Raw genomic sequence first — 72,089 nt, 5'->3', positions numbered from 1 at the left:
GAGACTGCAAAATGCAGCAGTCCAGCTTCTCAAGAACATCTGGAAATCCGAACCAATATCAAAGGCGATGGAGAAACTACACTGGCTACCCATCAAAAAGAGAGTAGCTTTTAAAGCACTCTGCACTGTTTGCAAAGTCCTCTATCACGCTGACCCGACTTTACTAAAAAGAAAAATTGCTTGGTACACCATTATATAAATACCTTTGCTCAACTACAGCCATGTAGGTGATTATGCCAACGATTTATGAAGCCTCTTTGCGTAGTAAAAGTTTATCATATACCATCTGATGGCTCTCAAATCAACTGCCTTTGGATTTGAGAAATCAGTCAAATTTACTTTCCTCTAGGAAACAGATTAAAACTTGGCTTTTCTCTCCCCTGTAGTCTTAACCAGGCAGTTTTAGTCTTTGAAAAGATGGCAGCACCTAGACGCCTTCAGGCATGTGTCGCACTTTACAAAAAGTATTTAAATCTAATCTACTGCAATACAATTCTCTTGACGGTAGTTCTTGAGAAATAGAATGTCTAATTATTCTCAGACTCCTGGAAGGAGAATGGTCTCCTAATATTAGCCTTTGTAAAGGGATAAACCTACATCTCAGCGATTCAGCCTTAGTTCAGATAACTCAAGAGGAACATGTTGTGCTGACTTCAGTGTATTGTAAAGTGTTTATTTTTTAGATGCCGATTGTATTTCATGTTTCCGCATAGACAGCTAGTTTTGAACTCTAACAAAGGAGATCAGAAGTTCTCAATGGGGGGCATTCTTGGTTAGGCATGTAGTAGCATTCTCTTTGTGCAATCATTTTGGAAAGAGTAAATACGGGGAAACACTGTTGACAACCAAGTTTGAAAGGTATCTCGCTGTTATGGACCAACAAGTCTTGACTGCTTTTATTTTAAAAGTCCATTGTTAACTAAGGTGAATGCCTAATTTTCTTTTGTTATCCATATTTATTGGATATTTTGGTTTTTTTTTTTGTACGTTCACAAAATGTATGGTAGCTGAAGACCACAAACTATAGTTCTGATTAATTTTAGGGATTGTCATCAATGTAGTGGAGTGTATGTTACAATATAGCCGACAATTACATTTAGCTAAGATTACTTCATTTATCACCACATGGCCTTGCACTACTTGTGTAATTACACACTACATCCTCCTTTTTATTAGTTGTAACATTATTTGTCTTTTTAAGCAAAAAAACTGTGCCGCAAAGTAGAAAATATCTTTCTTAAATATCTTTAAAATTACTTATGATGTCACTATTGTAGAAATCACAGACAAAAAACATGACCGCCACCTGGAAATTGAGCACATGTGGACAAAAATGAGTAATGAAATATCATTTAAATAGCAGTCACCAAGGAAATGGACTATAAAATTGACAAAAAGAACGAGTTACTTACCTTCGGTAACGACTTTTCTGGTGGATACATTAGCTACCTGTGAATTCCTCACCTAATGAATACTCCCATGGCGCCAGCATTCGACGGAAATCTTCTTCCTAGTCTCTGCACGTCGACGAGGACGTCACTCTAGCCCACGCGACGCCGTCTGACGTCATACAGGCAATAAGAGGTCCTCGACGACGTGCTGACGTCAGTACCAACATTTTTTACGTGCATGAGAACAACCACCCAATGCAATGAAAGAGCAAGGCAACATCCCATAACCTTGTAAAATACACAATATTGCAATGAATAGCTGTAAATTTAATATAACGAACAAATATATGCAAATCATGTATGTACACAAAGATATATACATATATATATATATATATATATACAGATAATATACACACGTATCCATATATACAACGTCTATTGCAACCTTGAAGACCAAGAGGAGCGCACTCAAGGATTACTTGGTAAGACCAGAAAGGCAACGGGGAGGCGGGTGGGACCGTGAGGAATCCACAGGTAGCTAATGTATCCACCAGAAAAGTCGTTACCGAAGGTAAGTAACTCGTTCTTCTGATGGATACAACTACCTGTGGATTCCTCACCTAATGAATAGAGTCCCAAAGCAGTACCACGCCCGGTGGCGGGTGCCTAAATGGTCAAACCAAGAAATCCTGCAGCACCGACCGTGCAAAATGGCCGTCACTTCTGACCTCAGAGTCCAAACAGTAATGTTTCGCAAAAGTGTGAAGGGACGACCAAGTTGCGGCCTTGCAGATGTCAACCACAGGAACACCCCTGGCCAAGGCCGAAGTGGCCGACTTAGCTCTGGTGGAATGAGCTCTAATGTCCTCAGGAGGGTCCTTCTTTGCCAAAGAGTAACAGATTTTAATGCAAAGAACCACCCACCTGGAGAGTGTTCTCTTGTGGACTGCCTTTCCTCTCCTCTTGCCCACGTACCCGATGAACAGCTGATCCTCCAGCCTGAAATCCTTTGTTCTATCAATAAAGAAGCTCAACGCCCTCTTTGGGTCCAGACGGTGCAGTCTTTCTTCCTCTTTAGAAGGATGAGGCGGAGGATAGAACGTGGACAAAGTAATTGTCTGAGCCAAATGGAAGGGTGAAACAACCTTCGGGAGGAAAGCAGCCTTGGTCCTCAACACCACCTTATCCCCATAAAAAGTTGTATAAGGGGGCTTTACCGATAAGGCCTGCAACTCACTCACTCTCCTTGCAGATGTTATCGCTACCAGGAAAACTGTTTTTATAACCAAATACCTTAAGGGGCAAGAATGCATAGGCTCAAAAGGGGACCCCATAAGGAAAGTCAGGACCAAGGACAAATCCCATTGCGGCATAACGAATGGTTTTGGAGGATATTTATTTAGAAGACCTTTCAAGAATCTGATAACAATAGGGGATTTAAATAATGATGGTTGGTCTGGAAGACAAATGAAGGCTGACAAGGCCGACAAATAACCCTTAATGGTAGCCACTGCACAACCTTTCTGCGCTAGAGAGAGAGCAAAAGACAAAACGTCCGATAGATGAGCATGTAAGGGATCAATCTGCCTCTCTCCACACCACGCAACAAATTTAGACCACCTATTAGCGTAGATAGATTTAGTGGAGTGTCGCCTGGCCGCTAATATAACATCCACTACATCAGACGGGAGAGAGAAGGAACTCAGGTTGCCCCGTTCAATCTCCAGGCATGTAGGTGCAGACTCTGGAGGTTGGGGTGTAAAACCTGCCCCTGCGACTGCGAGAGGAGGTCTGCCCTGAAAGGGAGACGGAGCGGAGGGCACATTGAGAGTTGGAGAAGGTCGGAGTACCACACCCTCCTTGGCCAATCCGGAGCTATTAAGATGACTAGCGCCCGGTCTTGGCGAATCTTCCTCAATACTCGAGGAATCAAGGGTATGGGAGGAAACGCGTAAAGCAACTGGCCGCACCAGGTTATTTGAAACGCGTCCCCTAACGCTCCCTGCATCGGATACTGGAGGCTGCAGAATAACGGACAATGCGCATTCTCCCGAGTGGCAAACAGATCTATCCGAGGAAACCCCCACATCTGGAAGATTAAACGGACTTGATCTGGATGGAGACGCCACTCGTGGTCGGCCGAGAATTGGCGACTGAGACTGTCCGCACGTACATTCAAGACCCCGGCCAGATGATTTGCTACCAAGCAAATCTGATGGTCCTTTGCCCAAGACCATAGTCGAAGAGCTTCTCTGCAGAGAAGGTACGACCCTACTCCTCCCTGTTTGTTTATGTACCACATCGTGGTAGTATTGTCCGTCAGGACCTGTACCGACTGACCACGAAGGGAAGGGAGGAAGGCCTTGAGAGCCAGACGTACAGCCCGTAACTCTAACAGATTGATATGAAACATCTGCTCCTCTGGAGACCAAAGGCCTTTGATCTCCAGATCCCCCAGATGAGCTCCCCACCCTAGAGTGGAAGCATCCGTTATGACCGTGGCCACTGGTGGCGACTGCGCGAACGGCTTTCCTTGTGAAAGATTGTTGCTCGCAATCCACCACTTCAAGTCCACAGCAGCATCTCTGGAGATCTTGACAGCACCTTCTAGATCTCCTTTGTGTTGAGACCACTGCCTTCGGAGGCACCACTGAAGAGCCCTCATGTGCCAGCGAGCATGCGTGACCAACAGAATACAGGAGGCAAACAGACCGAGCAGACGAAGGACCTTGAGGACTGGAACTACCGCTCCATTTCGAAACATTGGAACCAATTCCTGAATATCTTGAATCCGCTGAGGCGGAGGAAAGGCTCGACTCAATGTTGTATCCAGTACTGCCCCTATGAACAGGAGGCGCTGAGAGGGCTCCAGGTGAGAGTTGGGCTCGTTCACCGAAAAACCCAGGTCGAACAACAACTGAGTCGTTGACTGCAGATGATGCGACACAAGCTCCGGCGACTTGGCTTTGATTAACCAGTCGTCCAAGTAAGGGAATACTGCTATCCCCTTCCTTCTGAGCTCTGCCGCAACCACCGACATCACCTTCGTGAAGACTCGAGGTGCTGAAGTAAGACCAAACGGAAGGACTGCAAACTGATAGTGCTGCGATCCCACCATAAACCGGAGATACTTCCTGTGTGACTTGAGTATCGGGATATGAAAGTAAGCATCCTGCAAGTCGACAGACACCATCCAATCTTCCTTGTTCAACGCCAAAAGCACCTGAGCTAGGGTCAGCATCTTGAACTTTTCCTGCTTGAGGAACCAATTCAAGATCCTCAGGTCCAGGATTGGTCTCAACCGACCATCCTTCTTGGGAATCAGGAAATACCTTGAGTAACAACCTCGACCCCTTTCCTGCTCTGGGACCAACTCCACCGCGCCCTTTGAAAGGAGGACTTGAACCTCCTGTTCTAGCAACAGGAGGTGTTCTTCTGAACAATAAGATGGGCGGGGCGGGATGAGGGGCGGGAACTCCCGAAAGGGAAGGGTGTAGCCTTTTCCCACAATACTGAGAACCCAAGTGTCCGTTGTAACAGTCTTCCATTTGCGGAGAAAATGCTGTAATCTTCCCCCTACAGGAGAGGAGTGAGTGGGAAATGTTGGAAGCCTAAGGCTGCTTCCCCTGCTGCACCCCTCCAGAGGATGAGGAAGAGGCAGAGTGCTGCTGAGAGGCTCCTCTGGTGCGGGCCCTCCCTCTCCCTCTAAAAGATCTATAGGGATGGGAAGAAGCAGGTTGCTGGTATCTCCCCCGAAAGGAAGAGGAGGAAGAGCCACGCCCAAATCCACAAAACCTCCTGAAAAATCTGGAAGAGGCAGAGGAAGAAGGAGCTTGGAGCCCTAATGATTTAGCTGTGGCCCTGCTCTCCTTAAAACGTTCCAAGGCCGAATCTGCCTTGGCCCCAAACAGCTTGTCCCCATCAAACGGGAGATCCAATAAGGTTGACTGCACATCCGCAGAAAACCCCGAGTTACGGAGCCAGGCCTGTCTCCTTGCCACCACAGTTGTGCCCATCGCTCTGGCCACCGAGTCGGTTGTGTCTAGCCCAGTCTGAATAATCTGGGTCGCGGCAGCCTGGGCATTTGAAACAACATCCAAAAGACCCTGGGGAAGCTCCGTAAATGATGAGGAAATGTCATCCATAAGAGCATGAATATATCTCCCCAGGATACAAGTTGCATTGGTGGCCTTCAACGCCAGACTGCAGGACGAAAAAATCTTCTTGGACTGCGCATCCAGTTTCTTCGAGTCCCTGTCTCCAGGCACCGTCGGTAACGAACCAGGCGCTGATTTGGATGAACAGGAGGCCTGCACCACCAAGCTCTCCGGTGTAGGGTGCCTAGAAAGAAAGCCAGGGTCAGTTGGTGCAGCTCGATACCTCCTGGCTACGGCTCTGTGAACCGCTGGGGAAGATACTGGTCTCTTCCACACCTCTAGCACCGGATCCAGCAAAGCGTCATTAAACGGTAAGAGTGGTTCCGCCGCAGCTGAGGCCGGATGTAGCACCTCTGTCAAAATGTTCTGTTTTGCCTCTACCACCGGCAAAGGCAGGTCCAGAAAACTAGCCGCCTTCCGTACCACTGCGTGAAAGGAAGCAGCCTCCTCCGTGTATTCCCCTGGAGACGAAAGATCCCACTCAGGGGAAGTGTCCAGCCCACTGGCCGTCTCTAGACCATGCAGTCCATCACCCGAGTCCTCTAGTTCTCCTTCCTCCAGGACTCTTTGGTACTCCTGCTCCTCTAATAAACGGAGAGCACGTCTCCTCGAATGAAGCATATGCTCGATACGCGGAGTCGAAAATGCCTCCGCCGAATTCGAAGATCGGCGCCGATCTTCAGAAGCCACCGACGCCACGTCCGGCGCCACAGGTAACTTCGGCGCCGATGAAAGAGCACTCGGAGCGGATGGACCCAACGGAGTCACAGGAGGAAATCCCGACGTCGACGGGATGGAAATCTCCGGGGCCAATCCCTCTGAAGCCACCGGAGCAGCCACCGGCGCCGAGCCCACGTTCCCAAAAGGGAGAAAGGGCATAAAGGGTGCCGGCCGTAGAGGCGCAGGATCACCCAATGAAAAGGCCAAAGGGCCAGCCGGAGCACCCCCTGGAGCCATCTGTTGGAAGATGGTATACATCGCATTTAGGAATGCGGTACTATCGGATACTGGGGTGCCTGTCTCGAAGGCGACTCCGACGCCGGCCTCGACGTCTGAGACGCCGGAGACAACACTTGAGGCTGCACCACTTCAATCACCGACGCCTGTCCAGGTGAAGTCGGCGACGCCGGAGAGGGCAACGGCGTCGATGGATGCGGCGTGACCGTGGGACTGACCTCCCAAGCCCTCCGGCGCCGATCCGAAGACCTGGAACGAGTCTCCTTGCTTGAATGGCGCCGTGATTCTTTACGCCGCCGGGAGTCTCGATGACGCCGATGCCTTGGTGAAGAAGACTTCTTGTGATGTATTTCTTTTTTCGACTTCGCCATAAACAACTTCGCCTCACGTTCCTTGAGGGCCTTTGGATTCATGTGCTGGCATGAATCGCAAGTCGCGACGTCGTGGTCGGAGCTCAAACACCAAAGGCAGTCGGAGTGAGGGTCCGTAACTGACATCTTGCCCCCACACTCACGACAAGGCTTAAAACCCGACTTTCTCTGCGACATTCTTACTGTAGCGAAGGACTACGCAGCAAAAATACACTGTAACCACGAAAGTAACAGTTGCTCCCTCGAAGATAACCGTTTCGAATGCACGGTAAAAAGGGAACTGACGTCGGCACGTCGTCGAGGACTTCTTATTGCCTGTATGACGTCAGACGGCGTCGTGTGGGCTAGAGTGACGTCCTCGTCGACGTGCAGAGACTAGGAAGAAGATTTCCGTCGAATGCTGGCGCCATGGGAGTATTCATTAGGTGAGGAATCCACAGGTAGTTGTATCCATCACAAACATACTTTTCAACATCCAATAGCTTTAATGCTTGCTTTTAAGAAGCGCCCCGAAGTATTGTAATATGACCAAGCAAACAGTGCACTGACACAAAAGTTAGGACAGTAACTTTGAAACTTAACACTATTACAAACAGAATAGGTTCTGCAAAAACAAATGTACACATAAAAAAATATATAAGCATCTGTTAAAAAAAATACAACCTAAGTATGTTGTCACATGAATACCACAGAAATATATGCTTCAAAAGGTCAAAGAAAACCGATAACATCCAAAGGATGAAAAGAAATAAAAAGAACATCTCTCCTGATATGTGCATACAGGTTAATTTACAATAAAAAAAAAATGTGAAAACAATGGAAAAATAATGAGAAAGTTTTAACAATACATTTAAATTAAGTTTGTGTCATTGTAGAACTGTTGAAAATTTGATAAAATGACAAGCTATATACCTTTGTTTTCCTACAGAGGGAGAGAATATAATAAATAGTACAAACCAAATAAAACACCCGAGAGACTGCATTGTGAAGTAGGTGCAACAACAGAATTTAAAAATAAAGCAACAGTATCTACTGCTTAACAATCTTTCTAAACCAATCAGGTCAGCTGCCAGGTATCCAATTTTTTTTAAGCCCTTAATTAAAAGCATGTCCATCTATGTCCACCCAACAACCTACACTGACAAAGACATTTGAGAATCAATAAGAGATGTTTTGTTGAAATTAGATTTTCCTGCTTTATGTCATCTGTGAGAACATCTCTCCTTAAAAGCCCATGCAGGCTGTTCGAATAAGCTTCCAGGACCTGCAAGAACCTGGATACTTGATCAGGTGATTAGTCACGCTTTATAAATCCGGACTGATAGATTGAGAAAGTGCCTTTTTTGTGTGGTGACCACCAGTTTATGCTGTTTTTGCAGGTTTGTAACTCTGTACAGTATACTGGGACACTGCTGTCCAGGACCAAGTGTATGCATGATAAACACTAAAACATGTAAAATTGCACAACTTGTTACGGCCATAGTTGGACAAGTTAAATGTCACCGATGGACTGCAGCACATGTTATGCCATCCACTAGACTGACAAAGAAAACAAGGCTTCGCGTATCGCCATGTAGCTTCACTCCTGTAGCTTTTAAACCTGCAGGCAAATCTGTCAAAACAACCCTTGTTGACTAGAAAGAACCCTACATTTAAATATTAAAAATTCACCCACAATGAGGCCTTGGAGCCCACAAAAGTGGTACATACAAGGAAAAAGTGTTGGCATGTACCCACAGCTATTTTCACTATGAAGGGCTGTAGTTGTTCAGAATAAAATCATAAATCTGCTCACTTAGCTTTTGGGCAAGCTGCTGGATAATTCAAACACTATTTTTAATGTTTATTGAAAACCCAATTCGAAGGTGGAGTTGGATTATTTAAAATAATTATTTAGGACAAGGGACTTAAACAGTTAGACTTTGCCTGTCTGGAGCTCTTCAAGTTTATTTAGCCTATTGCCAGCAGGCCAGTCAATGCTTTCCCATAATAAGGTGTGAAAACTCCCCCAACAGCAGATATTAGGGCTTAGGTCTTACAGGAGAAAATCTGAGGGTAAAGTCATTGGCTCATATCCGCTCAGGAAGGGCAGCTAAGGAGGCTTCTGGAACTTCATTAACTTGAAAGGGGCAAGGGTGAGGCCTGTTCATTCATAGTTTAAAGCAAAGGAGACCTGTGGATGAGAATTGTTTTGTCTCCTGGGCCCCCTGTAGCCAGTTTGGCATCAGCCCTGTGCCTCTGGGCTGGTTCCAGAACCATTTTAGGGTGGTTACGGTGTAGGAGACTGCTCATTTCACTAAACTGGCACCCTGACCACCTCAAAGGGCAACAAGTTTCGAAAATCTTGGATTTTACTTAGAATAGTGCACAGGGGATAGTCTGTAACAAGGCAAACAGGATGTGCTGCAGTAATGGGAAGTTTTGCCCTTGGGACCTACTTCCTCATTGGCTAAAGAGTGCCCCCCAGATACTGGCTAGTGAATACTATGAAAAAGTACCACCTCACCCACAGCTCACCAGAACACTCTCTGGACCTGTAGACGAACAGAAGACTGACTTTGCTCTTTGAGACCTGTGTAGAGATCTGTAGACCTGAGCGGGTAGAACAGTACCCAGGACTAAGTAGTGGACTCCAGCGGTCATTTGGCTGACCTCCTATATGTCACAACAAGTTTAAAGAGGCCTTTTCTTGAAGTGTCCTGCTGATCAGTGATCACTTGATTTAGGCTAGACCTAGCTGCAGCGGTGGAATTGAAATTTCTTCCGCTCTCTGAGTGAACCGAAACCAATGGCTTCAGTGAGACATTGTTTCAACAACTATCCAACTTTGAGAAGAAGCCTAATAACGAGTCTGGTGGTCCCGAAATCGTCAGACTCATAGTGGCAGAGCAGACCACCTCGCCTTTGACGGTCTGACAATCAAGTATTTGGTGGTCAAAAGTGACAGATATCCCATGCACCATATTCCAAGTGCAATATAGCCTTTGAGGGCAGAATATCTGTCACTTTGTGACAGAGTAACCCTTCCACCAAACTCTGAATCCTTCAGTAAGTCAGAAGGTTCAAATGAATGGCTAAAGCACTCCTAGTTCACCAATTGTTGTTACTGTGTTTAGTTGTGTGCACAAGGGTATCCCCCTCTGATCCTGGGTATGACTATAATGTAACATTGTGCTTTCGGCATTCCCTAGTTTCACCACTTTGATCCTCAGTATGGGGTATAAACAAATTCATCAAAAAGATTGGAACTATAGTGTTTCCTTAAATCTTTAGCAATTGCCATCTCAGGGCCCCCCTCTTATAGGAATTAGTTGTTTTGATGTCCTTTTACTCATTATATTATTCTTTATTTTTCTGAATTGATTGTGAGATTTTTATTGTGTTCTGTATTTACTATTTTCTTACTGCTAAATAATTAAACATTTTCCTAAAGTAGTCCTGTTGCCTCCGTTTCTAATCTACAGGGTGTTGAGGCTAGGTTTAAATTATTATAACTGTGTTTCACCATAACAAGTTTGTGATATTATTCCTTGTGAAAGACTCCCATTCTCAATTAGTAATCCACATTCTTACTTCGACCAGGAAGAAGAATGTTAATAATTTGGAAAACCCAGTTGGCCAATGGCTGGTGAGTTTAAGACACCTCCCCCCCACGTAAATCTACACCATGTGTAAAAAGATTTCACACTAATACCAGGAATTATTAAAGCCCAATATAAACAGAATGTATGCTGATATTTGATTGCCTTGGCATTTGTTTAATCTGACTCCGTAAAAGAACCAATGTGCACAATCATAACATATTACACGATTTAAGAAAAACTACCCTCTTTGCTGGATTATTTTTAAGATACATAGGGCCTCATTCTGACCTTGGCGGGCGGCGGAGGCCGCCCGCCAAAGTCCCGCCGTCAGATTACCGTTCCGCGGTCGAAAGACCGCGGCGGTAATTCTGACTTTCCCGCTGGGCTGGCGGGCGGTCGCCTTCAGACCGCCCGCCAGCCCAGCGGGAAAGAGGCTTCCACGATGAAGCCGGCTCGGAATCGAGCCGGCGGAGTGGAAGCTGTGCGACGGGTGCAGTTGCACCCGTCGCGTATTTCACTGTCTGCGCAGCAGACAGTGAAATACATGTAGGGGCCCTCTTACGGGGGCCCCTGCAATGCCCATGCCAGTGGCATGGGCACTGCAGGGGCCCCCAGGGGCCCCGCGACCCCCCCTACCGCCATCCGGATCCCGGCGGTCCGACCGCCGGGATCTGGATGGCGGTAGGGGGGGTCGGAATCCCCGCGGCGGTGCAGCAAGCTGCGCCGCCGTGGAGGATTCAATGGGGCGGCGGTACACTGGCGGGACCCCGCCAGTGGTGCCGGTCCGACCGCGGCTTTACCGCCGCGGTCGGAATCCCCATTGGAGCACCGCCGGCCTGTCGGCGGTGCTCCCGCGGTCCTCCGCCCTGGCGGTCAAAGACCGCCAGGGTCAGAATGACCACCATAGAGTTGCAGAGCAAACCGATCTGACATTTGTTTGCTAAACAAGTAATTTAGAAAGGGATTAAAGAACAAATAATACAATTTCACTGATGGTAAAACTTGGTGGGGAAAAAGCCATTCAAGTGTCGTTTCTTTTGGATGGGAGCAATGGAATTCTCCCTTTACACATTTACCATCCTTAAAGCAATAGACCTGGAGAGAGAGATAGGGAATGGGGTTACTAGTTGGTTGTGTATTACTTCAATGAATATTCCTTCAATGAAAAACTGGGATCAAAGATAAGTAGCACTTGCTTCTCCTTTTTAGGATTATCATTAATAGTCATAAGCACTTGAATAGAAGCCAATGTTCACAAATATCACAAAGGAAAGACTAAACGTTGGTAAAAGTAAGTAGGAATATCTTAACAGAAAAAGGTTTCTTACATCCTTTAGATCATCTACTGTGTCTGCAAGAATCTATCAGAATTTAGGCACCAGTGTCTGGTGAAAATATGAGCAGATTGGCTTATGGGCGCTTTACAAATGCCAGAAATACTAAGATTTCTTTGCAAACCGACTGTAATTTCAGAAATTATGTAATACTGCATCTCCCTTTCAGTTCCAGACAACCGACACATCCTTTTCACCTTAACAATGTCTGACCAAGCCCACACAAATATCAAGTGTACATAGTTAGATTATGCCCAAAGCTAAAGACTTTTTTCCGACACGCTGACGCCAAAGATTTATTTTTTACTTGCTTAATATTCAAAGAATTACTCACCCTATCACAAACTGGTTTATGTCCTGTTCGCCATCTCCAAGCCATCCTCACAGAACAGGAACCAACATGCTCCCCACCCAACTTTGAGGGAATTTAACACAGCCTCCCCCAATAGCTAGATCACTTGCACGTATGTTAAACAGTAAAGTAGGGGGCAGGCGTAGAGTCTCGTCTTGCATCATGGCAACTTAAAATAAATGTTGGACATTTCTTCTGCACTTCAGTGAACCTCAATGTGGCCCGTGCATCTCCGTAACTACTCTAATGATGTGGACCAGCCACCCAGACACATTAAGTGCAGAAGAGAAGAAAGAATAAGTGACAATGAAAGGACCTCATAAAAGTGCATTAGCATCATTTAACTGTGATCTGTGCGGCCCTGATGCCAGCCACCACCTCAACAGTTACTGCTCCGCCTGTGCCACATGGACTCACACCACGTGGATGAGCCTGACACCACATGTATGAGCCTACCAGTCAGTATCCAGATCAACCTGTATCAACCTGTATCTTTAAGTTGTGTATCATCTCATAAATATATACGTCTATAGTTTGAAGCATTTAATATTTGCCATGGAATGTGTGGAGTATTTATTATTATATATCATCACCATACATCAGATAAATACACTATGGGGGTTATTCTAACTTTGGAGGAGTGTTAATCCGTCCCAAAAGTGACGGTAAAGTGACGGATATACCACCAGCCGTATTACGAGTTCCATAGGATATAATGGACTCGTAATACGGCTGGTGGTAAATCCGTCACTTTTCCGTCACTTTTGGGACGGATTAACACCTCCTCCAAAGTTAGAATAACCCCCTATGTATCTGGGTAATAAAAGGGGACAGTTGAAGGGCATGGGATACAGAAACCTGTTGTGGGTCTTGGGAAATAGGTTCTTACTACACACTAGGCCAGCTTCCTACAGGTATCCTTCCTTGTGGGAATTTAAGGTACTTACACCTTATACCAGGTCCAGGTATCCCCTATTAGTCAAATGTTGGCAGTGTCTAGATGCCAGGCTCTCTAGAGGTAGCTGTGGATGAACAACCAAGGCTTACCTATGAGACATGCAAAGCTCATGCAATACCACTGTAGTCACACAGCACGTACACACATAAAAGAAACCACACAGTGTTACAAAACTAAAGGTACTTTATTATGGTAACACAGCACCAAAAATACTATAGCAGCAATACTCACTAAGGAGGTAAGTAATACACAAGTTATTTACACTAGTTGTCAGAAATAGGCATAAGAAAAGTTAGAAAACAGTGAACGTACTGTAAAACACAATAAAGAATAGTGGCCCTAGGGGGAGCACAAACCATACACTAAAAAAAAGGAATGTGACAGTGTCACCCCCACCTAGGTAAGTGGAGTGTGTAGAGGGCTGCTGGGGGTACCTGGAAAGCACAAAAGTAAGTACAACACCCCCCAGCAAACAGGAAAGCAGGAGTAAATTACTAGAATTTCCCCAGAACACCCACTTAGCAGAAAAAAAGAGAAATGCAAAACCCAGAGATCACTGCAAGAAACCAACTGTGGATTCCTGAAGAGGAAGACCTGTGGAAAGAGGGGACCAAGTCCAGAAGACACAGCAGAGTCCAGTGGGGGCAAAAGCCCCTACCCACCAAGCTGAGGATAGCAGGAGCTGGTCGACTGTAAGGAAGGAAAGTCAGCATTGCAGCCCTGGAGTCGGAGTCGAGTTCCTGGAGGATACAGGTGATGTCCCACACCAGAAGGAAGATTGCAATCGGGTTTGTGTGTCTGGATTCCACCAACAAGCCTTGGCATCAGCAAAACTCGCAGTTGGCAGAAAGTGGTGCTGTTGGGGACCAGCAAGGCCCAGGATGACAAACAAGGAGGGGAAGCCAGAGGGGACCCTCGTCGTCACAGAGAGCCCACAAAGGCACAGGCAGGACACACAGGAGTCCCACAGGATGCGGACACAGAAGGTGCAAATGGAGCCCATGCAGCACTACCAAAAAGGATCCCACGCTGCAGGAGAGTCATTCAGGGAGGAGAAGGGATAGGAGGTAGCTTGAGCACCCAATATTTGGATGGAACCTAGATGATGGATAGGCAGGGTCTGCAACGATGGAGACATGCCTGAACTCACGTGTGGTGCCACACATCACAGGCAGGTCTCATATTCCACTGGGAATATTTTCTGTTAGCAGTATAATTCTATGGAATGCACATGCAAGTGTGTGTGTGTTATTTACACATGTGCAGTGTACTTTTCCAAACGCAACCAATGGAGGCCATTATGGGTGTGCTGAGGGAAAATATTTGGCATGTGATTATAGGGATTTGGTACACATAATGTGTCATGATGAGTCTTTGAGCAAGTGTATAGTTTTGAGTAATGTCAGATAGGTTGTGTATATTTTTATGAACCAATACAAATGGGCATGGGCATTTTCTTTTACAAAATGCATTGTATGAATATATGCAATGTGTAATTTAAATAGATTTTTTAATGCTTGCCTTTGTGATTGTGATGTTATTCCTTGTTCCCACGGACTTTTATGTGATTCCATTGTAGTACCTGTGAGTGGTCATGAGGAACAAGACTTACTTCAAAGCTTGGCCAGAGTAGATGTGAGCCTATTCAGGCTGTAGAACTACTTGAGAGATGTGGGTAGAACCTCTGTGAATTACAACGTATCCTTTTGTAGATGTGTTTGTTATATTTGCAAGTACTATTACTTGATTTCTTCTTTGCTCCTTCCGTTTTTTAGCTATTCCTCTGTGCCATACCCACATTTACACCAAATTTGTATAATTAAATATAAGTGGTTCTCCTTGCTCGCACATGGGAACTATGTACAAGGCAGGGTTGTCTTGATTTATACTTGTACATTTGCAAATTGCATTTATGAGTACATACATTTCTGCAACATCTACTCATACATGTTTTTGTGAACTGCCCTCTGTACTGGTCCGAAATTTCCACTAAGGAGGAGGAGGAGAGGAGCTTATTTCTTCTATGGAGGTTCCCTTGAAGGAGAACTATGATTACAAGTAAACTTCCTTTCTTGGTCAAGTAATCTTTTTATCAGGCACACAGAAACTCTCAAAAAGGAAGCATGAATGCATTGTTCATCCTTTACAGGAATCAAATGCACAATGAGGTCGACAAAACGTTTGAGCCAGTAAGATTTGTGGTGAACCATAACTAATTACTTTAACACTACCCTCAATTTAGACACCATGACCAATGTGGCCACAGAAGGAAAACTCCAATCAGGAATATAGTTGAAAGCTCTATTGCAAACACAAGCTCAAAGTCATGTGACTATGTATAAAACCAAGCTATATAGATACATAACCAACAAGGGTTGCCTAAGGCAACAAAATAAATTGAGGCATACTAACATTAACATTAACAAAACAAAACATTCAAGAAGAATAAAACAGAAAATTAACAGAAATATCTGAGACACATTAATCACATGGTGCTCAGATTGTACAATCACTTAGTTAATTCAAATGCAATCAAGTCAATAAGCATTGGCTAGGCACAGGTCAACACTACAGCTTACCAGATTTGGGACATACATGTGAGGGAGTAACACATGTGGGCAAAATACAAAAACAGAAAAAGGCCAAAAATAATTTTGAAAATAGACTAACTCGGGCTTCTGGGCACTAAGAAAAAGGAACAAAGTGTCAGCATTGTGGTGTTTCTGACCTACAAAGGGCATATCAAGGAGCAAGGACAAATGACAAAGAGGAAGATACCTCTCAAAGGGATACAGCATTCAGGGAATCTTCACCAGCAAAGCATCTGGTCAGCAAGGCACCAGCATCAGGAAAGTGTTGGTCTCAAGCCAAGACAAGACAAGAGCTGTTCTGCATCCGAGCATCTGACCAAAGTTTGCGCCGCAAACAAATCAATCCACATGAAATGCTCTAATTGGCTTGCAGGCTAAGTTCATATTATGAAAAAGGGGCATCATCCAATCAAATCAATATAAAACTTCAGGTTGCAACAGTCTGACATTTTCCCAGGTCTGTCATGAGAACATCTCATTTTCCATGTGACTCCAATGGGTTTGTAACAAAAGTATGCTATGTTCCTGCAGTATATCCCATTCAAGACCCAATGACTACAGTTCTTCTAAGGTTAAACAATAGACTTTTTTACAAGTAGGGCTTTGCTTCTCATGCTAAAGAAAGCTGAAAGAAGGCTTCACCTTATGAAAAATAAAATTCAGCACATTTACATGACTGCAAAATTCAAGTTCTGTAGGCCTTAGTTATGCTAACACAAGGAAATATAAATGCATTGGAAAAATACTTTTCAATAAAATACACATAATATGCAAACTTATAAATTCAGCATTATTAATATTTCATCAGTATAAGAAAAACAGTTAATTTACAATTGTAAACGCTTTGTTACTGCATTACATTAGGTATAACAGAGCAGTGCATTTTCTCACTTGCATGTAATTTCAAAGTTATTAATCTTTCACTAAACATTAGAAATGCAAATTTGTTTCAACATTGGCTATTTGTTTATAGTCTAAATTACATTTTGACATCAACTTTAAGCTTCTAGCATGTTATTAAATTAGAAAGCCACTTATGTCGAACCATGAAATACAAGCAAAAGGCACATTTAAAATGTGTGTCAGTGCAGCTTTTTAAGTTAGTTTTTCTCTCTTCTACTTTTATGATCCTAAACTTGTCACAGTCTACTGACTTCAGTGACATGAAGACCACAGCTAAAATGTACACTCTATCAGAAGTATGGTCATGTAGTTTCACAAGGAAGTCTGGTCTTCTCGAACAGCGATTCTGAGGTTGTAGATGGACTTGAAGTGACTAAAGCCAATATCCTAATATTTTAATCTAGATAGAACTTCGCATAAAAAATAGTTTGAAAGAAAGAATGCGTTGCATGGATATTGTCTGATTTACATAGAAAGTCTAGATCATTTTGGTAAGTAAAATATAAAACTAGTGTGTGGTACCAGAGATACCTTATTCTTATATAAGACCATGTAAGGCTAATGCGATCACAATACTTCAGTTACCATGATGATAGGGGCAGAAGTCAGAGCTACCAACAAGTTAGCCTTCTAAGTTAAATAGATGTTTGGAGGCTGTATGGAGAGGTTCAACGTGTGAAACCATAAGCTTTGAAAGAACTATGTTTAACTGGAAGGTCTCCTGATTGACGGGAACCCTGGTTTATCTAGAGAGAATTCCTTAATAACAAGGACTCAGAAGTAAGAGATTGTGAAGAAGTTTCACGATAATCTGTAAGGCTAGAAGCCATACCTTTATTGAGGAAAACTGCACCCCATATTTAGCCAGATAAAACAATGAAGGAAATGGTACTTCCTAAAGTCTCCACCCCATTGCTGAGTTAAGTACGTCTAATTCTGCTTTCAAAGGGTGCATTTATAATGAATTGCCTGAAAAGAAAGATAGGAAGACCCACTATTTTTTGATGGTCATGAAACTTATGACCCATGAGGCCAATGAAAATCAACAGCATCTACTAATCCAGCCATGATAATAACTATGACTTAGTAGAGCTAAGCAATCTGCTTTTGCACTGTGAATGTAGTTAGAAACCAAAAGACCATTGATTAAAATCTCTTGCAAACCCTTGCTTCTGTCCCATAGAAGATAGATAGTAAAACTCTACAAAGATTCCCAGAAGGACCAAACATATCTCTCTAAAAATGTAGTTGCATTGCCTCATTCATGTATGTAGCTGAGGTGCCACAAATATTTCATCATTCAGTCCAGTATCTTGCTTCCTTTGCTGGAAAAGGCTATAGATGAGGGAGTGGTTACATGGCATTTGCCTTTCTAGCTAATCACAAATGAGTACTGTCAGGAGTCAAACCTTAGAAAAAAAGGGCCATGGTCAGGTGGTCGGCATGCCTTGAGAAGGTAGGGTCTAGCAACTTTGTAGATGAAGTGGCCTGAAAAAAGTCCTTCCAGCGACTTTAGTTAGTACAAATGAGGACTAATTATGTAGGATTTCAAATATGACTGATTATTGCACTCCAAGGCTTGGCACTTGAATGTTCAGTTTTGCGGTCCTGCACACCCATTCCTTCTGAAAGGAATTTGCATCATCTACCTCAAAACTTGGCCTAGCAGTGTTTGCACTAAGTGGATGTCTTCTATAATGATCCTTTGTTGGAGTTCTAATTTTTCTAAGAGTGCAATCTATTATTGTGGAAGTAAGTGGTTCACTCTCTGTTTGAAATGAGTGCCTCTGGTTTAAGAGTGACTGGTGTCCTTTTTGACTTTGAAGATCTTATAATTTTATTTCTCTTTTTACATGGAGTCGTAGCCAATGTAGATGATTGAAAAGAAAGAGGAAGAGCCACAAATTGTACCACACCTCTTTGAAAATGGTCTTTGGTGGTCACTGGCCTAGAACATAATGGTGCCAGTAGAATGATCTGGTTTTGCCTGATTAGAGAGTATACCATGAAGAACTCTTTTTGTGCTGTAATAACGGCAAGCAGTGCTTGAATGTTGAGATAGATAGATAGATAGATAGATAGATAGATAGATAGATAGATAGATAGATAGATAGATAGATAGATTTTTTAGGTGCTCAAAAATACCAGGCATGAGAGGGATTATTTAGTGCCTATGACAATCAATGAAGAATCAATGAAGAACCAGTCAAGGAACACTATGACTATCGCGTGGGGCTTGTTCTGTGTACTTGAAAGGTCCTTTATGATGACGTTTTCTTTTAAGACTGGATTTGCTTTCAGTATCTTCATGCTGAGTGCTTTGAAGTTGAACGTTTTAATGTGAAGTCGTGTCCTGACATGGATTGATGTCTCCTTATCAACAACAAATATTTATTTGATAAAGAGCATTTGAACTTCTAGCTATTGTTGATCTTAAAGTCTTCAATGTTAACCAACCTATTTCTGGTTACCCTTGTACCATTCTGTATTTGTGTCCCAGATCCTCTTTTTCTTCAGGCATCCTCCTGTCTTCTAAGCAGGTACCTTCTATTTTCTCAAAAATGTAGTTGGACATCTTCCTAATAATTTTGGTTTGTTCACTGAGTGCAACTCAGGAAAGCAAAATTCTCATACAATGCGAGGACCGTCCTCTGCATTACTCCCACCATTTTACAAACAAGGAGAAATGTGGAAGGTAAAGCAACTGCAAATCCAGAGTTGCAGTCAAAAAGAACAAGTTACTTACCTTCGGTAACACTTTTTCTGGTGAATACACTGACTACCTGTGGATTCCTCACCTTATGAATTCGATCCTTGCGCCAGCATCTGACGGAAAGACTTCTTCCTAGCTGTCTACGTCGACGAGGACGTCATAATGGCACGGCTCCACGTGACTCCGTCTGACGTCAACGTGCCAATAAGAGGTCCTCGTCGGCGTACTGACGTGAGTTTCACCTCATTTTTTTTGTGCCCTTAAAGCAAACAGGTGTAAACCGACCATGACAAATGATAATTAATATAGAAAGATATACGCACACAAAAACCTTGTACATTTAAACCATCTATTCTTATTGAGAGCTTAAATACACAAATATACAAAAATATGTAGAGAAATATCACTATATACATGTATATATATATACATAAAAATATATATACATGTAAGAAGAAATATTAAACCAAAGACTGCAAGATAACTGTGTAATCAGGCAGGCAACGGGGAGGCGGGGGGGACCGTGAGGAATCCACAGGTAGTCAGTGTATCCACCAGAAAAAGCGTTACCGAAGGTAAGTAACTTGTTCTTCTAATGGATACAACTACCTGTGGATTTCTCACCTTATGAATAGAGTCCCAAGCAGTACCGCACTCGGTGGTGGGTGCCCGTCTGATTACACTAAGAAAACTTGCAATACCGAGCGAGCAAAATGACCGTCCCTCCTCATCTCAGAGTCTAAACAGTAATGTTTCACGAAAGTATGGAGGGACGCACAAGTTGCCGCTTTACATATTTCTATTAATGGAACTCCCCTCGCCAGAGCCGAGGATGCAGATTTAGCTCTAGTAGAGTGGGCCCTGATACCTTCAGGAGGGACCTTTTTTGCCAAAGAGTAACATATCTTGATACACAAGATGATCCACCTGGAGAGTGTCCTTTCTGAACCGCTCTGCCCTTTCGCTGACCAGCATATACAACAAACAGTTGCTCATCTAAACGAAAGTCCTTAGTTCTTTCGAGGTAAAAACTCAGGGCCCTCTTAGGGTCCAACCTATGGAGTCTCTCTTCTTCTTTAGACGGGTGGGGAGGAGGGTAAAACGCAGGAAGAGTGATATTTTGCCCTATATGAAAAGGGGTGACAACTTTCGGTAGAAAAGCAGTCCTGGTTTTTAGAACCACTTTATCAGGTAAAAACATGGTGAAAGGAGGCTTAACGGAAAGTGCCTGAAGCTCTCCAATCCTCCTGGCACAAGTAATTGCGATTAAGAAAAAAGTCTTCAAAGCTAAATATCTCAATGGACATGAATGCATGGGCTCAAAAGGCGAACCCATTAAGAATGTTAAAACAAGATTTAAGTCCCACTGAGGCATGTGAAAAGGAGTAGGAGGAAAGCTATTCACCAAACCCTTAAGAAACCTATGTACAATTGGAGATTTGAATAAAGATGGCTGGTCCGGAAGGCAAAGAAACGCCAACAAAGCTGCCAAGTAACCCTTAACTGTAGCTATCGCACAGCCTTTCTTCGCCAAACTAAGAGCAAACAAAAGTACATCTGAAAGATGGGCCTCTAAAGGATCTTTTTGGTTCTGTCCACACCACAGCACAAATTTTGCCCACCTTCCGGCATAAATAGATTTAGTGGAGTGTCGCCTGGACGATAGTATAACATCCACTACATCCGGTGGGAGAGAAAAGGAACTCAGGTTGCCCCGTTCAATCTCCAGGCATGAAGGTGCAGGCTCTGGAGGTGGGGGTGTAAAACCTGCCCCTGCGATTGAGAAAGGAGATCTGCCCTGAGTGGGAGACGGAGCGGAGGGCACTGAGAGAGTTGAAGTAGGTCTGTATACCATACCCTTCTCGGACAGTCTGGTGCACCAATATGACTTGGGCCCGGTCTTGACGAACCTTCCTCAAAACCCGAGGAATCAAGGGTATGGGGAGAAAAGCGTAAAGCAACTGGCCGCTCCAGGACATCTGAAACGCGTCCCCCAACGCCCCTTGCATCGGATACTGGAGGCTGCTGAAAAACGGGCAATGCGCGTTCTCCCGAGTGGCGAATAAATCCACCTGAGGAGTACCCCACATCTCGAAGATGTGGAGGACTAGATCCGGATGGAGACGCCGTGATCTAATGAGAAGTGACAACTGAAAACGTCCGTATGTACATTCAACACTCCGGCCAAATGATTTGCCATCAAGCAAATCTGATGGTCCTGACCCCAGGAACAGAGTCGGAGGGCTTCTCGGCAGAGAAGATACGACCCCACTCCTCCCTGCTTGTTTATATACCACATCGCGGTAGTGTTGTCCGTTAGGATCTGAACTGACTGACCGCGAAGGGAAGGGAAGAAGGCCTTGAGCACCAAACGTACCGCCCGCAATTCCAACAGATTGATATGCAACATCTGTTCCGCTGGAGACCAACGACCCTTGATCTCCAGGTCCCCCAGATGAGCTCCCCACCCTAGAGTGGAGGCATCCGAAACAACTGTGGCCACTGGAGGAGGCAGTGAAAACGGTTTTCCTTGGGAAAGGTTGCCGTCCTCTGCCCACCAAAGAAGATCCGCTACAGCGTCCCTGGAGATCTTTATTGAATCTCTGAGATCCCCCTTGTGCTGGAACCACTGTCTGCGGAGGCACCACTGAAGAGCCCTCATATGCCAGCGAGCATGAGTGACCAACAGAATGCAAGAAGCAAACAGTCCTAGGAGGCGTAAGACCTTGAGGACTGGAACTACCACTCCACTTTGAAACAAAGGAATCAGCGCCTGAATGTCCCGTACCCGCTGAGGCGGGGGGTAGGCCCGATACTTTGTCGTGTCCAGTACTGCCCCTATGAACAGGAGGCGTTGAGAGGGCTCCAGGTGAGATTTGGGTACGTTCGCCGAAAAACCCAGATCGAACAACAACTGCGTTGTCATTCGCAGATAAGACAACACAATCTATGGAGACTTGGCTTTGATCAACCAATCATCCAGGTAGGGAAAAAACGCTACCTCCCTCTTTCTGAGATGTGCTGCAACAACTGCCATCACCTTCTTGAAGACTCGGGGTGCTGAAGTAAGTCCAAACGGAAGGACCGCAAACTGGTAATGTTGCGATCCGACCACAAAACGGAGAAACTTCCTGTGCGACTTGATTATGGGAACATGAAAGTACGCGTCCTGCAACTCGACAGACACCATCCAGTCTCCTTCATTCAACGCCAATAGCACCTGCGCTAGGGTCAGCATTTTGAATTTTTCCTGCCTGAGGAACAAATTCAAAATCCTCAAGTCTAGGATCGGCCGCAACCGACCGTCCACTTTGGGAATCAGGAAATATCTTGAATAACACCCCTGACCCCTTTCCTGCAGCGGTACCAACTCTATAGCGCCCTTTGCCAACATGGGGGGAAAGGGAGGAGGAAACTCCTGAAAGGGGAGAGCATAGCCCTTTTCCACAATTCCTAGAACCCACGAGTCTGTTGTAATTGACCTCCATTCTTGTAGAAAAAAACGTAATCTTCCCCCTACAGGAGAAGTATGACTGATAATGTGGGGAAAACTAGGGCTGCTTCTGCTGTTGTCCACCAGAGGAGGATGAAGAAGAAGAGAGCTGCTGGGCTGGACCTCTAGCTTTACCCCTACCCGCCCTCTGAAGGCACGATAGGGTGGATTGGCAGGTTGCTGGGCATAAGATTGAGACCTTCGAAAGGCAGATCAAATTCTCAAAACCTACGAAAAGGAATGTACGATGTAGTAGAAGGAGCCTGTAAACCCAGGGACTTAGCTGTAGCCTGACAGTCCTTAAACCGTTCAAGGACAGAGTCTGCCTTGTCCCCAAACAGCTTTTCCCCATCAAACGGAAGGTCCATTAAAGTGGATTGTACATCTGATGAGAAACCCAAAGACCTTAACCAGGCATGCCTTCTCGTAGCCACCGATGTTCACATGGCCCTGGCAATAGAATCCGTGGTATCCAGGCCAGATTGTATAATCTGCTGTGCAGCAGCTTGTGCATCCAGGAAAAGGGACCCAATAGATTTTTGCATTTCCTGTGGCAGATCTTTTGCATCTCTTTAGCAGAGTCCATTAGGGCATGGATATATCTGCCTAGCACACAGGTGGAATTGGTAGCTTTTAGGGCCATGCTGCAAGAGGAGAACATTTTCTTCGAGGACTGCTCCATCCTCTTGGATTCTCTGTCTGTCGGAGCACCTGGGAATGTACCGGGGGCAGACTTTGCAGAACATGATGCCTGAACCACCAAGCTCTCCGGAGTCGGGTGAGAAGACAGAAAAACTGGATCTCCTGGGGCACTTCTATGCCTTCTCGCCAGTGCCCTGTTTACAGCAGGAGATGTCACCGGCTTTTTCCATAGGTCTAAAATAGGCTCCGTTAAAGCCTCATTAAAAGGCAGCAAAGGGTCAGCACTGGAGGAAGATGGATGAAGAACCTCTGTGAGCAGGTTAGTCTTTACTTCTGCCGTGGACAAAGGCAAATCCAGGTAATCAGCTACCTTCCTCACCACAGCATGGAAGGAGGCGGCCTCCTCAGTAAACTCCCCCGGAGACGCAATGTCCCACTCCGGGGAAGTATTCAAACTACTTGCAGTGGCACCTTCCTCAAGCCTTCTGTATTCCTCTTCCTCCAGAAGCCTCAACGCCTTCCTTCGAGATCTAAGATGAGTTTCCAGAGTCGGTGTCGATAAGGACTCCATCGATGCCAACGATCTCAGACCCCGAACAGGTTTAGGAAGGCTCCTAGATTCAACCGGCGTCGGAGCCGGCGCCAGCTCGAAGTCGGCAGATGACCTCCTTGGAGCCGAATGAACGGAAGGAGATGGAGCCGGTCTGGATGAGGCCATCAATGACGCCGGATGGTGCGGAGAAGGAGTCAGATGAGAAGCCGACGGATCCACAGTCCCAGGCGAAGGACTCCTGCCAGGAGAGACCCCCGGCGCCGGACCACCAGACTCTGTAGGGCAGAAGGGCATGAATGGAGCAGCCATGTACGACGCCGGCGAGCCCAAATTGAATGCCAATGGCCCCGTGGGACCCGCCGTTGCACCAGCAGGGGGCATGGAATGAAAAACAGTATACATCGCATTCAAAAATGCGGCCGGATCCGTCCCTGGAGTCGGGAAAGCCGGGTACTGCTGTGCAGATGTCTGGTGAACATTAGGATCCCTCGGCGCCGGTGAAAAGTGAGGACTACCTTGAGTGACCTCATAGACTGAAGACGCCGGTGACAACCCCGGACTCTCCGGTTGAGGCGTGACAGTAGGACTCATCTCCCACGTCTTCTGGCGCTGTGATGAACGAGACCTCGACCTCTAACGACTCCTCGATCGGCTCCGCTCCGAACGGCGCCGAGAGTCATGACGGCGCTGTGAGTCATGATGACGCAGCTTCTTATGTTTTTTGGGAGAAGCATGGGAGGAAACCTTCTTGTGTTCCTTCTTCTTTGCCTTGGCTAAGAAGAGCTTCGCCTCGCATTCTTTCAGAGCTTTCGGATTCATGCTCTGGCACGAAGAACAACCTTCCACATCATGTTCGGTGCTTAAACACCAAATACAGTCCGAATGGGGGTCGGTCACTGACATCCGACCCCTGCATTCCCTACACGGATTAAAACCAGACTTTTTCGGAGACAACATTGTAACTTCAAGAAATCGTTACAGTTACCAACGGGCCAGGAAGAAAAACCGTTGGCGTCGAAGCACGGAAAAAGGAAAAACTCACGTCAGTACGCCGACGAGGACCTCTTATTGGCACGTTGACGTCAGACGGAGTCACGTGGAGCCGTGCCATTATGACGTCCACGTCGACGTAGACAGCTAGGAAGAAGACTTTCCGTCGGATGCTGGCGCAAGGATAGAATTCATAAGGTGAGGAATCCACAGGTAGTTGTATCCATCAGAACAATTTTAAACCACTACAGCCTTTTATAAGGTTGATCTTATCTAAAGCATCAGTAAGACAAAAGTGTGAGAACAAGATTCTTCACACAGAAGCCAAAAAAGAGGAACTGAAGCAACTGCCTTTATGGGTGTTACTCTTAAGTCTCTAATAAAGTGCACTGTGTCTGACCAGGGACTGTAAATCAAATGCTACTAGTGGGCCTGCACCACTGATTGTGCCACCCACATGAGTAGCCCTGTAAACAAGTCTCAGACCTGCCACTGCAGTGTCTGTGTGTGTAGTTTTAAACTGCCATTTTGACCTGGCAAGTGCACCCACTGGCCTGGTGCAAACCCTCCCTTTTACTACATGTACATTACCCCTAAGGTAGGCCCAAGGCAGCCTCGTGGACATGGTGCAGTGTATTTAAAAGGTAGGACATGTACTGGTGTGTTTTACATGTCCTGGTAGTGATACTGCTAAATTTGGTTGTCACTATTGCAAGGACAATCCCTCCCATACGGTAACATGGGGGTTGCCTTGAAATATCTTTTAAGTGTAATTTCCCATTGGGAGCAGATAAAGATGTGGAGGTTTGTATCTCACAATTTAAAAATACATACTTTGGTGAATTTGGTTTTTAAATTGTAAGTTTGCAGATGACTCTTTTAGAAAGTGGGCATTTTCTTGCTTACCCATTCTGTGCCTCTGCCTGGCTGTGGAATACACGCCTGGGTCAGGATGACAGTTGGGCTGTTTGTGAATTCACTCTAGACAGTCATACAAAGGGAGCCCTGCACACCCTCAAGGGTCTCCCTGAGCTAGAGTGGTGGAAGGAGCTGACACTTTTACCTGAATAGGGCTGTGACTGTCCTTCAACAAAGCTGTTTCCACCCCCTGGAGCGTGTCTGGGCCAGGGCAGGGAAAGACAGGGTCTTGTGCACTACAAATACTTTTCTTTGAAGTTTGCTTACTTCAAAGGCAGAAAAGGGCATAAGTATTGGACTTCTGATCCCACAAAGTTAGAATCCTTCTAAACTGAGGACATTCTGCCAGGTAGAAGAGCTGGATGCTGTGGGAGAGATTGCCACTCTGCCTGCTGCTTTGCTGTGCTGACCTGCTACTTGCTGATTCTGTTCTGGGAGCTAAAGGACTGGACTTTGGTTTCTACATCCTGCTTCTAAAGGTTCTCCAGGGGTTGGGACTGAGCTCCCCTCTTGTTAAGAAGTTTCAGGGTCATCAACAACTTCATCTGCCAGCTCCTGGGCTCTTTTGCTGAGAGTCCTAACTTGCCAAGTGGTTCCAAATCCAGGCCTTGGGCCCTTGGAAGTGAGTTCAGATGCAACCAAGAAGAAACTAACTACATCGACTCCCAAGTGACTTCGGAACTAGCGCCACGGCCTGCAGCGAAGCCATGGTCCCCCACTGAGTGCAACAACAGTGACTGATGCTGCAGGCTCGATGCTGCTGCGCCTCCAAAGTCTTGCCACAACGTGAGTCCTGAGCGCCATGTCACTGATGCCCGTGACACCTGACTCTGACGCAGCACATGTGGCCACTGTGATGTTCTTGTGACACTGCAAAGTTGATGCTGTGCATCTTGACCTGCTGGATTTATCAACACTGCCAGCCTGTAAAAAAACGACACCTTGCCCCGATGCCACATCACCTCCCCTGCAACCGTAAGGAAACAATGCCTCACCTCCCCTTGCTAGCAGTAAAGAACCAACATCTCACCTCCTTGGTAGTAGTAAGGAACTAACACCACACCAGCTCCAGCGACGTCTTGCCCCCAACTCCGTGCAACACCTTTGTTTCCTCTTCGTTTTCAAAGGTACTGTACCTGGGGTTCATGCGACTCCGTCCCGCACTCCCTTGAGAGTGGCATCGGACTGTTGGAAAAAACTCAGTCAAGACACTGTGATAGCCCCTGTTGGAGCTATTGTGTTTCTAAGCACTATACTAAGATATAATCTTTAAAAATGATTATTGTTATTTGTGTATGTTGGATTTTTGTTGTTTTGGTCTTGTTTTATTCAGATAGATATTGGCTATTCTTCTAACCTGATGTGGAGTGCTTTTGTGGTGTTTTTTTTGCTTTACTGTGTGTGTGTGTGTGTGTGTGTATATACAAATACTTTACGCATTGCCTCTAAGATAAGCCTGACTGCTTCTGCCAAGCTACCAAGGGGCTGAGCAGGGGTTATCTTAGCTGTGACTCCCTTACCCTAACTAGTGTTAGGGTCCCTACTTGTAAAGGGTGCAGACACCTGTCGACTACAGACCTAATTTCTAACAGTGTGAAAGGTGTTCATGATGGGGCAAGATTCAGTGCTCCAGAGATGAGTGTGAAATCAGTGTGAGTTTCTCCCAGTACCTCTCATTCTGTCATAAAGGTGTTCAGACAACATACTTGTCCAATCTTTGGCCTCTCTGCAGAGCACAGAGCAAATGTCACATTTGTGCCATTTGGAATCATAATTATAGCTGCGGGTGACTGCTTAGTCAGACATATATGTTTCTCCCATTATTCAGTATCAGGGTTGCTACAGATCAGAGGTGAGGTATCTTATCGGACATGTGTGGAGTGCCTTGGCAGAGCTGAATGTGACTGCCTGCACTGGAATAGCAGGAGGTGCTGATGTTGGTTTCAGTACTGGATTACAGGCGGAACTATATAGTGATATGCAGTGGTAAAATTATTTGAAGGTTACACCATGGAACAAGAGTCAGTGGAACCAGGCAATGAAAGCACCTGGAAAGCGAAGAGGGAGATCAAGAACAAGACTGGAGCTATTTGCTTATCTACCTGTCTTATATAGCAACACCTGAACCAGTTGATATTAAGATACTTTTCAGCAAACCACACTTTGTCTCAAGGAAAGGTTAGACAACTGAATAAGCGCACAAAAAAGAAAATTTTGAAAAACTGAAAAAAGAACTCTGATTCAAAAGCACCACTCTTGGCATACATTCATTTTACACAATGTGTGCAGCGTGTGGAAAGCTAACATTAAGCGGGGCAAGGACTGCACCACATAAATATTCTGTGACATGAGTTATGTCTTCTGCCTTGGTATGCAACATACAGTTTCATCAAGGTGAAGGTGTATCATTTTTTCATGGGTTGGATGCAGTAAATGCAGGTCTGCCTTTGGCAAAAATGCTTTAAGCCAAGGCTGGCTCTTACAAAGAATTCAGGAAACACAGCAGCTCTGTGGAATGTCTCAAAAGAATGGTTTCCCATTATGGAAGATGCAGGAAGCACACCCTTGTCAATGAGGGCAATGCAAGAAAATGGCTCCGGAAAAAACATGTCTACTTGATGCCAGTGGGTGTACAGGGAACATAGACCTTTTTTATGGGCCGTGGGGAAGGCACAGAACTGCTCTACGTACGATTTATAGGTGTGGACGTGAATATTGTTCTTCCATGCAAACAAGCAGCTCTTTCTTGTGGAATATTTATTTTTTTAATTATTGTGCTGGAATGCATTACCTAGTAGTGACAGACCCTATAAGTTTTAAAACAATTCATTTAATTAATTTACCATAAATGTCTCCAAAACCTAGCCCCATGACACAAATCAAGCAAGGTTTTCACAATAGGTCATGATCTGCAAACATGGGCCTCTTTTTTTAAGATGTTCAGGCCTATATTTGGCCCCAGTCCGACCCTGCATGTCAGTACGCAAAAGGGAACTGCCCTGTTCTCATAGGTGAGCAGAGTACCCTCTGGCATTTCAACTGTTATTACAACCACTCATACATGCCATCAACCAATCACTCTCAACCACACAACACATGAGACATTCAGCCATGCCATCAACCAATCACTCTCAACCACACAACCCATGAGACATTCAGCCACATGTATCAGCCATCCACTGAGAAATTAAACATGCATCTTTTACAAAAATGGTGCTCCTGGCGTCACCATCAGTGGCGTAGCGTGGGTTGTCAGCACCCGGGGCAAGGCAAGTAATTTGCGCCCCCTAACCAGAGGATTTTAGCACTCGAGTCTCTTCCAAGATGTTGCGCCCGGTGCGGCCGCCCCCCCCTGCACCCATCACGCTACGCCACTGGTCACCATTCACTGACCCTCAGGCAGATAACAGAATTTGGCCATTCACAGAACCACTTTCACCACAACCACTTTCACCACAACTCTAATTGCAAGTATCTTGCAACACCACTCCTCTTTAGCACTTACAGTACTCATTCACTACCCCATTCTGTACAGCTCTTAGCACTTGTCAACTACATCACTTAGATCAAGCACCATTTTCTCAAGCCACTCACCTTCAGCCACTTTGAGCATACACCCACAGCTTTTCTGCAACTCCTCTCAAACAATCAACCTAAAGCAGCAGTTATTAAATCATATTCTTCGTTCTTGCAATAACTGTAGCCATTCACACTCACCCACTTGCTCATACCTTGTACTCCTCCTCAACCATTATAAACATCACTCATCAACCAGTCACTTATGCCATTTTGTCGTGTCTCACCTACAGTCAGGCGCATCCCTTTTCAGCTTTGCACTGCACAGCCTGCTGCTCACATCTCTCAATCCGCAAACATATAATCACTCAGGACATTTACTTCAGATACTTGCACAACTGATTCAATACTGTTGTCTGTAAAGAAGGCCAAGTCGCTCATCTCCAGCATCTCGCAATGATAACAAAAAGCCTTTCAGTAAGACATTACCTATAACTCCACATATGCTCACGCAACATTCTCCAAAGCCAGCTGCAGTGCCTACCCTCCATAACACGTCTGCAACCAATTACAACACACATTGTCATGAACACAATGGAAAATCTCATAGAAATGTTGCCATCATGTCTATTTACTATCTAGGGCAATGTAACATTATGCCCACTTATTGTGTTTAGTGTTTTTAGTTATTGATGCATATAATCGTATGCATATAATCGTAATGTGAATTGAGGTGACATTTTTGTTGCCATGATTGTTAGTCTTGTTGATGATTTAGTGTCTACAAGCCCTGCATTTATTTTCACAAAGTAAGATAAAATCGGGTATCCAGGTATTGGATCATAGTTGGAGAACGACCTTGCACTAGGAATATAAAACAAATACGGTAGACACACCAGTTTGCAGGGCCAACTTTTTCATTAAAAAAACAGGCATGCCATGCGATGCGATACATTTTAAGAAACACGAGCATAGGCTTGCAATTTACTTCTTTGGCTAAAACTTTGCATAAAATAGCTTGAGGGTGTTAGGATGAAAAGAACTTACAGCCATGTAAGAAACTTTCGTATTTCTTTTGCTGATCATGGCATGCTTAGTTGTATTCCTTTTTCTGCATCCTGTGTGATTACCATTCATATTTTATGCACTCGGTTAGAATGTTAAAATAAACATTTTAAAATACATGCCCATTTTCTTAGAGCTATTTTTAATGTGTTGCCTGTTTATGGAAGAGGGTTTGGAGCTCTACTCAACACATCTTGTGCGATTAATCGTTACATAAAACAAGACAGTTTTTATAATTTTCACAAAAGTGTTCACACAGTATTATTCATAGGATTATCCTACAGTAACATCCCCATCTTGAAATCAGCATGGTATCATCAGGGAATAAAACAACCACTTTGAAGAGTTATCAGCACCCTATCCTAACAGTCTAATCCAGAAGTCATCATGTTATCATCCTGGAGTAATAAAACATCATCATGGACTTATCCTGGTGTCATTCCAGCCCATCCTGAAGTCATCTTGAGAAAATCCTGTTATAATTCTGTAGTAATACAAGCATTCCCTGAAGACATCAGTGAATCATCCTGGAGTAGTAAAACACCATCAAGTGTTTTACTGCAGTATTCAGAAGGCCATCCTACAATTGTAAATGATCATCGCCTTTAAGTAATCACAACACCATCCTAGAGTAGGTTTTAGGATGACTCTAGAGTAATCTCATTTAAATATTTCACCCTATACACATACTTCAGGGGTCTTTGGTTGACAGTCAGGTTACCCCCTGTTCAAGCAAGGACCCTCACTCTAGTCAGGATAAAAGAGAATCACCCTCAGCTAACCCCTGCTTACCCCCTTGGTAGCTTGGCAGAGCAGTAGGTTTAACTTCAGAGTGCTAGGCGAAAAGTATTTGTACCAACACACACAGTAACAATGAAAACACTACAAAATGACACAACACCGGTTTAGAAAAATAGGAAATATTTATCTAAACAAAACAAGACCAAAATGACAAAAATCCACAATACACAAGTCACGTTAGCAATAAAAATGCAAAATGAATCTTTAAGTAGTTTTAAACACACACTAACGCTGTCAGCGTGAAAAAGTACCTTGGGCATGTCCAAAAAAAACCACAAGGGCGACTGCGCGTCAAAAAGGGCTAGCGAGGCGTTGATTCCACTTACGAGTGGGACCGTGCAATGTTTCTCCTTTCGTCGGGGGAGTGTCGTTTCTTCTCTCCGCAGGACAGAGATGCGTCGATCCGGTCAACACTACCGAGTCCGGGCAAGCCTTGTGTTGTTTTTCCACGCACAGCGGTACTTGAGTCGGAAATCCAGCCGCACGATGATCCAAATCCAGCCTCCGTCGCCAATGCTGCGTGTGGTTTCTCCTTCTCCATGTGTCGATTCTTCGGTCGCGTTTCCTGCGAGCGTAGTTTCTCAGCTGCGGAACCGGCGGTGCGTCATTTCTTCAGCCGCGGATCGGAGTTGCGTTGTTCTTTTCCCCGCACGGTGCTCTGTGCTTGGATTTCCTTGTCTTTAGGCTGCCAGTTTCTCCTTTCAGGGTCCCAGGAACTGGATGGGCACCACAGGGCAGAGTAGGAGTCTCTCCAGAGACTCCAGGTGCTGGCAGAGAGAAGTCTTTGCTGTCCCTAAGACTTCAAACAACAGGAGGCAAGCTCTAAATCAAGCCCTTGTAGATTTCTTCTCAAGATGGAATGAACACAAAGTCCAGTCTTTTCCCTCTTACTCTGGCAGAAGCAGCAACTGCAGGATAGCTATTCAAAGCACAATCACAGGCAGGGCAGCTCTTCTTCCTCAGCTATTCACCTCTTCTCCAGGCAGAGGGTCCTCTTGTTTCCAGAAGGGTTTCTAAAGTCTGTGGTTTTGGGTGCCCTTCTTATACCCAATTTTTCCTTTGAAGTAGGCCTATTTCAAAGCAAAGTCTAAAGGCTACAGTGTGCACTGTAATTCTCATTCATCAGCCTTTTAGCAGAGACGTTGTATAATGATGGCTAATGCAGCATCAATTCACAGTGAAGGAAAAGAGAATACATTAAAATGCCAAATGCAATCCTGGCAGCTTGTTGTTTCTGTACACCATCAGACACTGAAAGAGGATACTTGTAAATTCCTACTGCATACATTCTGGAATAAAAATTATATCAATTTGTTGCAGGGGTAAGCCTGAGAATCTATGATAATGTAAAGGCCCGACTGACTGTCACTAACACAGGAATGTAGAAAAACATGTTAACACCAGCATGTTTGAGTACTTCAAAAGAGGGTAAAATATCAGCAGTATTCCAGCAAAGCTGAGCGAATGCAACAGTGAAAACAAAACGGAGTCACCTTTAGTGTGTAGGTCAGGGGTACCATTGTTCTGAAAAACTACACTTTTTGTCTGGATGAGGTGGCTTACAAAAGTGGAAACACGAACAAGTAGAACTAAAGCTGTCCTTCAGCAATAAAAATGATGCAACTAGAGCTGCTGTTCCGAAGTCTGGAACATCTGTGCTCATACTGGCATCTGGTGGCTCTTACTGGAACTGCAGGTCATTGAAACGATCTGTAAAGGTTCACTGCTGAACAATGTGTGCAGCATTGATAGTTTTGAAGTGACCGTGGCGCCCCTGGCTGAGATTGGTGGCGCACTTAGGTGCCTCAGCGCACAGTTTGGGAACCACTGGTCTAGTGTGAGGTGCAACCAGCCCAACTGTCAAACTGACCCAGACAGGGAATCCATAAACAGGCAGAGTCACAGAAATGGTATAAGCAAGAAAATTACCACTTTCTAAAAGTGCCATTATCAAACACACAATCTTAAAATCAACTTTACTAAAAGATGTATTTTTGAATTGTGAGCTCAGAGACCCCAAACTCCACATGTCCATCCACTCCCAAAGGGAATCTACACTTTAATCAGATTTAAAGGTAGCCCCCATGTTAACCTATGAGAGGGACAGGCCTTGCAACAGTGAAAAAACGAATTTAGCAATATTTCACTGTCAGGGCATATAAAATATATTACTATATGTCCTACCTTAACCATACACTGCACCCTGCCCTTGGGGCTACATAGGGCCTACCTTAGAGGTGTCTGACATGTAAGAAAAGGGAAGGTTTAGGCCTGGCAAGTGGGTACAATTGCCAAGTCAAATTTACAGTTAAAACTGCACACATAGACACTGCAGTGGCAGGTCTGAGACATGATTACAGAGCTACTTATGTGGGTGGCACAACCAGTGCTGCAGTAGCATTTGAGTTACAGGCACTGGCACCTTTAGTGCACTTTACTAGGGACTTACTAGTAAACCAAATATGCCAATCATGGATAAACCAATTACATACACATTCTGTAAAGGAGCACTTGCACTTTAGCACTGGTTAGCAGTGGGAAAGTGCCTAGAGTAACAAGCACACATCAACAACCTGGGGAACAGAGACAAAATGTTGAGGGAGACCACGCCAAGGATGAAAAGTCTAACTCCTGTGATGACTTCACCAGGTAATTACAGGAACAACCCACATGAAGTCATGGGATGACTTCAGAATAACCCCAGGAAGATCTTCCGTTTTGACATAGGATGGCACTCATAACAAGCATTGGCAAAGTCTATAGGTTTCGCCTATGCGAGATCTACTCACTTTGTCAATGTTTTTTTACAGGTTGCAACGCAAACAGCTGTGCAACATGGCTTAAAGTAAAATAAAAAAGGAATGTGACAAGTCCTGACAAGTGTGTTACATCACCGAGGTGTGTAGGGTTAATTATCTTGAGGCACAAGGAAATGGTTGTTGAAAATGGCCCTTTCTGCAGGGTTGCAGGGTTATCCCCAGACTTTTTGCCTTTCTCCTAATATTTTTAGGACCCTCTTTTTGTTGGCTTTAGAACTCCGGGCACCTTACCACTGCTAAACAGTGCTAAAGTGCATGTGCTCGCTCCCCTCAAACTTGGTATAATTGGTTTACACCTGTTTGGCTCATTTATTTACCTGTAAGTCTCTCGTAAAGTGGTATACCATATGGCGAAGCCCTGTAAATTAAATGGTGCTGGTGGGCCAGCAGCGCTAATTGCGCCACCCACAGAAGTAGCCTTTCAACTTGAGTGATTGTTTATGTGTGGGAAGGAGCCTGTTTCTGCACATACACAATCAAACCTTTCAACCCAGACATCCTTGCATGGTGGTGCAAGGGTGCCTACATTGGTGCTAGGCAGCTCTATGTAGTGCCAGCGGAGGGGACAACACAGACACATCCCTGCATTGTGCAATTGACGCAGCAGGGTGCTGCCACTCTGAGAGCAGCGTTGCACTCTGTCATATTCCATTACTAGTAAGCTTGACCCATGTGTGATGCACAATGCTACATATAAGTACAACCACAACTTTGGTTCAGTGACATGCCAGTGAGCCTCCAGTGGCAAATACATGATGCCCCATGTCTATAGTCGATGCAATACAATAATTGATTTTAAACTACCTTATTGCAGAGGATGATGGCTTACCTCCTGCCAACCTGCCTGTGCTGGATTTCCCTGATGACATGGATGGCCAGCCGCCAAACCTCAATGAACAGACCTAAGAGCACTCCATACACCACCTCCAGTTGCAGGGAGGACACACAGCGTTGCAGGGTCTCCACAGGAACCACCCAGCCACCAACACATGTCACGAGCCAGCAGTCACACAGCCCTGGACTCAGAGGACCCAGAGATCAGCTTTCAGAGTCCAGTGAGAGCTGCAAAGCAGATTTGTGTGGGAATGGAGAGTATGGCAGGCAGCCTAGAGGAAGTGTGGACGTACCTCAGTCCAAATAAGGACAACTCAGCTGACATCAGAGGCACCCACTCCCCGCTACGTGGAGTCCAGCAGTCTCTGGCAGACTTAGCTGCTGTGAAGAAGGAGAGGCTACGAGAAATGCCCTCCCAAAATGCTAGCAGCATGCAGAATACCCTGGGCTCCATACAGCGGGAAGTGGCCTCCCTGGAGAACATGGCTGCCTACCACCGTGATTTTGTCAGCAGTTCCTCCTTGCAGCAGTAATGCCTTATGTGTTGCCACAAATGGCAACTGACAGGTCCTTTGACTCCACATCTCTATCTTCTGAAGTGTGTGTGGCCCCTTGTACCTCTACAACAGCATCAGCCATGGCACAGGAGGCACCACACACATCAGAGGATGAAGATGTGGAAGGAATAACTTTCACAAGGAAAAGCACCTGATAGCACCAGTCTGTGCCATATGGATTGTTTCTCCTTAGTCCTGGGCTTAAGATCATGCCAGTGTTGTGACAGTATGAAATGTGCCCTCTTCACCTAACCACTGTCGAAATGTCTGCTACCATACCCAATGGCAATGTTAGGCACTCCTCACTAATGCACACTAATCCTAACCATGCCTTATGACATGTCCCTCAACCCTGCTACATATGGCAAACCTTCACTCATGGGATCTATGAAATGGATATTGTATAGAAATCACAATAACAATTGCACCTCTAAATAAACCACCCTGTACACAAGTAGCATTTCTACATTTACTGTGATACATCTACTCAGCTAAAAGTATGCATTGTGTCAATCCAGTCAATGTGTACAGACTATCAGTACATGAGTGCATGACTGTCAGACACTAAGCCACACACTAGAATCCAAACAAGAGGAAGCTGAATGATGGTGTTATGGAAGCCAACCAACTAACTGTGTTTACTGAATGCTTTGGAACCCATATTCATTGAAGTAGACATACAGCACATATGGCTGTTTACCCAATCAATTATAATTAACCGAGGTGGGAGTACCAGTACAACTGATTTATGTGGAACAAGAAAAGCTAGCCTAATCAGTGATGGCCACCTATCAGTGTTGCAGAATACATTTCCAAAATTGTGAGTTGTCAAATGTACCACACAATTACAGGTGAGGTACCATGTTTAGATAAAGATAAAGATTACATACACAATGAGAATGGCTAGAACACAGGATGTCAAATGTATGCACTAGTAGACAGTATGTTGCTGCCATTCTGACAGCTCCTTGGTCATGGGGAATGCATATGGGAAAACTGGACTGTAAAAATACCCTAGGCCATTTGCCCAACTTGGCCAGTGCACTCATGAAAATCCCCAGATCCAATCAATTACAAACGTAATTAGGCTAAGATGAACAGTATTTAATATTAAAACTATAAGCTAATGAAAACCTAAAACCTATCCTAATCTAAACTACCCTATGCTAACTATCGTTAAATGAAAACTACACTTATCAGACCTATTCTAAACTTATCTTACACATGTAACACCACATTCTAAACATTGCGCCCCCATCCCCCTTAAGAGACGAGATACAAGTAGGAAACATAAACTATGACTACACATGTACTAACCTAACCTAACATATGGCCTAAACAAATATTATATATATATATATATATATAAATATTTATATATATATATATATATATACATACATATACATATACACAAACACACACACACATATATATATATATATATATTTTTTTTAAATACACAACATTGCCCCCCCATCCCCTTTGCGAGAGGAGATACAAGTAGGAAACATAAACTATGACTACACATGTACTAACCTATGTCTAAACAAATATTATTATATATAGATATACATACACACACACAGACACACATATATATATATATATATATATATTTAAATACACAAATACCCCAACATAACCCCACACCCAACCCCCAACAATTAAAAAAATGTAGGAAAAACACTCCTCACTATACTTAACCTAACCCATGCCTACCCTACACTAACCTAACACTACACATCTAAAACCCCATATACAACTATACAAAACAGTAAAAGGGAGGGGAATGAACCTGGATGGTGTACGAGACTTGAATCTTCTGCCCATTTGGTGGTAGGCATCATCAACTTCCATTATGTGGCCGTATCATTCAGCCCTCTTATGGAAGTCTCGACTCTGTGCCTCAGTCATGTTGGCAGCTGAAACATGAGGAGAAGCAAGTATCAGCATTGGGTGGAGGTTGTACAGACATAAGATGAACACGCAACTGCAGATAACACATACAGTCAAACACACACCTAAAAAATGACATACTCCTCATCTGGGACTATTTCCTGCCAGCCAACATTAGTATCATGTATATGTCACTGGGATGACAGAAATGTGCTTGAAACAACAGGGACCAGAGCTGAGTGGACAAAATTGTCCATGATCAACATTTGTGTCTTCTAACTTGTGAGGATCACGTGCACCAACAAGTCTGGATTTCCTGTGGCCCTGTGCATAAGGGGGGATTGGAGGAGGAGAGAGGGTCTGCATGCAATCCATCACCTCAACACACTTGGTGAAAGATGAATGCTTGCCCAGTCATCATGGAGGCGAGGTGTGGGCCATACGATTGGGGGTCAGGTAACTTTCAACATGCTATTCTAAGGTTTGGTTAATCAACACTAACATGTCCTGTTGTAAGATCTGACCTGAGCATACGTAACAAGGGGGCACGCCATTGCCCATGATGTGCCCACATGTACAACTGATCAAAATGTCCCAGAAAGTTTGGCTTTAAGCCTGAGCTGCACATCAGAGTTGTCAACACTATCTAGAACTGAAGCTGCCTACCGTGTGCAATGTAGTGCTACATGTGTTAAACGGCACACACATGGTGCCTGTATGGGTACCCTTAGGCCCACAATGAGTTTGGCACCCAAGTGGGTGCTGCAACTGTATCTAGAAACATTGTACATCATTTGCACATGCATGTCTGACATCATCAAGGTACCAGGTATGCATAACAGTATTCACATCATATGCGTATGTGATGTGATCTACATCACTCACAAATATCATGGTGGTAGGATTATGTTGTGAAAAATGCTTGAGATCTGGTGTGGAATGAATCATAGACTTTTTACACAACCATCTGGAGGTTAGTTGTCTACTAAATTTGTACACTACTGAATGTTGTACAGCACAATATGTCTCCCTGCAGTATTCCAGACTCATTATATCTGAAGGGTACTGAGGCACCTGTAGTGTATGTGTCTCCTACACAAGCCCCCTAGAGGCCTCTGCAGATGTCACCCACATCTGTACCGTCTTGTCAGTGAGTGTAAGCTATGTGTGGCCTACTGTGCTGACAATGGGGCTGTGACAAAGTGGCTGTAAACAGGCATTCTATGTACATAGACAGTTGCCCTGGGATCTATCATGGTAGACACCAATGACTAACTGGCCAGCCATGACAATTCCCATTTCACACAATTTCATGCCAGCACACGTTATCCCTTGAACTACATGCAAGCCATTCTCATTGCACAACATTCCAACATACATGATGTCACCATCCATTTTCCAATGATATCAGATCATTGGTCAGGCAAAACCATCTTTCATTGCATTCCACACTTCTGACTGACTCACATCAAATCCTGGATGCACAAGATGACACTTACTGGATGCATCAAGGTCTTCGAATCGCGCAACCTCTCCTACGGTGAAGGGTGCAGTCCCACCTGCAAGACATGGATGGAAAACATTGGTTAGTGTGAATTGCACATTTCAGTAAATGGATGAGATTGTATACTGTTAACTTGCTAGGCTGAGTGAGCACATCATCCTAGTGGTAGGGCAGAGCAACGAACAAACATCTGTGATCAGTCAATCACACAGTCTCAGATAGTGTGGACCCACACACCTACAAACCATCACTGTCCCTGACAATCCTGTGGTGCTTCTCACTGCACCATTTACACATGGTATTTTCATGGAGGTCTGTTAGCTCTACACCTCCATGACATATGGAACTGCTTGACACAGTATATTGCGTTTGAGGGGCATGCAATGCTTGTTGTAGTGGCTGGCCCATTGTGACACCAATAGCAATTGGGGCTACCTCATATGTTGTAGACATCTACCTCATTGTCACAGCAAACTGACATACTACTGCCCAGGGATTGTGTGGTTATTCCAAGGTGCTGAGGAATTACGTCATACATCCTTCAGTGAAGTAAGTAATGTGTGTTTGCCATCATAAGGCACACATATGAGCAATAATGCTATGGGAGTATACTAATGTGAAGATAGTTGTAGCTACCAGCACATTGACTGATTGAAATCATGGATGTCTTGCCAATAGTGTGTGGCCAGGCCTAGTTGCCATGGTATACCATTATTTGTCCAGGGAGGGATGGATAAGGACATGGGCATAAAAAAAGCCTCAACACAGAAACACTTTTTCTGTGGTGCAAGGATGCATTTGTTGGTGCAGGTTACTGAGTGATGTGCCAGTGAAGGAGCAGATGCAGGGCAGCCCCATACTGTCAGTAAGAAGCGGTAGGCCTGTGGAACTGACTCTGCACATGTGTGTGGTAATAGACAGAGAGTAGGGTGTAGTGTGTATGTGATACACAAGGAACTGGAACAGGGAAGTACTAGTAGTATGGACCCAGTGCATGGTCAAGCTCCCTTACATGGCCTTGGCCAATGACACAAAGGGGCCAATAGAACAACAGGGATGCAGCACCAATTGCATTAATACAGTCCTTGTGGCCCTCAGTGCACCCCTTATCCCCTCATGTGTGTGCCTAATGAGAATTAAGGCACAGCATGATGCAGGTAGGGTCTAAATGGATCTATTTCTGTGTAGGTAAATGATGTACTCAGCAGAAGTTGCAACAGATCCTCACGACTTCTGCGGAGTACATTGGGGGCCCATCTCATACATTTTCATCCCCCCATATCACTCCTGCTCTCAGCAGCCATTCAGAGTGCTGATATAGTTGTACTAAGGGATTTCCCAACTTACTCAGTGGCTTATACATATGCCACCCATACAGGTTTTGGGACCCCCTTCTATACATGATGCATGGCGCAGGCCTCATTTGGTGCTGCTCATTAGCAAGTTTCCCTATGCATGCTTCACAACACTTTGTAATGCTTGTGCAGTGAAAATGGCACATCTGGCCAGCATCGGCTTCATCACTGCACATCTGACTTGCAGGCCTAAGGTGGCACTGGGACTCATCATACAGGTAGCATACGACATGTCCACATCCACAGGAATGACATGCAGCACTCAACCATATCTGCAACTGTCATGCACGTGCAGAAGTAAGGACTTGGTATGGAAATTTGAGACTTACAAACTGCTCCACCAATCTCAATTCCAAGATGATCCAGCAGATCATGCTTCCCTGTCACAAGATCTGTCCATTGATGTTTTAGTTGGTAGTTGTTCCTTCCACTGCCGAAGATTCTGGTGAGGTGGTGGAGCACCTTACCCCACCGCAGCCGCTGTGTCTCTTTGGGGTATCTACGGATTACCCGGCCACCCAGTTGAAGTGCTAAAGGGAGGTAGTGTTGTACAAGCCAAATGATCCCCCCAGCTCATCAGACATCATCCGCATCCTCCCCTTCACAGACACACTGCAAATACAGTTCAGCCTAAACAAAAAAATAGAAGTAAACCTAACCCCTAACCCAACTACCCTAAGTACCCCAACAACTATTCTACCCCAGACAAACACTCCACAATACAATGACAAAATACAGTACAATTACACTACAAAAGACAAATTTAAAGATAACAGTGGACAACACCTACAAGACACAGCACAAGAAACACTACAAACACTCCAATAGAGCAATCCAACTAGAACACCACCTCCACACACCGCCACTCAGTCACAGACAATAAGACTGTGAAGTGAAAGTGAACTCACGGTACCATGTTTGGAGGCAGATTGTCCTGTTTCATCACTTCCTGGGCGTGTGCGTCATGTTTCCAGTCATGCGTCATTTTTTACACCATAAGTTTGAAAAGGACTGTGGACGTGCTATAGACGCTTAGTGGCTAGGCATCTTTTAGCTTAGGGGTATTGTATGGTATATGAATATGCGTGAAAAGTTTTGATGCATTGATTATATACACCATGGTGCATTCAGAGGCGTGTGTAAGTGTATTTGCCGCTCAGGGCCCAGGTGTAATTTTATAAATGTTGCAATGTATAGTTCATGCGTTTGCCTCACACATTTTTGACACATGACAAATTTGTTGGATTTTTGCATTGTAGGCCTTGAGTGTACCCTGATTACCTTAACATGTTACATGGGCTGTGCAAGAATGTTGTATATGTGTTATGGCAACATGTGCATGGATATCCGGTACAGTCATTACGGTGACAATGGTATATTGAACCTATAGGTTTGTTTATGAGTTTGCTGAATGCGACTAGTCATATCTTGTGCATGTGTAGCTACACTGTGTCCACATACATGTTGGTACATACGTGCTATGTGTGTACAATGTGTATGTATAGTCATTTGTGGGTGAACTACATTGTTATGTCTGAGATACAAATGTACACATAGCTACAACACAATGTATATGGTAGCCTACGTCCAACACATGGTAAAACATGTGACAACCATGAAAGTTTCTATTCACAGTATTCAGTGGACTTGGACTGCAATGATATCGCGTAACCCTGCCAATTTGTGTGTGCATGTGTGTCCACTCTGTGGTGTATTGTTGGATTTTACTTTGTGTTGCTCTACTACACGTATGCCATTTGGTCCCCCATGCATCTTAGTTGCAGGAGATGTTATGTACACATGTGTTGGAGAAGATTGGTATATGCCATGTGTGTGTATTGACATGTGTTTTGTAATATCTGTAACATATAACAACAGAGGTGTGTTCATGGGATGTGAAACCTCATATTACTATCTTCCTACATGGAAACATGTTGGCATTTGACAAATGCATGCTTTGTCACATCAGTGCCACCTATGTTTCCATATGTCGGAACACATGTGAAGGTCATTTCTTACAGTCACTGATCTTGTGATACATATGCCCTTACTATAGTGCTAGGTTGCCTTTTGCTCAGAATCCATACTGTAGGAAAGTGCCCTCTTTCTGCCATGGTTCTCCCCATTTTCTGCCTGATGTCAGTGTGCTTGACTGTGTTCACTGGGATCCTGCTAAGGAGGACCCCAGTGATTATGCTCTTTCGCCTCTAACTTTTGTTGTTGCATTCTGGTAACTCAATATTTCACCCACAATTGGCATACTGGTGCCCACTAATAAGTCCCCAGTATACGGTACCTAGGTACCCAGGGCAGTGGGGTTCCACAGGATCCCTATTGGCTGCAGCATTTCTTTTGCCACCCATAGGGAGCCCATGCATAGGCTTTTGCAGGATTGCCATTGCAGCCTGCGTGAAAAGGTGCATGCACACTTTCACTTCCATTTACACTGCACCAGGTCACTCATAAGTCACCCTTATAGCAGGCCCTCCAGCCCTGAAGGCAAGGTGCAAAGTACCTGTGTGTGAGGGCACCCATGCACTAGCAGAGGTGGCTCCACCTTCCTCCAGGACCATTTACCTGGACTTCGTGAGTGCGGGGACACCATTTTACACACTGTCTATGTCCAGCTACTTAATGGTAACTCCGAACATAGGCATGTTTGGTATCAAACATGTTGGAATCATAACCTAATGTTTTTGCAAGCATTGGTTGTATGATTCCATGCACTCTGGGGGCTCCTTAGAGGACCCCCAGTATTGCCATTCTAGCCTTCTGAAGTTTTCCAGGCAGCCCCAGCTGCTACCACCTCTCAGACAGGTTTCTGCCCTCCTGTTGCTTGAGCAACTCAGGCCCAGGAAGGCAGAACAAATGATTTCCTTTGGGAGAGGGGTGTTACACCCTCTCCCTTTGGAAATAGGTGTTATAGACTTGGGAGGAGTAGCCTCCCCAAGTCACTGAAAATGCTTGTAAGGGAACATTTGGTGCCCTGCTTGAATAATCTAGTCTACCCCAGTTCATGGACCTCCAGTCTCTGCTCTGGCACAAAACTGGACAAAGAAAAGTGGAGTGACCACTCCCCTGTCCATCACTACCCAAGGGGTGGTGCTCAGAGCTCCTCCAGAGGGTCCCTGGGTTTGCCATCTTGGATTCCAAGTTGTCAGGGAGCTCTGGGAACATATGAGTGGCTAGTGCCAGCAGGTGACATCAGAGCCCTCCCCCGATAGGTGCTTACCTGTTTAGATGACTGTTAGAAATGAGGTCTTTGGTTGGCAGTCAGGTTACCCCCTGTCCAAGCAAGGACCCTTACTGCACGAGCAGGCAGACTTAACTTCAGAGACAATGTGCTAAGTATTTGTATCAACACACAGAGTAATACAGTGAACCACTACAAAATTAGACAACACAGGTTTAGAAAAATATTAAATATTTTATCTGAATAAACAAGACCAAATACAATAAAAATCCACAGTATACAGTTAAAAATATGAACTTAGCACTTCAACAGCACGAAAACTGATTTGAGGTGAAAACACTGCCAGTTGGTCCTACAATGCGACGCCAATGGCACAGTTTACGGAGTCGGTCGACCCCCAGGTACAGTACCTTCAGAAAAAGTAGAAAACAGGCCGGTGTATGAAGTCGGGGAGAGTTGCTTCACAGGATCCAAAGGGTGTCGGTTCCGGTGCCACAGGGCAGAAAGACGGCGGTGTCGCGCAGCAGCGTTAGGTCCTCTCTACAGGGTGGTGGAAGTGAGGTGGCGTTGTATGCGAAGTCGGTCTCTTGGTTCCAGCAGATTCAAAGTCCAGCAGAGTTACTATGCTTCGGGGCGTCTTCATGGGGTCGCAATGACATCACAGGTCCGCAGGCGCTGCGATGGCATCGGCCTGTGTCAGCGAAGTCTAGCAGGATCAGCGATTTTCGCACCTTGCCCATGGGGATACCTAGGGCCTAACTTAGGGGTGTCTTACATGTATACAATGGGATACACTTGCCAAGTCGAATTGGCAGTTCAAAACTGCACAAACAGACACTGCAGTGGCATGGCTGAGCCATGTTGACAGGCCCACCAGTAGCATTTGATTTACAGGCCCTAGGCAACTAGATGGTGGCAGCAACAGCACAGTGCAGCCTGAGAGAAGGCTGCACATTCCAAAGACCTAGTGAAAGACTACAAAATATTCAGACATATTCTTGTGGTTCAAGGGGTATGAGTCTGCTCTCCATATGAATCTGGTCCCTGAAGCTCATTTGGGCACGGGTCTGTGGAAGCACTTTGCGGTAGAGGGGAGGGACACCTTGACATCCTTAGGGGATCCTCAGGGACTCACCTACACCATAATGAAAGAAGCCCTCACACAAGATATGGTTTGACTGCTATATATAAAGTATAAGGACAAGTTTAGGACCAACAAAAAGCTAGAGTCTCAATCCTGGTTGGAGTGTGTGGATTCCTTTTGCAGGTCACTGGATGGTTGGGTGAAGGGCAGTAAGGTGACAGCATCTGAGGGGCTTTACAATTTAATCGCTTGGGAGCACTTGTACAGTTTATGTTTTCCAGAGCTGTGCCAGCACCTGATTGACAGCAAGCAGACTGACCCCAGGAAACTTGCGCAGGAAGTGGACCGCTGGGAGAGAACCAGGGTCCACAAGAGGTATGGGGGAGACCACGCCAAGGGTGGGCAGGGTCCCTCTCAAAAGAAAAAGGGGGGGAGTAAGGGTAAACAGGGGGAGTTCTCTAAAGGGCCCCAACCTAGTTCTCAGGGTCAGGATTCCCATTCCCCCAGTGAAAAGAAGCCATGCTTCTCCAAAGGAAGACCTGTGGAAGGAGATCCCCCACGTAAGTGTTACCCATGTAAACACCCGAGTCATGTGAGGGGGGACCCCAAATGCCCCAAGAGTACACTGGCAACCACTGGTGCGCAGTCCCAGGGTTTGGCTAGTGTAGAGCTCAGGGAGGAGTTGGTTCCAGGTGGGTGGGAGCCAGCTGAGATGACCCTTGTCTCGCTAGGGGACAGTGAGATGGTCCAGAAAAGCCTTGTGCCTGAGAACAATAAAAAGTACAGGCAGTGGGTGACTAATAATGGACAGAGGGTGGAGGCTCTGAGAGACACAGGAGCCAGTGTGACTACAGTGAGGAGTCACCTGGTGTCTGAAGAGCAGATAGATCCCCCCTTATAGTTCACCAAGTAGTTGCAGTTGACAACTCAGAGCGCCTGTGCAAGGTGGCGCAGGTTCCCTTTGAATGGGGGGGATCTCAGGTTCCTTGAAGGTAGCTGAGTCCAACCATACCTGTGAAATGTTTGCTTGGCAATGACCTTGAGGATTCCCCTTGGAAAGGAAGTGGAACACAGGTCCCACTTAGAGAAGTTGGGTCTGCCTGGGTGGGTATGCATATCCACCAGGTCAATGGCAGCCCGTCAGGGTAGTCAAGAGCCCCTGTAGCCTGAAACAGTGGCCCAGGGGCACAGGAAACCGGCCCCAGAAGTTCCCACGGTCCAGGAGGAGGCTGAGCCTGAGGGTGACACCCTGGAGCCTACATGGAAACAGGTGGCTGAACTGGGGGAGGTCCCTGAGCTGTCACAGTGGCAGCAGGGAGGGGATCCACCAGGGAGGCATTCTGTGAAGCACAGAGGACATGCCCTACTCTAGTGAGTTTGCGGCAGCAGGCTGCAGACCAGGCGGCTGGCAAGAAGCCAGGATCTCACCTGATCTATTGGGAGGACGTCCTCCTGTATAGTGAGCCTAAGGTTGCTGAGCCTGGGTAAGCCCGTTTGCTGGTGGTACCCCAGTGCTTCAGAGCCTTCCTACTGGGTCTGGCTCATGACGTGCCTTTAGGTGGACATTTGGGGCAGGACAAGACCTTTGAATGGCAGTCACTCACTTTTACTGGCCCCTAATGTGCAGGCACTCGGATGCTCATTATAGGTCTTGCCAAACTTGTCAGACAGGTGGCAAGAGCAGGGGGAAATATAAGACTCCCCTCCGACCTTTTCCTGTAGTTAGTACCCCCTATGAAAGGGTCGGTATTGACATTGTGGGGCCTATGGATCCCAAGACAGCCATGGGCAACGGGTTCATTCTGGTCTTGGTGGACCAAGCCACCCGGTACCCAGAAGCCAGTCTGCTGAGATCAATCACTTCCCCTGTGGTGGGTCGTGCATTGATGGGGGGGGTTTACCCGCATGGGGTTCGCCAAGGAAGAGGTACCTGATAGGGGTACCAATTTCATATTCCCATATATGAAATCTCTGTGGAAGGAGTGTGGGATGACTTATAAGTTCACCACTCCTTACCACCCCCAAAGCAATGGTCTGGTTGAGAGATTCAACCGCACTTTGAAGGTATGATCATGGGCCTGTCAGAGCCCCTGAGGCGGAAGTGGGACGTCCTCTTGCCATGCCTTCTGTTCGGATACAGGGAGGTGCCTCAAAAAGGGCTTGCCTTTAGTCCTTTTGAGTTACTGTATGGCCACCCTGTTAGGGGACCCTTGAGTCTGGTGAAGGAGGGCTTAGAGAAAGCCCCCAGTAAACCTCCCCAGGATGTATTTAGCTAAATGCTGGCTTTCCAAAACCAGACTGCCCTAGTCAGAGCAATCGCCTAAAAGAATCTGGAAGCAAGCCAGGCAGATATGAAACTGTGGTATGACCAGAATGCCACTCTGTTTGAGTTTCAGCCTGGGCAAAAAGTGTGAGTTATGGCGCCAGTAGAGCTTAGGGTACTCCAGGACAAGTGCTCTGGGCCACTTGAGGTGGCAGAGCGCAAGAATAAAGTCACCTACCTGGTGGACTTGCGGACTCCCAGGAACCCCTTAAGAGTCCTACATGTGAACTGTCTCAAACCCCACTTTGAGCGGACTGAACTGTCCATGCTGCTAGCAACAGATGATGGAGTGGAGGAAGAGAGTGAGCCTCTTCCTGACCTCCTGTCTGCAAGCGAGAAAGATGGGTCTGTGGAGGGAGTGAACCTCTCCCCCTCCCTGACAGCAGAGCAGCAGAGGGACTGTTGCCAGGTGTTGGGACAGTTATCCTCCCTGTTCTTCCTGATCCCTGGGGTCACACACTCGTGTACACATGATGTGGACACTGGGGACAGTCCACCCATTAAACAGAAGGTTTACAGGGTGACTGATAAGGTCAGGGCCAGCATCAAAGATGAGGTGTCTAAGATGTTAGCCCTAGGGGTGATTGAGTTCTCTACCAGTCCTTAGGCTTAGCCCTCTGGTCTAAGTCCCCAAGGCTGCTGCTCCTAGTGCCGCCCCAGAACTCCTGTTCTGTGTGGACTACCGGGGTCTCAATGTGGTCACTAAAACTGATGCGCACCCCAAGCTGATGAGCTCATAGATCGGTTAGGAGCTGCCAAATACCTCAGCACATTTGATTTGATGTCTGGGTATAGGCAGATTACCTTAACTGAGGGGGCCAAGGATAGGACATAATTTACCCCAGTGGGACACTTCCAGTTTAAGGTGATGCCATTTGTGATTAAAAATCTCCCTGCCACATTCCAGAGATTGATCAACCAGGTGTTGACTGGGCTGGATGACTTCAGCACAGCTTACCTGGATGACATTGCAGTGTTCAGCACCACTTGCGAGAAACACTTGCAGCACCTCTGCAGAGTGTTGGAGGCCCTGCAAAAGGCAGGCCTCACGATTAAGGCAAGCAAGTGCCAAATAGGATAGGGTTTAGTAGGGTATTTGGGACACCGGGTGGGGAGGGGCCAGGTGGCACCCATGCAGCCAAAGACAGACACCATTCTGGCTTGGAAGCCTCCAAAGACTCAGACTGAGGTGAGGGCCTTTTTAGGTCTCACTAGCTATTATCGGAGGTTCGTCAAGGGATATGGCACCACTGTAGCCCCCTTGAATGAGATGACTTCAAAGCAACCCAAAAAGGTGATCTGGACAGAGGCTTGCCAGACTGCTTTTGATGCCCTGAAGGCTGCCATGTGCACAGCACCTGTGCTGAAGGCACCCGACTATTCCAAGGAGTTTGTTGTGCAAACTGATGCCTCACAGCATTGTATAGGAGCAGTACTCTCACAGCTTAATGAAGAGGGCCTAGATCAACCTGTAGCCTTCACTAGCAGGAGGTTACTTCCCAGGGAATGTAGGTGGAGTGTAATAGAGTGTGAAGCTTTTGCTGTGGTCTGGGTGCTGAAAAAGCTAAGACCCTACTTGTTTGGGACTCACTTCCTGGTTCAGTCCGACCACAGACCCCTCAGATGGTTAATCCACATGAGGGGTGAGAATCTAAAACTGTTGAGGTGGTCCATTTCCCTACAGGGAATGGACTTTACGGTGGACCACCCCCTTGGTAAAGAACACGCCAATGCTGATGGTCTGTCCAGATACTTCTGCCTTAGTGATGAGAGCTCCCATTAGGTTGGGTAGTTGCTCCCCACTTTCAGCTGGGGGGGCACATGTTAGACTTAACATCCTTGGCGTGGTCTCTGCTAACTTTTTGTCTCTGTTCCCCAGATTGTTGATGTGTGCTGGACTCTGTGTTTGCTGTGTAAAATGTGTATGTAATAGACTTTCCAGGATTGGCGTATTTGATTTACTAGTAAGTCCCTAGTATAGTGCACTAGAAGTGCCTAGGGCCTGTAAATCAAATGATACACAACGCGCCGCCGGCCTTGAGGCTAAAATCGACGCTCCACCTGCTTCAAGGCTGGAAGATCAATGAAAAATGGCTGGAGAAACGACGTGCAACATCTGCAGCGGCTGTTTTGAACAGCCAAGCCCCCACGCAGTGCGGTTTCTTGACACTGGATTTCAATGCAACATTGCTGGGCACAGAATATCAACACAAACCCTGTCCGGACGGGAGGTGCCTCTTCGGATCGACACATTGCTCTCTTGCAGGAGAGAAGAAACGACTCACGCCGACCCGACTGGAGGAGGAACGACGCACATTCTCACTTGCGGTTGAGAAACGTATGCATTGCTGGCCTTTCTCGATGCACACTTGCCCGTGCAGCTTGATTTTGACGCTACCCAGGTACTTTAGTGAAATAACAACATTCTCACTGTTTTCTACGGATTAAGACTTGTATTTCTTTTCAAATTCATAACTTGACTTATGTATGTCAGATGTTTGTTGTTTTGGTCTCATTTTGTTTAGATAAATATTACCTCCTTTTTCAAATCCTGTGTTGTGTCATTTTGTAGTGTTTTCACTCAGTTACTGTGTGTGTTGGTACAAATACTTTACACATTGCTTCTGAAGTTAAGCCTGCCTGCTCGTGCCAAGCTACCAAAGTGGGTGAGCGGGGGTTAACTGAGGGTGATTCTCCTTTGCCCTGACTAGGGTGAGGGTCCTTGCTTAGACAGGAAGTCACCTGACGGCCAACCAAAGACCCCATTTCTAACACTGAACCATTACAGTAGTGCATGTGTGCTGAGAAATGTGGCATATGTGTGCATGCCATCAACTAGGCACTCACATTTGTCCACATCATGTTTGTTATGACAGTCATAAACAATGGCATACCACTGTGTAACAGTTTTGTAGTCTGACATAGATGGCAGCGTACTCATCATCACAACTGTGTAAGTTTGAATGACAACACAAACCCATGGTTGCATGTGAAGGGGCAAGTTGATGGAGCTCCAGTTTACTCAGCCCCCTGTGCACATGCATCAGGCCCCTGACAATGTAATTTGTTAATGTAGCAAGAGAAGTGGTGTGTGGGTTTATTGAGCAGGGACTTAGCCTCTCCATGATTGCTGCTCAGCAGAACTATGCACACTCCCCAGGAGACAGACACATGCACAATTGTGATCAAACAGACCAGGAAATCACATTTTCCTTTGGGGTACTTGATGTCGGCTTTCCACTCTCATGTACGGAGTGCTTGCATATGTGGGACATGAGACATTATGTGATATCCATAGTTGTTTCCTTTGGCAGCCTGTCGGGCTTGTATATCTGTTGTGACTTTAATATTGGAAAAATGCCAGGATACAGATGGTATTGTCTGTCACAGCCTCCTGTCATGGTGGCATGCAATGGGCAAATACCATAGTATGGTACTGCCCAACATGACTGGGTTTTGTACTGACCTGCCACCCTCTCCGTACACATGTGAAATGTTGACATGTAAACATTGATGTGTTGTACAGTCAGTGTTGGTCTATGTGTGCCCCTTCTCCATACATTCCGGCACTACTGGTAAGGCATGTATTGTCACCTAGATTGCTCCCATTTTTTAGGCTGCTTGCACTTTGTACACATCTTCTACAGCAACATTGTCTGGTCATACACGGACATGACGCAACATGTGACTTGAGTAATTGGAAGATGTACACATTTCCTTCTACTGGCTACTTGATAGTTACAGTTCCATTGACAGTATTTGTGAGATGTCATGAGTTTCAGACACACATGACATTACTCCAGCCACAGCACTTGTGTTGTCTCCATTTCACCTCCCGTGTTGTATGTGCAAGTATCTGTGGGTGTCTTGAAGCTGTCCATCCACAACCTCCATTGAACATGGGTATGCATTTCTTCCTGCATGCCATAACCTAGGTAACTCTTACCCTGACTGAATGATATTGAGTCTCAGTGCTGTACTGTACATTGGCCAGTTGCTACATATATGGCTAGGTCTACTCACATTCAGATTGGTGTTGTGTCTCAGACATTTTTCAACAATGCTGAACATAGTAGCACATCCTGCACCCGGTTGCGAAGTAGGAGGCCACCACATGTATGGGACAATTTGGTACTGTTGCTATCATGCACTTGGTCTGTCATACGAGTGACAATGAGTGGTGTGTATTGCTTTCTGCTGTGTGATGTATTTATACACAGCATACTAGGTATAAATACAGACACGTCAAGAATTGTTGATACTGGCAAACCAGTTGCTACCTAGGACATACACCCGTGCATCAGTCTTCACATGTTTGCCTGGATTTGCTATAGGCATGTGTCTAGACAGCGGATGTGCACCCCATGTACATAGTGAAAATTAGAGCCTCTGTCTACATTCGACCCGGATAAAAATGTGGGGGTGTATTGTCCCAATAAATCCATGGATCGTGACTCTGGGTCATGTGTTTGGATAGTGATTCTGCACCGATAGCTGATAATTTAGTCAGGCAACCCATTGCGCACTCCACAGCCAACATGTGTGTGCCTTAGGTTAGGTACAGTCCACCATGTGCCAGGGTTGTGCCCAATGGCAGTGCCAGGACACAATCCCATTGATACACCGTGCAGGCTCAGCATCGGACATTGGTTACAATCCCTGGACATTTACTGAAAGACCACAGTTAGGGTTGATGTTCCACCCTTGTCACACATGCACCATGCAGGCAAAGCTACTGTCACCATGAGTTGTGACAGTGTTATGTTCCTTCATAATTTGATATCCATTTGTTGACAACCCTATCTTATGTGTGTCCCCCTAGCATCCTGTTATGCATGGTGTTGTTGTGGTGAATGGGCTAGGTATTAGCACCTTGCCCACTTGACTGAACAAGATATGTAACGGTGAATGGCTCTAGACCTTCAGGAGTCACATGGCCGCAAATTGTGTGTCACTGATATGTGCGATGATGGCAGTAGACCCTCTTACGTCACAAACGATGTTGCTACCATACTGGTCACCTTTGTGTTACTTACCTGCTCACTGAGGTTTGAGTCACATTCCAATGGGGTATGTAGTGGAGAATAAGTAGACCAAGGAGAATCAGGTCCAAAGTGATTTATTTGTGCTATTTACAATGTGATGTTTATAGCATAGTGACTATGTATAGAAGTGCTCAAAAATGTGGAGTCTCCTATGAACTACAGCAGCAGTGTTCAGTTGTTCCCCCTCCACATTTTCTGCTCCATTGTCATTCTCCTCCTTGTTGGGGACATCAAGCTGTTCATCCCAGGGGTTATTTAGCCGGACACAAATGTGGTGCAGGATGGAACAGGCCAGAATTATCTTGCAAACACGTGGTGGAGCATACAAAAGGCTTCCTCCTGTCAGGGCCAGGCACCTGAACCTGGATTTCAGGAGCCCAAATGTCCTCTCCACCACATTGCGAGTTTTCCTCTGACCCTCTTTGTAGGCCCACTCTTCCACTGTTATGGGATTGGCAAATGGGGTCATCACCTACGGTTGTATGCCGTACCCTTGATCAGCTGCAAAGGACAGAGAGAAGATGTGTTGGTAAGTGTTGTTAGTGGTTTGGAACATGCCTGTACGTTTTAGTTGGAGTGGTGACACAGACTTGCTTGTGGTATAGTGTATGTTCCTGTTCTTGTGAAATAGTTTCATTGGACTGTGTTGATGGACCGGACAATCTTGGGTACTGGCTCAAGGGCCTGTGTAAATTTATGTTGATCCCAAAATGATGGTTATGATTTAGGTAAATGTGTTGTGTAGTCCATATTTGAAGTGGTGTTCTATTGTTAGATGAAACCTACCACCTCCTAGCGTCACAATGGTGTCAGATGTTGAAACACCATAGTTGCCCTTCAAAGCCAGACTGTGCTGTCTATGTTACCATGTGGCACTACGCATGCAGTGAGGCACTTTGTGACCCTTTGTGGCAGATGATGGTTGTGCTAGCCATCAAGTGTACATGAGTGTGTATACCACATTAGCAGGATGATGTAATGTGGTGCAGTACTATCTCTTAGTTTCCAATACATGATTTCTGACAGACACTTTCTACACATGCACAGTGCAGGCTTTGGGAGGGGACACAGCTATTTTTAACATGTGTCCCTTAGTACTGAGCATGTAAGGTCAGGTATGTCCTCTATACTCCTATGGAGTCCTATGGCATCCATGATTGTTAGTGTTGTTTTTACAGACTCAACACCATGGTGGACCATTTCTGGTATTTGCAACAGACATGGTGTTGTTAGGGATCTCTAGGGGGCATGTGAGGTGGCATTAGAGTAGGTGCTGCCCCATTTCTCATGATTCAGCCCCATGGTCTTTAATGGCAGGTAACTGTGTATTTGTGTGTGTGCGACACAATGCAGCAGACAGGTGTATGTGCACGCTGCAGGTATGTCAGATATGTGTAGCTGATATATATTTGGTTATGGCACCACTTGGGTGGCATTTGATTTAGGTTCTGCCAGAGGCTTCCACACCATGTTTTATGTGGGACTGAGCCTTTGTGTGACATCTTCAAATTGACCATAGCCTATGCCATTGACATGCCTGTGCGCTGCTTTGTTTAGTGTAATGTGTGTGTGAGATCCGTATTTAGTTGGCAATCTCCAGACACTTGTAGTGGTTTGGGGGCAGCTTCTATATGCAAAGGGGACTTGGCCCCACCTGTCCACACATGGTGTGCCAGTCAGGGTGTGGCTGTGTTATGAACATGTGGGTGTATGTGCTTGTGACATGCAATGTATCAGTGTAGTGTGGCATGTTGGATATGTGTTGTTGTCTGTACATCATTGTGGCTCTGCCCAAGTGTATTTAGTGTGGTGTTTATCTTGTTTGTCCTAGATGGTTAGTGTGTAATGATTGGTATGGTGGCTTATCTATAAGTAGCCCATTGCCATATTGGCCATCCTAGAACCGCTCGTTGATGGTGCAATGATGAAAGATGTATGCTTCATGGACGTTGACGGGATATTTGACCAGGATGTTATTGAAGAGCCCACGGTGGTCCATGATGGCCTGCACATTGATAGAATGTGTGGGCTTGCGGTTCCTATATAGGTATTCTGTTGCTGCAGGTGGCACCAGTTGGACTTGGGTACAGTCCATTGCACCCAGCACGTGCGGAACCCCAGCAATTGATAGAAACCTTGCTTGGTCTCCTGCTGCAGATGCTGGGTGTTAGGGAAGCAGATGTGGTGGGATGTGAGGTTTAGGATTGCGTTCAGGACCTTTGGTAGAAAGACAGAGAAGGATGACTGGGAGATGCCAGCTACTTGTGCACCCATTATCTGGAATGATCCAGACATCATTATATGGAGGACAATGAGGAGTTTTGTCATGGTTGGAATGTTATGGGGAGTTTGCTCCCTTGCCATGATATGTGGCACAATATGGTGCAGCAGGCGTTCAATGGACTCCCGGCTGAGTCTGTACATCCGGACCACATCTTGTTCCCTCATTCCAAGGATGGTTGTCCACTGTCTGAATATCCTCTCCCTCCTTCTGCGCGGCCTTTGTGGCTGCTGTGGTGGTGTTTGGGGTTGCTACGGTGGTGGTGGAGGGATCTGCTATCTTCGGAGATGTCTGCGGCGTGTACCAAGCTGGAGCAGTACAACTACCATGTTGACCTGGATGTTTCCAAAACTCCTTCTGTGTGTGTTCATTTAGTGGTGCTCTGTGAGTCTCTTTTTAATGCCTGGTCTGACCAGGCATTAAAATTTTACTCTTATCGGACTTAGGCCCTCATTATGACATTGGCGGTAAATGCCGCTTATCGTCCTAGTGACAACCACCAACATACAGCAGCAGTGGTGAATATCCGTTCGCCATATATTGACACAAACACACATCAAACCGACCGAATACTGCCACATACACAAATCCGCCAGCCCAAAGGTCAGTGTTAAAGTGTTGGTACGAACACCCATACCATTACGTCAACAAAACAACGCCCACCACATTATGACCCACGAATCACCACGGCGGACATTCAGTGGCGCTAAACCATTGCCGGTACACACCGGCGTGGTCTCAATGGCCACCAAAATACAAATCAACACAACATTGGCCTAAACGAAAATCACACACCTGAAACTGATACACACACCAGATAGCCCTATAAGACACACACCCACATTACACACTACCCTTTACGAATACCAATAAGCGCCACAAGACTAACATGAAGACCACTAAGAGAACTACACACACACACCACAAACACCCATCCATTCATCCGTCACACACCCCACATCCCACACCCCACCACATCACTTAACATAACACCCTCTGCACACCACACAACACCCAGGTCCCCACTAAGGAACCCCCCGTTTCACAGATGAGGAATTCCAGGTCACGGTGGAGGAAATAGTCAGGGTAGAGCTACAGCTGTTTGGAGCACAGGTACAAAAAATATCCGTTACCAGGAAGATGGAGCTATGGCGGAGAATCATGGACAGGGTGAACGCCGTGGGACAGCATCCAAGAACAAGGGACGACATCCAGAAGAGGTGGAACGACCTACGGGGGAAGGTACATTCCGTAACAGCAAGGCACCAGCTCGCCATCCACGGGACTGGCAGTGGACCCCCATCTTCTCCCCCACAAATCATGGCATGGGAGGAGCAAGTCTTGGCAATCCTGCATCCTCAGAGACTCACTGGAGCAGCCGCAGGACTGGACACTGGTGAGTCAACATTTACTACTTATCACCCCCTCATACCTGCATGCCATCTCACCCACTCACCCTGACTCACATCACTCTACTCCATCCCACACACTGCACCTACACATCTGACTAACCCCAATGCCAAGCCCTGCATGCTATACCAATGCATGGACAGCCTTCCCAGGCCTACATGTACACCCATCACAAAAGCACAGCATGGAGAACTAACAATCCCACAATACATCACCATACACAAAGGTGGCTGGGCAACAGCAACAATAGAGGGGAAGCTAGGGATCTACAATACAGGAAGTATAATACATCACTTACATCCCCACAGGTGCCTCAGCCAATCTCAGCAGCGAGGAGGTGCCACGACTATCCAGTCCCCTCAACAGATGTCCCCAGTGATGACAGTAACTCTGGACTGCAGGATCTGGATGAACTACCGGGCCCATCAGGGACCACTGGTCAATCAGCCACCCCAGCCCACTCACAGTCCACCACAGAGCCTCCCCCCTCAGTATCCAACACCACAGCACCCACCCAACGTCCCCACACCTCTGTCCCCAGGACACATCCATCAATCAGCAGTGTGCCCACCTGTACAGGGACCCCAGTCCACACATACCCCCAAGACAATCAGGGATCTGGGGTCAGTGGCAGTAGGCACAACGTTCAGGAGACACAGGCACAGAGGGACAGGGACACTGGGAGGAATGCTGTGTGCCAGGGGGAGGACAGGCCCAAGGAACTGACTCTCCAGGAGGCACTCATTAATGTCCTGGGTGCTTACCAACAATCCCAGGACAAGATGGGCTAGATCCTTACCAACATGTAGGGGAACAAGCGGCTGCAGGAGATACACCATCAGGAGAGGGAGGATTTGCAGGCCCTCAACACCTCCATGGTCTCCATAGCAGGTGTGCTGGCAGATATGACCAACATCATGAGAGAATGGACTGCACACCAGCAGGTCCCTACCACTAGCCAGTCTACTGACTAGCCCACCACTTCCGCTGCACCTAGTGGGCAGGAGGCCTTGCCACAGAACCCACAGAAGCCACCAGCACCTCTCCCCCTGCAGAAGGTGAGCCGCCCCACAAACGTTCCCTGTGACCCAGTCAGAAGCCAGAGACACTTGCCAAGACCAAGATCACAGCCAGGAAATGAGACCCTCCTGAATGTCCCCCTTGTGTCCCACTGTGTCACCTTGTCCACTTTGAACTGCCTTTGCTCCCCTTCCTATGGACCCTCGGACACTAAACCTGTTCTACAAACAGACTGGAACAATACCATGTACTTTCCTCAACCATCACCCCATTCCATTGCACTTTTTTGTCAATTATTTGCACTACAATAAACACCCTTGAACACAACCTAAGTGAAAGTGTTTTATGTGATGAAAATGTGCATATATGGAAACAGTCACATTATGTGCAAATGATCTGAACACTGTGATAGCATACATTTAATAACCTGTATCTGTCTGTAGTCATCACATCAATACACAGTTGTCATATCACCAACATCTGCAAAATGATGAGCCATAGCCAAAGGAAGTGAATGCCATCCTGCTACATTCACACAGAAAACATCAATAATCAGAGGAATGGTCATTTCCACTGTCTCACCTGTGTGTCCTTAGAAGTACTGACGTATAACTGATGTTCTGTTGTCCACATCCTCATCCTCTGCCTCCTCATCCTCACTGTCCTCAGGGTCCACTGTTACCACAGGAACATTTCCAGTCTTCTCCTCCTGCAGATAATGCACATGTCCCCTGAGGGCCAGGTTGTGCAAAATGCAGCACGCCACTACTATCTGGCAGACCTTCTCTGGTGAGTAGCACAGGGATCCACATGTTAGATGGAGGCATCTGAACCTGGCCTTCAGGAGGCCGAAGGTCCTTTCAATAATTCTCCTGGTTCTCCCATGTGCATCACTATAACGATTCTCAGCCCCTGTCCTGGCATTCCTCACAGGGGTCAGGACTCACAATAGGTTTGGGTAGCCAGAGTCACCTGCAAGTATTGTGGGACAAACATTAGCTTTAGACAATGGTATGGGGTTAACACCAGAAGGCATACACTGACATACATTGGGTGGGGACTCAGGCGCATCTATTAGCCACACCCTGTAGTTGTGCCATCACTGTTGAGATGCTGCTATTCCTCAGGATGAAGGCGTCATGCACCGACCCCGGATACTTGGCAGTGACATGGGAGATGTACTTGTCAGCCAGGTACACCATTTGCACATTGAGTGAGTGGAAACTATTCTGATTCCTCAACACTTGATCATTCTGGCAGGGTTGGGGCGGGGGACAAATGCAACATGTGTACTGTCAATCGCCCCAATAATATTGTGAATATGTCCCATTGCATAGAATCCTGCCTTTACAGTGGCCAAATCTTTCACCTGGGGGAAAGCAATGTAGCTGCACATGTGTTTCACCAGGGAAGACAAAACCCTTGCCAGCACGATTGAGAACATTGGCTGTAACATTCCTGCTGCCAAGCCCACTGTCACTTGGAAAGAACCAGTTGCCAGAAAATGGAGCACCGATAGAACCTGCACAAGAGGGGAGATCCCAGTGGGATAATGGATAGCTGATATCAGATCAGGCTCCAAATAGCGCACAGCTCTGTGATTGTGACCCTATCCAGACTATAAGTTAGTATTATGTGCCTGTCCTCCAGTGTAGCAAAGTCCACAAGGGGTCTTTACATGTGGGCTTGTCTCCTCCTCCAATTCCTCCGCAGTTGTAGGTATCTAAGGGACACAAGAGTAGGCTGTCACAATTTGAACAATGGAACCACCACCTCAGTGTACATAGAGCAGTAACCTGATGGGACAATGTGAATGGCAATGTATGTGCAAATACTAGAAATGACGCAGTTCTCGATTATCGGAATATTGTCCACCACCATAAAATGGCTACTGCAAGTCCTATATGTAGGGACAGGTGGAAGTGAGGTAACTCCGCTGGTGTCGCGCATCATGGCGGAAGGCGGTCTTGCACCGCTGAGCTATTCCTCATTGGATAACATGGGGCTCTAAGGAGTACAGTGGCCAATAGGGATCACCAGCTGCAGTGACGGTTTACACCACCGCAGTTGTGACCGCCATTTTCTGTCTATAACTTCACTTGACTCCTGACTTTCCACAGGACAACACCTACACTGCATGTGCTTCTGTGACCTGTGTCTGGATCCTGCCATGGCCTGTTTGACCCAGAGAAAGGGCCTCTGCCTTCACTTCGGAGGAGTTGGAGCGTTTGGTGGATGGAGTCCTACCCCAGTATGAGCAGCTGCATGGGCCTCCAGACTAACAGGTGAGTACACCTTGGGCACGATGCATGTGACAAGGTTGCATGGAGATGTGCGTGCAAGCATCTTGTCATTTGGTGGGGTCGTATGGCTGGTGGTAGTGTAAATGGTGGGCGCTGGATGATGTGTATGCCAATGGAGATGGAAGGGGATTTGTGGGCCATATGTGTGACCAGCTTGATTGTATGTGTAATGGGGACCTCCTGTCTGTGTTTCCTCTGCAAGTCAGCACCCATCAGAAGAAGGGATTGTGGTGTGCCATCGGCAAAGACGTGCAGACCCTGGGGTCTACAGCAGGTGGAGAACCCACTGTAGGAAGAGGTGGGAGGAGCTGAGACACTAGGCCCGGAAGACCGCAGAGGCCCAACTGGGAATGGCCTCCCAACGAGGGCAGGGTGCCCGTTGGAGCCTGACCCCCCTGATGGCCTGCATACTGTCAGCGGTCTACCCAGAGCTGGATGGGCAGCCACAAGGAGGTGAGTACAATGGGCGTTACAACTATAATTGGTAGGTGGCATGGGATCCTGGTGGTGAGTGTCAGTGGATGCTCCTTAATGCCAGGTCCGAGATCGCAGCGTGATCCAGCTCAGTGGTAATGTTGTATTGCTAAATCTGGTAACCTAGCTAGGTTGCATTCCATGTCAGACAGGGCTTAGTGACTCCCAGGAGGGATGCAGTTGGCTCGGATTGGCTCTCATCTTGCTGTGGTACCTAGCCAATGGAATGCCAGAGAGATGCATGGTGCTCAATCCTGATCACTGTGTGTGACGGTAATGTGTATGCCATCTGTGGTGTTGGCGCTGCAATTGACCCAGTGCTCCATTTATTTCTCCCCTCCCCGTTTTCTTCTGTCATCCTGTCCATGTGTGCGTTAGGATCATCTGGCGGAGAATCAGGGGCACCAGCGACAGAGGGAACTGCATCCCACAGGACCCAGGAGGCAGAGTCCACTGACGCCGAGGGGACCAGTGGGGCGGAGGGGAGCACCACGGTACAGACAGTAGGTGACAACACGGACTCAGATTCCTCCTCCAATGGAAGCTCCCTGGTGGTGGTGGACACCTCTGGGACCACCCCAGCTACAGACGCCACCCCTGTACCAGCACCGCCCTCCCAGTAACCCCTCACCGAGTTGCCCGTGTCCGCTCACCCAGGAGGGTGGGTATCTCCTTCGCCCCAAGCACCTCAGGCCCTGCCCAGTCAGCCCTGCTGCCATCAGTGAGGAGGCTATTGACCTCCTGAGATCCATCTCTGTAGGGCAGTCAACCATTGTGAATGCCATCCAGGGGCTAGCATCCCAGATGCAGCAATGCAATGCATTCCTGGAGGGTATTCACAGTGGCTTAGTGGCCCAACAGAGATCGTTCCAGGCTCTGGCCTCCTCTCTGATGGCAGCCATTGACCCTGTCCCTACTGTCCCCCCTTCAACTACCACTTCCCAGTACCAATCTCCTCAACCCCAAACCATCCCATGTACACATACAGACAAGCATGCACACAAAACATCACACAAGTGTGGCACAGACAGACACAGGCGGCACACTTCAGGCCACAAGCACTCACATAAAAAACAGACAGTTGCACACACAACAACAACCACTGCTTCCACTGTCTCCCCCTCCTCCCTCACTGTCAAATCTACACTCACACCTGCATGCACTCCATCAACAGCCACCACCACCATCACCACACCAAGCAGCACACACACCTCACTTGCAGACACCTCCACAACATCCATCCACACGTCCCCTATGTCCTCTCCCACCCTGTCTGCCCCCCTCCTAAGAGACACAAACGCATGCACTCAGACACCCAACAGCCAACCACCTCACATCAGCACAAAGCCCATGCACCTGCACCTAAGTCCACCAGACATACACCTCCAACAACCACTCCCTCAACCTCCACTCCAATCCCTCCTCCTTCATCCTGCCCCACTGTCCCTAATAAGCTTTTCCTTGCCCAACTTGACCTCTTCCCTCCCCTTCAACCCCACCGTCCTTCCGGTAAGAGCAGGGTCACAACGACCCAGCCCAGCACCTTAGCCAAACAGTCCACAAGGACAGTGGAAGCACCTCCTAGTCGTGGAGGCAAGAAAGGAAAGTATCCCACTCCACTGCCTAAGAGAGGGAAGGATCCCACTCCACCACCCAAGACAGGGAAGGATCCCACGTCATCACCCAGGAAAGGGAAGGTTCCCACTCCACCAACAAAGAGAGGCAAGAGGTCTCCTCCAACAGCAGTAGGCTTGGAGCCCTCACCTCCAGCTGGGACACAGCAGCCCCCACCTCCAGCTGGGACACTGCAGCCCTCACCTCCAGCAGAGGGCATGTAGGCCACCCTCCAGGGACTGTTGTACTTGGAGCCCCCTCCAGAACTAGTGGGCAAGTTCTCCACCTCAGAGACTGACCTTGCACTCCCCAGCAAAGAGTAATGGGCATGGAGCCCCCTTCAAATCCAGTGGGCAAGTCCCCCACATCATAGACTGTGACCTTGCACTCCCTAGCGAAGAGTAATGGGAATGGAGCCCCCTCCAGAAACAGCGGACAAGTTCCCCACCTAAGAGACTGTAACCTTGCACTCCCCAGCAAAAAGAAATGGTCAAGGAGCCCCCTCCAGAACCAGTGTGCAGGTTCCCCACTTCACCTGATGTGCCCACCACCCTGCATCCCCCTGAGGTGCCTGGCCATTCCCAACATGATGACCCTGCACACTGTAGTGCGGATTATGTGAGGAGACAAGTTGGGCCTTGGACTGTGCCATGTGGGCCTTTTGTACTTTGGACTGGCCACTGTCCCTTTCTGAACAGTGACTCATGTATTTCTTGTCACGTGGAAAATATGGTGGCTGTTAGCATCAAATTACACTATAAGTTCTGGATAAATGTTGTCCTTGCATTATTGAGACGTGTGTCGTCTGAGACTCATTTTCCTCTGCAGCTGCTTGTGTGTATGGTGTGTGTGTGTGTTGTGCGTGTGTGTGTGTGTGTCACTCTAATTTTCCTCACTTCATTGTGTGCTAGGCGGCTGTACTCACTGTTGTCGTCTTTGTCGGCGATGGTGTTCCAGGTTGAGCATGGCGTAGAAGAGCATTGGGAAGACTTGAAGTTCATGTTCCATGGCGGCATTGATCCGCTCTTTGTTTCTGATGGTGAGTCTTTCATCTTCTGTGTTCTGTTTCCGCCAGGGTTTTGATGGTGTTGGTACCTGTAGGAGGCTGGCCTGGCTTATAGTGGGCACCTGATGGTACTTACACCTTGTGCCAGGTCCAGTTATCCATTATTAGTAGATTAGTAGTGTTCTATCAGTTTAGGCTGATTGAGGTAGCTATAGCAGAGCAGCTTAGGCTGAACTAAGAGACATGCAAAGCTCCTACTACACCACTTATATCATATAGCACTATATCATAAGAATCACAATACTCAGTGTTATTAAAAATAAAGGCACTTTATTTTAGTGACAATGTGCCAAAAATATCTCAGAGGATATACTCCCTTAGGAGGTAAGTAAAATACACAAAATATACACACAAACCAAAATCAGGTAAGTAAACAGTTAGAAAAGTAGTGCAAACACTGTAGAATACAATAGAATGCAATAGGCCTAGGGGCAACACAAACCATATACTAAGAAAGTGGAATGCGAACCATTTAGGGACCCCAGGCCTAGTGTAGTGTGTAGAGGGTTGCTGGGAGTGTAAGAAAACACTAAGGGTGTCCAAGATACCCCACCCCAAGACCCTGAAAAGTAGGGGTAAAATTACCCTACTTCCCCAGAAACACACTAAAGTTGTGATAAGAGATTCTGCAAAGATCACAACTGACTGCAAAGCACTGAAGACGGATTCCTGGACCTGAGCACCTGTAAACGAAGGGGACCAAGTGCAAGAGTCACGAAAGTGTCCAAGGAGGGCAAGAGTCCACTAAACCCCGGATGAAGGTGCAAAATGGCTGCCTCCAAGATTCGGCAACAACGGAAGATGCCAGGAACTTCTACTTTGCACAGAAGATGTCCCACGGTGTGCTGGAGGATGCAGAGTTGTTTCCATGCAGAAGGACCACAAACAAGCCTTGCTAGCTGCAAAGGTTGCGGTTGAAGAAAATGGTTGCTGCCCGGGCCCAGGAAGGACCAGGAGGTCGCCCCTTGGAGGAGGAGACAGAGGGCGCGCTCAGCAACACAGAGAGCCCACGCAGAAGCAGGCAGCACCCGCAGAAGTACTTGAACACGGGTTCAAAAAAACTGAGTACGGCAGTCGTCTCAACACTACAAAGGAGGGTCCCACGAAGCCGGTGGTCAACTCAGTGAGTTGAGCAATGCAGGATGGAGTGCTGGGGACCTGGGCTGCGCTTTGAACTAAGGATTCCTTGCAAAAGTGCACAGAAGCCCTAGCACCAAATTTGGACAGATGGACCACTGGGCTGTCGGGGTCACTTGGATCCAGCTCCTGTGTTCCAGGGATCATGCTCGTCACCATGAGAGGGGACCTAGAGGACCGGTGAAGCAGAAGTTTGGTGCCTGCGTTAGCAGGGGGAAGATTCCGTCGACCCACAGGAGATTTCTTCTTGGCTTCCAGTGCAGGGTGAAGGCAGACAGCCCCCAGAGCATGCACCATCAGGAAACAGTTGAGAAAGCCAGCAGGATTAGGTGCTACAATGTCGCTGGTAGTATTCTTGCTACTTTGTTGCAGTTTTGAAGGCGTCCTGGAGCAGTCAGCGGTCGATCCTTGGCAGAAGTCAAAGAGGGAGATGCAGAGGAACTCTGGTGAGCTCTTGCATTCGTTATCTGAAGAGAAGCCCACAGGAGAGGCCCTAAATAGCCCACAGAGGAGGATTGGCCACCTAGTCAGGTAAGCACCTATCAGGAGGGGTCACTGACGTCACCTACTGGCACTGGCCACTCAGAGGTCTCTATTGTGCCCTCACACCTCTGCATTCAAGATGGCAGAGGTCTGGGACACACTGGAGGAGCTCTAGGCACCACCTCTGGGGTGGTGATGGACAGGGGAGTGGTCACTCCCCTTTCCTTTGTCCAGCTTTGCGCCAGAGCAGGGGCTGGAGGATCCCTGAACCGGTGTAGACTGGTTTATGCAAGGAGGGCTCCATCTCTGCCCTTCAAAGCATTCCCAGAGGCCAGGAGAGGCTACTCCTCTTAGGCCCTTAACACCTATTTCCAAAGGGAGAGGGTGTAACACCCTCTCTCAGAGGAAATCCTTTGTTCTGCCTTCCTGGGACTGGGCTGCCCAGACCCCAGGAGGGCAGAAGCCTGTCTGTGGGTTGGCAGCAGCAGTAGCTGCGTTGAAAACCCCAGAGAGCTGGTTTGGCAGTGCCCAGGGCCCATGCTGGAGCCCAATACCAGATTTGGCATGGGGGGACAATTCCATGATCTTAGACATGTTACATGGCCATATTCGGAGTTACCATTGTGAAGCTACATATAGGTATTGACCTATATGTCGTGCATGCGTGTAATGGTGTCCTCACACTCACAAATTCTGGGGAAATTGCCCTGAACTATGTGGGGGCACCTTGGCTAGTGCCAGGGTGCCCTCACGCTTAGTAACTTTGCACCTAACCTTCACTAAGTGAGGGTTAGACATATAGGTGACTTATAAGTTACTTAAGTGCAGTGTAAAATGGCTGTGAAATAACGTGGACGATATTTCACTCAGGCTGCAGTGGCAGTCCTGTGTAAGAATTGTCTGAGCTCACTATGGGTGGCAAAAGAAATGCTGCAGCCCATAGGGATCTCCTGGAACCCCAATACCCTGGGTACCTAGGTACCATATACTAGGGAATCATAAGGGTGTTCCAGTGTGCCAATCAGAATTGGTAAAAATGGTCACTAGCCTGCAGTGACAATTTCAAAAGCAGAGAGAGCATAAGCACTGAGGTTCTGGTTAGCAGAGCCTCAGTGACACAGTTAGGCACCACACAGGGAACACATCCATGGCACAACCTATGAGCACTGGGGTCCTGTCTAGCAGGGTCCCAGTGAGACATATAAAACACACTGACAAATAGGGTTTTCACTATGAGCCCTAGGGTCCTGGCTAGCACGATCCCAGTGAGAAAGTAAATACACCCTGACATACACTCAAAAACAGGCCAAAAGTGGGGGTAACAAAGCTAGAAAGAGGATACCTTCCTACAATACCACCCTGGAAATCCTGGTGGTTTGCTATGTCATAATATGGTGGGCGGTACCTTGTCTTCCGTCTGGCTGTTGATGGCTACCACCATGGTCAGTGGTGTTAACGCCCTGGCGGTTGGTGTAGTACATTGGCTGTCTATAGGTGTTATCACCGCCATGGTCATAATTTGGTGGTAAATACCACCAGCCTGTTGGTGGTATTACCACCAATTTAACAATCACCGCCAATGTCATAATGACCACCTTATTGTCTGCTTCCTTAGTTAGCATTGTTTTCGCGTCTGGAGTTAAATATGGTGCTAGGGGGTTAGCATTGTCTAGGACGGTAACGCCTACCTTGCAACTCACTGACGCAAGGTGGTTTCGCGCATCCTAGAAATGGCGCTAACCCCAATATTTTGATGCTAGATGGGTCTACCGTCAAAATATAAATATGGAGTTAAGTCAGTGCCATTTTAGTGCCAAAATAAATGGCGGTAAGGCAACACTATCCCTCCACAAATATGGGCAAAAATTGGGTTAAAAATACTGAGGTCTTCTATGAACTCCCTTGATATAGATGTTCCAAGCCTACTGACAATTTATAAAGTCCAATCCACATTCAAATTTACTGCCGACGTTTCAACCCCAAAACAACAAAATAAACGGGTCATCATCAGGTCAGAATATTAATGTAGGAGGCCCCCCTCATTAATATCTATATTACACGAGCAAGTCGACTCGTCTTGGCCCACCGCCCTCGGTCCTCCATCTGCACCCTCCAGCCACGCACGCAATCTCGGAATCATCCTGGGCAACCAACTATCCCTGAAGCAACAGATCAATGCTGTCTCCTCAGCCTGTTTTAACATCCTCCTCATGCGCTGCAAGATTTTCTGTTGGATACCCATTTCCACCACCAGGAAGACTGTCACCGAGGCCCTCATCTCCAGCCGCCTCAACTACGGCAACGCACTCTACACTGGCACCATGAAGCAGCTCTTCACTACCTACAAATCATCCAGAACGCCGCAGCAAGGCTCATCCTCGACCTTCCCAGAAGAACCAGCATCGCTCCCCATCTCAGGTCCCTCCACTGGCTCCCCATACAGTAAAGATGCCTCTTCAAACACCTCACACCGACAAAGCCCTCCACAACGATGGACTTGCCTACACGGTCCACAGACTGATCAGAGAACTCTGCTCAGCAACCCTCACCCTGGCTCACATCCCCCACATCTGCCACAAATGCCTCGGAGGGCGCTCCTTCTCCCACCTCATGTCAAATCCTGGAACTACCTCCGCCTCCACCTTCGCACATCCCACTCCCTGAAGGACTTCAAAAAAACAACTCAAGACCTGGCTCTTCGACCACCACCACGGCCAGCCAGGTAAGAGTTGAAGCATCACACCAGCACCTGGAGATCCAGGGTGACAAGCTCGCACTCTACAAGACTCTCCTGATTGTTTGATTGATTGATTGTTACACATGAAAAGGCATTACTTCTGAGTAAGGGCTGGATGTGACCTGCAGTTTACTCAGAGATGTTTGCGGCAGGCATGTTGTCATTAACCCACAAAGAAACAAATGGCAGGCAACAAAATTACACATTCTGAAAGTGAGTAGCTGCAGATACAAGGACCAGCAGCTGAAAAGCTAGTGGTAAGGTTTTGTTGTTTGCTAACCTGTAGGTGAAGGTGAACAGCTTGAAACTGGCCACCAAACCATCAAAAGTGAATATTGAGGTTTAGTTTGTTCACAAGATAACCCAATTCCCAAGGTTAACAGAAACTGCATTTAGGGTAGAGGGGGGCTCATGGATGGTGGCTGCAGGATGTCTACCACTGGGATTCTTCAGGTGGGTGGTGCATTCCAGGCCACAGGATGTTCCCATTGGTTAGTTTAGTCTATCGGGTGGGGCTTACTGGCAGTTGGTGGGCCCTCTTTCTGTTGGCCTTCCCAGTAAGCCAATGTGGTCCTGGTAGGTAGGCAGGCTAGTTTTTGTTTGGGTAGGCCCATTATTTAGATAGTGTGTGTCCAGTTAAGTTAGTGGCAGGGCAATGGCAGAGAAAGGGGCAGCAGTGAGGGAGGCTTTGAAAACGTTATATGATGAAGGTAGGAAGGATTTCATTAAACCAGGGGTATTGTCGCAGGCCTGAACCAGGGGTATTGTCGCAGGCATGGGGCGATCTGATGCGCCCCCAAATGGTCAGCAGCAAGTGGTGTTGCAGCAGCAGTTTTTTTATGTTTGTTGCCTCAAGCTAGAGTAAAAGTAATAAGTGTTGCAGCATTAAAGAGCACGGCAGGGGCACGGCGCATGAGGTTTTGGCTCAGTATAGTGGAGGAAAGACTGTCAGGAATGTATGTCGAAACAACGCATGCCTGAACAACGACTGCGTTGTTACCACTAATGCCTTTACCATGAATGCCTGTAAAGGCATTCCTGGTAAAGGCATTAGTGATCAGCATGCATGGTTCCAGCATGCATCCCCCCTGGTCCCCCACGCCTAAACATTACCGCAACCCCCTCCCCTAAAACAACGCCAACCCCCCACCCTTGCCCCTAAAACTACCCCAACCCCAACCTCGTCCCTAAAATGACCACGACCCCCACCCTGCCCCTAAAACCACCCCAACCCCCCACCCAACCCCTAAAACAACCCCAACTCCCACCCCATCCCTAAAACCTAAATTACCCCAACCCCCACCCCTAAAACCTAAAACCACCCGCCCCTAAAACTACCCCGAGCCCCCCACCATGCCCCTAAAACCCACCCCAACCCCACCACCCCGCCCCTAAAATTACCCGAACCCCCAACCCACCCCTAAAACCAAAAACCACCCCAACCCCCACCCCTAAAACAACCCCAACCCCCTCCCCATCCCTAAAACCGAAACTACCCCAACCCCCACCCCTAAAACCTTAAACCACCCCAACACCGCCCCTAAAACTACCCGAGCCCCCCACCCTGCCCCTAAAACCTAAACCCCCCCATCGCCCCACCCCGGCCCTAAAATTACCCACCCCCAACCCACCCCTAAAACCTAAAATCACCCCAACCCTCACCCCTAAAATTACTGCAACCCCTCACCCCACCCCACCCCTATAACCTAAAACCACCCCAACCCCCACCCTTAAAACCTAAACCACCCCAATCCCCCACCCCTAAAAACCTAAACCACCCGACCCCACACCCCCTAAAACTAAAAATGCCCCGACCCCCCGACCCTAAACCTAAACCACCCCACCCCTAAAACTAAAAATACCCGACCCCCCACCTTCGCCCCTAAGACAAAAAATACCCCTCCCCCCAAACCTAAACCGCCCAACCTCCCACCCCTAAAACTAAAAATACCTCGACACCCCACCCCGCCCCTAAAACTAAAAATACCCCTCCTCTCCCTCCCCGCCCCTAAACCTAAACCGCCCGACGCCCCCTCCCCTAAAACTAAAAATACCTCGAACCCCCGCCCCTAAAACTAAAAATACCCGACCTGCCCTTCCCCTGCCCCTAAACCTAAACCGCCATGAAAACAAAAAATAACCCAACCCCCCTCCCCTAAGCCACCCTGACCCCCCAAAACTAAAAATACCCCCAACCCCCCACCCCGCCCCTAAAACTTAAAATACCCGACCCCCCAGCCCCTAAAACAGCCCCACTAACCTCCTCAGCCGACTCCCTTCTTCTGTGCCTTAACCACGCATGTGCGTGGTTCAGCACATGCGTGGTTAAGGCACCAAACATCGAAGTCGTGGTTAACGAAAGCGTTGTTCCGCTTTCGTTGTCCACGACTTTGTTGTTACGGAGTCGTGGTTAAGGCTGCTTCCCGACTGGCAGCTGTAGGAGCAGGAGGTCCATCAATGACTGGCAGAGGTTGTGTGCTCACGCCTGTGGGACTACAGGGAGGTGGCTGGCCAGCAAGATGAAACAAAAAGTAGAAGCCCTGTCAGAGCGGGGAAAGACGCATGCTGTGTCAGTCCTGTCTGTGAACAGCGCAGTGACAGAAGGAAACTGACAGGGAACTTCAGAGTGCACACACTTGACTAGCGCCAAGGGGCAGGTAAAAAGGCACCCCAGGGTGCAATCTGTTAAAGAAAAAAACAGCATTCATAATCAGCAAACAAGCAAAGATGCCCCAGTTGTGTTAGGCAGGGGTAAACTGGTGAGGGAAGCAAGAGGTTTAGATGAGCTGTGTAGGAAGCTGGCTCTTTATATGATATATCCAAATGAGATACATTGTGCAAACAGTCCAGAGGTTCCCTTACTAGTGGACAATGGCTTGGTCAATCAATCCCAAGTTTCTCCTTTTAGGGGGCAGTGTGGTCAAGCAGCCTTAGGTCATCAGAGAAGAGTGCAGACATCTGCAAATAAACACACACACTCAATACAGTCAATGCATGAGGCACATGACTCAAGAAGGAGATCCAAACCAAATTACAAAAATAACAAGTATCTTCATATAGGTTTTGCCATCAGAATCAATACATTCAGGTAAGTATGTTTTGAAAAGCCAACACTGCATATACAACTTATGGGACCAATCTCCTGGATTTAAGGTAATTATTGGACAAGGGACGGACGACGCTAACAGGTCATACTGGGAGATACTGGGGCAGTCAGGTGCAGTATGGCATTAGGTGCCTACTGTTAGTCAATAGGGATCAGTCCAGTTGAAAAGAGGCTTCAGGTCTGGTGAGCGAGTCCAGCCGGAAAGAACCAACAGGTGGGTTCACGTCTTGAGATGCTTGGGGGTGGAGGAACACCTTCTGGCCTCTTCTCCACAGACCAGGGGAGATGGGTGCAGAGGTGTCCTGAGGCATCTGGTTTATTCACCTGGAGCACTCACAGTTGAGAGGCCTATGGGCAGAAGCTGTGAGTCCACAGTGGGCAAGTCCAAGGTAGGCTTTGTCTCGGAAGGGCTGGGGGATCACATTGGCACATTTGGTCCACTTCAACTTGGGCTAGGTGGCACAGGTGCATTGGTGCTTTCCGGTTGTTGGAAAATGGGTTATTGGTAAGGGCAGGTAGGTACCTACACCTAGCAACAAGCCACTAACCTCCACTTAGGTCCAGTTAGGTCTCAGAAAATTAACCCCAGCTCAACCCTTGGTAGCTTGGCAACGAGCGTCAAGGCTTAACTTAGGAGACAGTGTGTAAAGCATTCAAATATCACAAAACAGTAATCAAATAAAACACAGGAAACAGTTTAAAAATCCAAAACCAATTTATACAAATAGTTTATATTTTTATCTTTAAAATGACACAAAAACAAATAAAATCGGATAAAGGGAACCGGAGATATGAATTTTTAAACAATTATTATTTTTCTAGCGCTTAGAAACAAAAAGCGCCAATCGGGCATCTGGTTGCACCTCGACCTGGGCAAAGTCAAAGTTTCAGGCCGACCGCGATGGAGCCCTGCTCGGCTACAGGTCGCGGGAGGCCTCGGTTAAAAAGTTACCTTCTGACTTAGTCTTTATTTTGAAGATTTTCTTCAGCGGGACGAACCTGCCAGTCCAATCCGACCTCCTGGAGCCCTTCTCCGGATACGCGATGCTGGAATCCTCGGTGGAGATTTTTACCTTTGGACTTAGTCGTTTTTTTGAGGTGAAAATCCTTCGACCGGGGTAAACCTGGATCTCGATCCGACGTCCATGGAGCCCTTCTCGGATACGATGGCTGGGAGGTCCCGGTCAACTTTTTACCTTCGGACTTAGGCCCTGATTCTCACCCTGGCGGTAATTACCGCCAGGGCGGAGGTCGGCGGTAGCACCGCCAACAGGCTGGCGGTGCTCCGCCGGGCATTCTGACCGCGGCGGTACAGCCGCGGCCAGAAGCGGAAAGCCGGCGGGGTACCGACTTTCCGCTGCCCGTCTGAATCCTCCATGGCGGCGGAGCACGCTCCGCCGCCATGGGGATTCAGACACCCCCTACCGCCATCCTGTTCATGGCGGCTCTCCCGCCATGAACAGGATGGCGGTAGGGGGTGCCGCGGGGCCCCTGGGGGCCCCTGCAGTGCCCATGCCAATGGCATGGGCACTGCAGGGGCTCCCGTAAGAGGGCCCCGCAAAGTATTTCAGTGTCTGCTTTGCAGACACTGAAATACGCGACGGGTGCAACTGCAACCGTCGCACCTTCCCACTCCGCCGGCTCAATTCTGAGCCGGCATCCTAGTGGGAAGGTTGATTTGCCCTGGGCTGGCGGGCGGCCTTTTGGCGGCCGTCCGCCAGCCCAGGGCAAATGTCAGAATCACCGCCGCGGTCTTTTTACCTTCGGACTTAGGCCCTGATTCTCACCCTGGCGGTAATTACCGCCAGGGCGGAGGTTGGTGGTAGCACCGCCAACAGGCTGGCGGTGCTTCGCCGGGCATTCTGACCGCGGCGGTACAGCCGCGGCCAGAAGCGGAAAGCCGGCGGGGTACCGCCGACTTTCCGCTCCGCCGCCATGGGGATTCAGACACCCCCTACCGCCATCCTGTTCATGGCGGCTCTCCCGCCATGAACAGGATGGCGGTAGGGGGTGCCGCGGGGCCCCTGGGGGCCCCTGCAGTGCCCATGCCAATGGCATGGGCACTGCAGGGGCCCCCGTAAGAGGGCCCCGCAAAGTATTTCAGTGTCTGCTTTGCAGACACTGAAATACGCGACGGGTGCAACTGCACCCGTCGCACCTTCCCACTCCGCCGGCTCAATTCTGAGCCGGCATCCTAGTGGGAAGGTTGATTTGCCCTGGGCTGGCGGGCGGCCTTTTGGCGGCCGCCCGCCAGCCCAGGGCAAATGTCAGAATCACCGCCGCGGTCTTTCGACCGCGGTGCGGTGTTCTGACAGCGGTACCTTGGCGGACGGCCTCCGCCGTCCGCCAAGGTCAGAATGACCGCCTTAGTCTCTTTTTCGGAGATTTTTCTTTACCGGGACGAACCACCAAATCAGGCCGGGTCGCGGTTGAGGCAAGCCAGCTAGAATTTCCGCGGCAGGTCGGTCCCTCTATGGAGCTTTTTTACAAAAATTCTCAAATCTTCTCCAAACTTCTGGGGCTTCACCCAGATGTCCTTTTAAGGTTCTTTTG

The sequence above is a fragment of the Pleurodeles waltl genome, chromosome 6 (assembly GCF_031143425.1).
Source record: "Pleurodeles waltl isolate 20211129_DDA chromosome 6, aPleWal1.hap1.20221129, whole genome shotgun sequence".
Lineage (NCBI taxonomy): Eukaryota > Metazoa > Chordata > Amphibia > Caudata > Salamandridae > Pleurodeles > Pleurodeles waltl.
This window is presented reverse-complemented; position numbering follows the sequence as displayed.